We start from the raw sequence: 70,828 nt of genomic DNA on the forward strand, positions 1-70,828 counted from the left end.
TGGGGGGGGGGTTCAGGTTGGTCAAAGTTGTTGAGTTTTTTTCAGGGTGGAGGTAAAATGTTGAGCTTTTTTTAGGGGAGCCACAGTTGTTCAACTTCTTTGGGGGGAGCCAATCATCTACCAGTGATCTACTGCAGACATCCAGTGATCTACCGGTAGATCATGATCTACCTGTTGGACATGCCTGCCCTAGAACAACAATCCACTTTTAAAAAAGAAACACACCTTTTCGTAGTTAGGAAATTGGTGGGGAAATGATTGAATTGGGGAATGAACAACTGATTAATGCAAAGCTGTATAAACATGCAGCCCAGAGGCATGCAGGATGAATACTCATTGTCTGATAATCTTCCAGCAAACAAATCAGAACAAATGTTCTGTCAAGACTGGATATAATCTAACCTCTGTATAAGCTTAGTACAAACAGATCAGGGTGAATGCTCAATAAATAGGTTCATCTGGAAGAGTCCACAACTGGGATTTAACCAATGTTTTGGAAGACTGTTTTCTACTTCAGGCTCTCCTCTTGCTCCCACTGGGTTGGTTTCCTCTTTCTACAGGACTGGACGGGGCCACGTCCCATCTGTTTTCACCTCTCCACTCCGTGGTTCTAGCATGTCTCTTTCCCCTGCCGCAGTTGTTTTGTAGCAGAAAGTGAATTCTTTAATGCTGACTAGGACATAATGTTGTCTTCCTTCCCTAGAACCGGAGATCTTTGAAACCGGAGGTCTTAGATTCAAGGGATCCCAGGGGGATCTTCTGTGCAAACATTCCATCCAGTTGTGCAAACATTCCACACAGCTGGATGAGGAGGACACGTGGGCGGTCGGAGCCTGTGTTTCCAAAGCCCTTGTTTTTCTTTTCTTAATTTTTAGGCAATCACACCATCTCTTTTTTAAAAAAAACAACACAAAAACTTCCAGCATACATGTCACATCATTTTTTCATTCCTTTGCACTTGACTTTCCTGCAAACCTCCGTTTGGAAGCAAGGCAGGAAAAAAATGCTACAAGTTCTGGGGGCCACACTCTCTCACTGGCTTCAGATCAGAAGCTGGTATTTGGCAGTATGTCTCCTGGCACAGGCAGCTGCTCTCTGTCCTGCTAGAATGAAAAGCTAGGATCTCTCAGATGATTGTCTCCTGCAGCAAGTCATAGATCTTGACTCGCCGTCTGTCCCCTCAGAGGGTGGGGTGCTGGAAACCTCACACTGTACTATGGAGGAATTAGAGTAAGCACATTTTTATAAACACGGGCTGCAGACTTTGGCTCGGGGTGTTTAAAAGAGCTGAAATATGGAAAACGAGAAGCAACAACGAAGGAGGCGCCAAGGCTCTGTTTTACATCAGCCGTTTCTCTGCCTTGCTAGGGTACGTGTGTGCCTGCACAGGCACTCAGGGTCAGAATTCCATATTATGAGGCTGGGCATAGGCTCTGTATTGGAAGGGGGGCCATAAATGGTGGGTGGGAGGGCTATTTAACCCTTTCCCTGTCTGATGATTCCCTCCTGCAAATGGCAACAGACCTTTTTGCTGCTTTTTCTCCTCCCCAAATGAAAGCAGCCTCGCATGTCCTGGCCACCAAATACCCACCATATAATATAATAATTATAATTTATTATTTATACCCTACCCATCTGGCCGGGTTCCCCCGGCCACTCTGGGCGGCTTCCAACAAAATATTAAAATACAGAAATCCATCAAACATTAAAAGCTTCCCCTAAACAGGACTGCCTTGAGATGCCTTCTAAAGGTCTGGTAATTGTTGTTCTCTTTGACCCTTGGTGGGAGAGCATTCCACAGGGTGGGTGCCACTACCGAGAAGGCCCTCAGCCTTGCATTTGTGTTGCTTCAAGTTTGGGAACACATGGCAAAGTGCAATTCTACTCTAAGATAAAGAAGAATTTACCACATGTGTGGGCTTGTGTCCAATAGCGTCTCTCAGCTTCCAACAGCAGGATGGGGGTGGGGGGACATTTTTCAGGAATTCTCCTTTCCCCTGGAGCTGCCTGCTCTCCCCCCATCAATGCTCTAAACTAGGATTCTCCAGGCCTCTAGAATAGATTTAGTGGGCATGGAGGGCTGCAAGGAGGAAGGAATGGCCAGACATTGCTTCCCTCCCCTGTTCCACTGACAATAGTCTTACCATCAACTGAAGGACACTGTTGAAGTCAACCCCTGGTGCATTCCACAGTACAAGAGGGTAGATGGCATATCTCTGATACTGCAGGTAGCACACAGCTGTTATGACTAAGAGCCATTGATAACATTATCCTCTGCAAACTGATCCGATCCCTAGGTGAACTCATCCAAGTTGGTGCCCATCGCTACATCTTGTGATCACTGCATCACTAGAGGAAGCTGTTTGGTATTAAGTCAGACCATTGGGCCATATTAGCCAGTGTATTGTCTACATTGGTTAATAGTGACTCTCCAGGGCTTTAGACAGGGGAGATGCTGGGGATTGAACCTGGGACCTCAGTTCACCCACTTTGCTTTGTTCCCCTGCTTTCCCCCAGGAAAACCCACAGTTTAGTGCTGAATCAGAACAAACAGCAACTGGGTTTTCTGTGGATTGCTGTTTGATTCCTGTTAGTGCCAAAGAGTGGGTTTTCTGGGGGTAAACAGCAGAGCGAAGGCGAAACTGCTTGGACCAATGCTTTCTAAGCATGGGACAAGCAGAAGTGTAGCCCAGCCCTCAGGCTCATTCTCTTTCACCTGCTGTTGATGACTTTTTTAATTCTAGCAGACCTTTGTTTTGTGAGGCAGTGTTTGTAGATGGTTAGTTTGGTTTTAAATTTTATGGTAGCAAATCCCATAATTTATGCACTGTGGGGAGGACTTCATTATCTCTATCCTGAATCTTCCAACATACAGTGGTACCTTGGTTTAAGAACAGCTTAGTCTAGGAAGAACTTTGATTAAGAACGCTGCAAACACAGAAGTAGGAGTTTTGGTTTGTGAACTTTGCCTTGGAAGCAGAACATGTTCCACTTCCTGTGACTTCATTTGTCAATTGAGTCTCCCGCTGCTATGGGAAACCACGCCTTCATTTAAGAACGCTTTGGTTTAAGAACGGACTTCCGGAATGGATGAAGTTCATAAACCAAGGTACCACTGCATACCACTGTACCACTCGTAAACCAAGGTACCACTATTGAATGACCCCAGGTTCTAGCATGAGGAAGGGGGGGAAAGATGTCACTGCCCACTTTCTCTACACCAGACCTAATTTGATACACTTCTGTCATGGCCCTCCTTATGCATCTTGAATGCTGATTCTCTCCCACAGATTCCCCATCAGATCTTCTGATAATTCACGTGGATGCTTTCATTTCTACACTTCCATAGTTTCCATCCTCACTGATGAATTTGTGAGACCCCAGTTGTCACCAGCATTTCTGTGAAAGCTTTCGGTTCTCCCTTTGCTAATTTTTAATTTTCTGCACTTCTGAACTTGTGGATCTTCTACTCTGATGGCTTAAGATCCGGGAGTTAATTATTACATGGACTAATAAGTTACCAGAGCGCACTCTGTGCTGATGATCCGTTTCCTTTCTTTTAGCTGGTCCTTGGAGGTAGCAAAGATTGGAGTTGTGTGTACTTCTGAGCCAGCAAGGGAGATATGTGGGGAAGCAAGGTCACACGCATGCCCCTAAATGCGAATATAAAGAAGAACTCTGTATTTTGATCTGCATCATGACGTTCCCCTAGCCCTGTTAAACCTGGAGGTTCCACCTCATTCAATGCCGCTAGCTTTGTTCTCCGCTTTCGAAACAGGGCAGTGTTCTGAGCCAGTACCAACTAGAGGCATGGTGTGTGTATGGAGACAAGGATTGAGGAAAGCAAAAGGCAGCACTCGGAGAAGGGAGGGTTGGGCAGGATTATAGCTAGCACTTTGAAGGGGGCAAAATGGTAGGAGAGGGAAATAAAGTGCTCTTCCCAAGCGTCTTTGTGTGTGAATCTTGGCAGGGGCATTGGTGGGGAGACCATGCCTTTCTTTATTCATCCGTTCAAATTTGTTTAAAATATTTATTACCTGGTCTTCATTGCAATAGTAATCCCGGAGCAGCTTGCTTAAAGAATTTAAAATACAAGCCGTACAAGAAAACATCATAAATAAATTTACCACGTCACTTTCAGCAACCAGAAGACTAAAATAAGAGGGGCAATCAGGCACAGCTGTGGTCCTGGCAGTTTGACACCCGAGGATGGTGCACTGGCACGATGCCTTTGCCAAGCTGGTTCCCATCACACATTTTGGACGATGACTTCCATCAGCCCCAGCCAAAATAGCCAAGCTGGCTGAGGCTGATGGGAGGGCACTAGCTGGGCAAAAGATAGACTAGCCTATCTCTGCATCATCAGCTCATGAAAGTCCTAGCAGTCTATCAGCTAGGGACGTTTTAAATATTTGAAGTTTTATTCTGTTTTTAATGTTCTGTTTAAAGCCGCCCAGAGTGGCTGGGGAAACCCAGCCAGATGGACGGGGTAGAAATAAATAATAATAATAATAATCTTCACACTTTACAATTTCTCGTTGCCTTACAAACCTTGACGCCGTTTAAGACATTCTCCAGGTTGTCGTGGGAGTAATCAAGTGATAAGCTTATCGTATCCTAGCTTGCCTTTCACCAGTGGCTATTGTGTTTAACAAATAGGGAGCCTTTATCTGCCATAGTTGCTATTTGACAGACAGTTTCGCATAACTAAGCCGCCAGAGATAATCTGGTTGCTGACAAGTTGTTATTGCTTCCCAGCCATTATTTTAAATATTAGCTTCAACAGTGTCTATCAATGGATGCTTACATGCAAAGGCAGTAATATCTGAAAACCACAAAACCACGGGGTGCCAAACTTACATTATGTGTAAGAAACATGGAAACTCTCCTTGTCTGTTTCCACTGGCAGATTTCTGGGCACCAAATAAGTTCCTGAATTGCTCCAAAATAATTCATGCAGATGCTAGCTTAGAATTGAGGTGATGACCGTTAGGGGTAGTCAACCAAAGACAAAGTATGCAGGATTTTTTAAAAAAACTCTGTAATAAAATAGGCGAGGATAGAGAGAATTTCAGTAGGGCAGTGATGGGATGGTGACTTTTGTGCAAAACTGTTAATTGCTTGTCAAAACACTCCAGCAGAGTTGGATAATCTGTGTCCTCCTGGCGGCTGTATCCACCCTCTGGAGGTTTTTTCTTTGTGGTTCACCAAGACCTCCTAAAATCTGTCATTTTAACTTTAAAAAAGTATTTTAGTTTAGTGGCTGGAGCAAGAGTAGAGAACAGCATACGGCTAGTGAGCTGGGTTAGACCTCCCCCCCAACACACACACACCAGGCTGCAGCGAAGACCAATATAATACAAACGTCTTTCAAGGAGCTCAGAGAGACCTCGGCAAGCAGCCTCTCATACAGACACCATGCAGGGCTACACTCAGATAGCTTGAGCATGTGACCCTTATCATGTGCCTACAGGCCATGAGGGCACAGTTCAGGCCCCTCTGCCACATGAGGATAAACCTCCTAGTGGTAAGAGCTATCCGATGGTGGAAGAACAGACTCACTCAGGAGGAGGTGGATTCTCCTTCAGCTGGAATTACTTAAGTGCAGGCTAGATGGCCACCTGCCAGGGGTGGAACATAAAAACAACATAGGAAGCTGCCTTGTGCCAAGTCAAACCACTGATCCATGTGTCTCACTATTGTCTGCACCGACTGGGTCTACAGGATTTCAGACGGGGGCATCTCCTTCCAGCCCTACCTTGAGATGTCAGGGGTTGAACATGGGACCTTGTATATGCCACTGAATTGCAGCCCTTCCTAAGATGCTGCCTTGCATCCAGGGTTGGCCTGGATCGCCTTCCAGCTCTATGACCTGTTTGCCACCCCTGATCGATATATATAAAAAATGGAAACGCCAGCCTGAGCATAGAGGCCACATATGCAATTTGGCTTCATCTACCAATTTCTCGACCTCGTGCTTGCAGGCTTTCCAGCTTTCTTTAAAGCTCATGTGTCACAAAGGCTTCAAATCACAACCATCTAACCTCCATTTGAAACCCCTCACCCCACCCCTCGGCTGCTGTCCCATGTTTATTTCCTGTGCGGTATTATTTCTCTGAACGCCAGTCTTTCCTGCTGAGCCAATTAAAGCTGTCTCAGCACTCGTCTGGGGGGATCCTGCATTCCAGACCGTTATGTATTTCAGAAGGGAAGGAGCCACAGTCAGTATCTGGTGCCAATTTAAATCCCCAGCCATATGTTATTGCAATCGATTGGCTCCTCCAGCTGCACAGCTGAAACTGTTCTGGAGTTGGCTTTGGCAAAATGCCTTGCACAGTGAAGGGACTTTTCCTTTTTCCTCCTGGTACAGGCAACTGAGAAGTATTTTTTCCATTAGTGTTTGATGAAGTGGACTCTAGTACATTAATGCTATATATCGGAGTCTTATGTTGCTGTTTGATTCATGTTTAAATTATATAGGCGATGCCTTAGCTTCTATGCTGCCATTTTAACATTGTTTGGACCTCCTGGCATTTAATGTCCTTCATTATGTTGTTCTCTAAACTACCTTGTTAGGGCCATGACTTAAAAGGTAGTGAAGAAATACATAAATAAAATACCATACTTGTAATAGATGTGCTGGAAGATGCTTTGTGGTTTTTGCTAGAGCAGACTCACCCAGCTACCCCTCTGGAAGTTCTTTCATTAGCACATTCCTTCTCCCTCAGCTATCATTTTCTTGCTTTTGTTTTGAAGTCAATTTGTGGTGGTGGTGGTGTTGCTATTCCTAAGGTTTCAGTTTAAATAATGTTGTTGCTGTTGATGATAAAGTGATTTGTAGACTATTAGGTGCTGGCTCAGGATGCATGGCACATTTTGCTTCCATGAACTGGGTCTGTAACGCAACCAGCTATTGGCTAGATTGCTCTGTCTGTCTGTGTCTGAATTCTTTCCATCTTGCATTGGCAACATTATTTTCTTTTTAACCTGAGGACATATGCCTTGCCTTTGATAGCCAGGCTCACCCTGCTGTCACCATTTTAAAAACATTAACTTAGATTAAAGTTAGATGAACTCTTGTTAGGTGTTTCCCACTTTGGGTCACTAGCAAGGCTGTAATCCATACTTTCCCATTTTAAAACATGGCTCCTGGTGGCCGTTTTCACATAAAGCTGTCAGTTCATTATATGGAGTGGTGCAAAACTATGTACAGTGCTCATGATTGCCACTCTGCACAGCAAGTAGGAATGCTGCCAAATTTTGTACATTCTGGAATTAGCAGATTCCCCATCTTGGACAGATTCCTCAACAAATTGGCTGTGGAATCTGGTGGTGGTTCCAGAAAGTCCCCTGGAAGGGGAAGAAGCACACATGCTTTTGGGCTTCCTTTGTATGAGACTTTGTGCATATGGAAAGATCTCTTGTGATGATTCTGGTCAAGGATATCAGCCAGTCCTAAGCTAAGCATGAGGCTTCCATACATTAGAAAAAAGGCCAGCAGCTGTTCTGAGCTACAGTTTTGTTCTGGAATCTGAAATGATTATTGGTCAGACTCTGGATGGAAAATGTCCCATTGTCCTAGTGAACTAACTTGAGTGGAACAGAACAGTTCCACTTACTACATTTAATTGAAGTGATTTGGGGGCATATGGACACATGCCCATAACTCTTTCACAATCAACATGAGTCATGGAAAATGGGCTTATATTTGTGCAAATGCAGGATTTGCATGTCAGTTTCTACATACAGCAGTAACTTCATGTGTGGGTCTCACTGAACGTATTGGAATTGCTAGATTTGCCAACCTGTGAGCTGGCTGCAACACACTCTACATTTGTTCCTTTCCCCCAAGCTAGTTAAACAATGCATTTTTACTTGGCTCAAGTTGCCCATTGCACAACGTCAAACAACCTCTACGCTCACAGTGGAAAGCCCTTATCTGGAGGATGATGTTCAGTTCCAGGAATTACAATTTAAGAAGGATGTTGACAAACTGGAAAGGATTCTGGGCAGAGTTACGAGGATAATAAAAGGACTTAGAGACGAACCATAGGAGCAAACATTACACAAACTTGGTATGTTTTGCCTACCGAAAAGGACTTTGGGGAGAAACCAGTTTATAGCTTTCAAAATGTTTTTAAGGGTGTCAGAAAGATGGAGAAACAGTGGTTTGTCATGCCCACTTATCATTAGTGACTAATGGTAGGATAAGAAGCAGGGCCCCTAATCTGGAGAACACCCATACAATCAGCAAGAGATTTTTTTTTACCCCTATGTAACATTGTGAATGGTTTTGGAAATTCCTCTTGTGGAATTTGTTTGGGAAATAAAGGGAAACACACCTCTCCACTCACATACTGTACATCCATGTAATAGGGATAAAAGGGCTTGCGGAATTACGGTCATCATCCTGGATTAAAATGCTACCAAGAGGATAAGGACTGCAATCCTATGCATACTTGTTGGGCCCAAGGAGTAAGATTAGGTAGCTGGAACTTCTGGGCTTTATAATAATGAGTTCACATGCATGAGACAAGAAGCAAGAAACAGAGAAATCTGTCACTTTCTTCAGACCTCTTAACAGCCTTGGGCATCTTTTTTTTTTGTCCTAAAATGTAGAAAGTTAGTGGAGGTTGGGGCATGAAAATTGGAGCCCTCGTGCTGCTAGAAGCTGCTGTCTAAAATTACTGTTCAAGATGGGACTGGATGGCCCAGTAAGTCTGGTCTTACTTACAAAGTTAAATGAACTTGTATTTGAGTGTAACAGGTGTTGTTGACCCTCTGAAGTACTATATAGTTTTGATGCATTTGAATGAAATGGGATTTTGATATTAATATATGAGCATGACAGCTTCAGAACCCTCCTGGATCAGACCAAAGGTGTATCTAGTCCAGAATCCTGATTGTTCATTTTATTGTTTAATTTTTACCAGGTCCTCTCTTCCCATGGATGGGTTGCTGCTGGTCCTCTCAACCCATGGATGGGTTGCTGCTGTTTCACCTGATATTTATGCAACAGCAATTGAAACCTTGTTTTTGAAGAGCATGGGATTAAGGAGGGAGCATAAGTATTTTTTTTATCAATAACTCTGAATTTGTCCAATCGGAGTGACATGCTGCAGGAAGAAGGTATTACAATCAGCTATGAGTTAAATGCAAGAGGGGTAAACACAGTCCCTTGCATTAAAAAAAACCTGACATTTTCATTTGCTTCTGGCTTTCCATGGAACTACATCTGGACAAGACATCAGCATTACCCAGCCTCAAGGACATCTTGATATGCCAAAGACAGTCTGTTGCTTACATAGCATATCTGCCTCTTCTTCCCTCCCTACTTGCTTTTCTTTATTACCACAATATTCAAGGGCAACAGGGGGAACACTTAAAAAAATTATTATACACCATCAGTATGTGTGGTGTTTATATAGGGGAAACATACAAATGTCATCTTTGCTGTTAAAAGAGGCCAGGAAAATAATGTGCCTTTACATTAAAGTCCTGTGGAAATGCATGAAAAATACATGGTTCTCTGAACCAACACATTATTACAGCTACTCTTTTCCTGAATTATAGTATGTTTCAGCAGCGAAAGAAAGGCTATGCCACCTTAAAAGACTTTTCAAATGTACTTTTGGCAAGAGCTTTTATAGGTAACTTCCTCTTTAAACACTTGTGAAGCATAATTCCATTGCTGAACCCAACAGACCCTTCCCTCTATTAGGTCTGGTGAAGAAGGGGAAGAAGCTGCTCTATAACATCAATTTCTTGTCACATTTCAGCGGGCCTTTAATATAAAGGCATATTATTTCTCTAACAGCAACTTATCTCTCCTACGTAAACCTGAAAATCCATGCATAGCGATGGTGGATCACAATAACAATGTGTTCCTTTGAGTGCTTCCCCTCACCTGAGACCTTGCACATTTTGAATCAGGTTTGCTGACATGCTGTTGAACTGCCTCCCCCCTGAAGCAGGGGCTGTAAGACTGTTGCCACATTGCACATTTCCTTGAAAGCTGTTCCCAATGAACTCAAGCTGACTTCCAAGTCAAAATGTGAGGGATGGGCCCCTGACCTTCAGAGTCTTGAAATCCAATTTACATAGATGTATTTGTTAAGATTGCTTTAATGCAATTGCTCTCAATGTCAGGGGGAGCTTTCTTCTGAGTAAAGAGGCACAGCCCAAGATTGGTAAACCACGCTGCCCTTAAAGGCTCAGGGTTTGGCAACATTTAAAAGCAATTTGTCATCATATAAAAACTGCTCAAATTACGATGTCAGCGGTGGTGGTAATAGAGAGACTGGCTGGCCCCTTTCCTTTGGTGATCCCCCTCCCACTGTTTTTATAAGGCTACGAGAGGGCATGGTTTGCCTAAAATTGGGGAGAGGAGAGGAGTGGGATGGGGGTCCATGAATTATTTCTACCCATAATTCCAGCCATGAGCCTAGGCAGGATTTTTGTTAGGGGAGCAGGCTTTTGTTGGGGGGGCAGAACCTCAGATTTGTATTGATTTTGATTAATTGGGGGGGTCAGCTGCACCCCCTTGGCTATGCCCATGTTTCCAGCCAGGGGTGCCAACTTGAATAAAATATTGGGGAGGGGGCAGGTAAGCCCCACCCTGAATAATTGATCAGAAGACGTGGCACATGCATGCCATTTGAATGGCAATGCCCATCATAGCTGCCAAGTTTTCCCTTTTCTCGCGAGGAAGCCTATTCAGCATAAGGGAAAATCCCTTAAAAAAATGGATAACTTGGCAGCTATGATGCCCATCAACTTAGGGGACTCTGGCACCAGGCTACTAAGTAGGAGACACCATTGCTCCTTCGAGGGTCTTCACTGACTGGGAGATCTCTCCCAGCCCCACCAGGGCGTGCCTCAGACTGGACCCGGGACCTTCGTTAGGCAAAGCAGGCACTCTACCACTGAGCCACACCACGCAGCCTCTCCCAAGTGTTTTTTATAAGGACTTCGGTTGCGCCCGGTATTTCCGTCTCAACAGCAGTCCTATAGAGCCGCGCGGCTAGCGTTATGCGATCCACGTCTTCTCCCTCCGTTACTCTGGTCCTGCATCGAGGGTGAGACGCTTGAAGAGCGGAGGCGGCGGGGGGCGCATCTTGGCGAGAATGCCTGAATCCGGGAAGAAAGCCCAAGCTGGCAGGGTTGGCGTGAAAGGAAGGAATTGGGGGCGTGTAGAGAGTCACGCCGGTCCCGTCACTCGAATGCAACGCAAAGGACGCCCACGTTCAGGGAGGGGCAGCCCCAGCTCGGGCGCCGCGCAGAACCCGACTGAATGGATTGGGGTTGTTGGGGGGCGGTCACGTGACTCGCCGGCGAGCTGAATGTGCACGTGCATCTTGGCGCTGTGGAAGTGGGGGGGGGGCGAGGAGGAGAGCCTCCTGAGAGGTCACGTGACCCCTCCCGCCTGCTGACTCCCCCCCTCCGCCCCGCGCTGCAGAGACGCGCCGGCGAGCAGCTGCTTGGAAGGGCTTCGCCGCCACTGCAGCAGCGGAGCTGGAAGGGAAGGAGCGCAGGCAGAGGCGGATCGATCGCCGTCTCCCCGAGACTTCCATGGCTGCGCCCGCCTCCCCTTCCTCCCCCTCCTCCTCCTCGTGAGCCTCTTTCTCTCTCTCCGTTCCACGTCCTTGGAAGCGCAGCGGAGGCAGCATGTGGAGAGGGTAGGTAGGGAGCCCTCCTGCGGGGAACCGTTTCCAACCGGGATGCGGAGGGAGGGAGAGGCGGCACTTTCCTTGGCCTTTTGTCCTCGGTTTGTTTCCTCTGCACCTCGGGGAGGGAATGCGCCGCTTGCTTTTGCAGCCCGGTCCTGCTGCTCCTGGGAAGGGAAGGAACTGCGCGTCGGCGCGACGCAGCGGGAGAAAGTGGCGGGATCTGGGAGAGAGACAGAGAGACACAGAGAGACGGGGTCCCGAGCGTTGGCGCCGCCGCCTGAGGGAAGACGCGTCTGTCTGGGCGGGCGGCGAGGTGACTCCCTGCACCTTCCGGGTGTCGTCGAGGGTCTGCGCGGCCTCCCTCCCGCTCGCCTTCCCCCGTTGCCGGTCGCAAACTTTCTCCGGGACGCTCGGGATGCCGCTGCCCGAAACGAGGCAATTCCGTCGGTTGAGGGTTGCCGTCTAGTTCCCGCAACATCGGAGAGCAAGGGCGTACCCACCATGCGGCAAGTTAGGGCAGCTGCCCTACTCTAGAAGCAGGGCTGGTGGGCAGAGGCGGAGCACAGCCCGGCGGAGCACGAGTTCGCCATTCCCGCCGCACCGCGCCGCACCCTCCCTCCAGCTCCCTGGCGCGCCCTCAGGCAAGGCCAAGCGCGGCGGGGAACCAGGGAGCGCGGCGCGGTGGGCGGGAACGCCGAACTCGCGCTACGCTGGGCTGGGCTCCGCCTCCGCCCACCAGCCCTGCTGCTAGGGAGGGGCACAGCCCGGCGGAGCGCGAGTTCGCCGTTCCCGCCCGCCGCGCTGCGCCCTCCCTCCAGCTCCCCGTCGCGCCCTCTGGCAAGGCCAAGCGCGGCGGGGAACCAGAGAGCGCGGCGCGGCGGGCAGGAACGCTGAACTCGCGCTCCGCTGGGCTGGGCTCCGCCTCCGCCCACCAGCCCTGCTGCTAGGGAGGGGCACAGCCCGGCGGAGCGCGAGTTCGCTGTTCCCGCCCACTTTGTGGCCCCTCCCCTTCCGTGCCTTGGCCCCTCCCCTTGCCCCCCCCTAGTTTTGATCCTGGGTACGCCCATGTCGGAGAGCGTTAATAACCCTGTCTCCAGAAGTTTTAGCATCCAAACTCCGTTGTAAAAGCCCAGCCTCCTTCAGCTTCCCGCCAACCCTGCAAGGTAGGCTACTGTCACCCCCATTTTACAGACAGAGGCTCCCGTTTACTTTGCATGCAATGCGGTCCCACAGCTAGTTTGGGAAGTGGTGTAGGAAGGACATAAGCCGCAAATCATTTCCGTTCCTAACACTACATGCCCCACCCCATAAAAAAAACCCAATCTGGCTTCAAACCTAATTGAGAAACACAAACGACCTCACCGCATTTTAAGCAGGTAGCTTCTCCGAGGGACCTGTACTTGGAATACCGGTAACTTCATGTGTTTCCACTAGGGGCAGATATACAGGACAGAGGATGGGTTTAAGATGCAGGGCAGCACAGTTAGCTAGAGTGTTAGGAAGATGTTTCTTATGAGCCCCCAGTTTGATGAAATTCCTAGTTAGATGTGCTACCTATTTTCCCTTGAGGGCTTTTGCGTGTGTAGACCCTTTAACCATCCCCAAATAAATTCAGACAAGACGCAGATTTTTGGTTTGGTTTTTGGCAGAATTTAGGCCACAACTTTATTGATTACAGTCAAGTGAGTGGTTGCATAGGCTCTGGTTCGACTAGCTACCTGCAGCCCTACAGGCAAGCGCTGACCCAGGACACACCGTAGGTCAGCCTTGGGTGAACACTCGGCAAAGTGGAAGGCGGTGTCCAACCAGTCCACCAGCCAGATGCCCCCATGGACTCTGGCTCAGGGCACAACCCCTGTCAGGGTTGACCAACCAAAGAGTCCCAGGATTCCTTTAACAGAATACCCATCACACAGGGATAGCCAGACTGTTCTGCCTCCCCTATCACATGAACCAGAGCCTATCTGCAACCTTACAAGTTGTGACGATTTGCTACGCGGCAGGCGAAACCCAAATGGCACCAGCCAATCAGCTAAGTGGGGGAAATTCCTACCGTGCCCCTGTCCCAACAACAGGTGTCACACAACGGCATAGCAAGGTCATGCGTGCAAGCCCTAAATATAGGGAGAGGTGGGCGGATGTTCTGATGCACTGGCCCAAAAGAGGAAGCTCAGGGACGTGCATGGGCTTAAATAGAGGTCCCTCGATGTACTTTGGCTGGCATCCCATTGGTCTGATTGCACCCAGCATTGAGGGACCTCCAATAGGGTGTGGTGGCCATCCAAACGTTCCCATCCACAACACAGGGTTTGGTTGCCAGGTCACACAGCAACACATGCCCTATTGTTAGGGAGGACCCGATTTCCACTCATTTAAGTATTAAAACCAATCCACACTGTGAATAGAAAGCCTAAATTGGCTGGGATATACACTGGATTCCTCTTCTGTGTTTTCTCACAAGTTCACTAAGTTGGAAAGTGGAACAACTGCAGCATCTGAGAGGGTCAAAGTCACTTTTTAAGTGTCAGTGTGTAGCAATAGTCTCAGTCCCCAGGATTTTATTGGAATTCTTAGGGGCTCTGTTCAGGAGCTGTTTGGTACTCTCTTGGTGTTTGGCTTGAGAGAAGGACCATGAGTTTTACAGTACTGTACACAGTAAGCTGTTTGCTCCTGGGAAGAAACACCTTTGGCACTCTCATGCCCTCATGCCCAGGATTGCAAAGGGAGGGTTAAAGTAAGTGATTTTGCTTCCAGGAAGGAAATGGAAAATTCTGAATATCCAGTTCTTCATCTTTGGATGCCAGTGGCTTGCCTGATCGCTGCTGATGAATAGGATAGGGGACAGTGACCTCAGGTTTGCTGCAGAAATATTAGCCACAGAGAAGGGAATTGCATCCCCCACCCCCATGCTGAAAAGTTTTCTGGTTGGCTAAATGAGGCACATCAAAACCCTGCAGTGACCTTGGTTTAATTGTTGACATGTTGTCAAAGTCTCTAGGACATCAAAGATGCTGCCTGAAAGATGCTGACAGCCAGATACTGTGGGCTCTTGTGGCAAGGCTTATTTGAGGAATTCTGTGCAAGGGGATCTAGTCTGAAGCAGTGGCTGTTAAGAAGCATGGTAATTTCAAACTTTGGGGTACATTTGTTGCAAAGTGTGCACATTTTACCTGTGCCTGGAAAAAACCATTATGCGGGTTTACATCAAAATTTGTCTAGGCATTCATCCATTCATTCTTGCACCACAGTGCTAGCTTTAGTTAAGGATGCCAAAGGAGGGTGGAGAAACTCTGGCCTGTGCCTTTCCTTCTTGCAACCTCCCCTGCACAAAAATTATGCTTAAAAAGCAGGTTCCATAGATGTCAATGGGAGCTGACTTTTAAGCCTATTTGCTGCAGGGGGTGAGTTTTGCTGTGAGGAGGGAAGAGTTAACCTTTTGTTCCTGCTTGTTGTGATTTCCTTCCCACCCACCCCTCCATTTCCCCCCACCCCTGCTGCACAGCAATTAGGCTAGAAAAAAAACAGCTTTGCACTGGTGCAGAAGATTCCTACTTTTGTTCTAAGATTTAGAATAAAATGGGGGTGGTGGTGTATATAACATCTGTGCAAGGCAGGCTCTTGATCTGTAAAAGCAGAAGTTTGAGGAATAACATGATTTCCTAATTAAAGTACAGCAGTGAGCCCCAAAAAACAAACCTGTCAGCATTGTTCCCGTACTATTACCGTGTTTCTCATATTATAAGACACGTCTTATATTTATTTTTTCCTCAAAAAAACACACTATGGCTTATTTTCAAGGGATGTCTTATTTTTTTCCTCCTCCTCCTGCCATGGCCGGCATTGCTGCTGCTCCTATCACTATGTCTTATTTTCGGGGTATGGCTTATATTCCTTGAATGCTTAAAAATCCTGCTATGGCTTATTTTATGGGGATGCCTTAAAATATGAGAAACAGGGTAGTTGGTGCTACTGTAATACAATCCTGTATTCAGAAGGCCGCAGTGAAACTGTCAATTTGTATAGCAAACCTTATGATGCTGTATAGTTTTCCCGCTAATAACTACCTACCTCTCCACATTAGTAAAAGAAGGCAATACATTGTACAATGAAACATAAGATGGCATCTATTCTGGAGTGCAAGGATTAGTAGAATGGCAAAGAGCAGGCAAAGAACAGAGCATATTCCTAGCAGATTTGGGTGTGGGGTGGGGATGATGAGAATCATTGGGACATTCTCTGATGTGTGTGCAGAATTGTGCTGAAAGTGTCCCACAGGCTTTTCATACAGGAAACAGCCCTGTCTGATCAGTTCTGCAGGAAACCGCCAGGGCCTCCTGTTAAAACTGCAGATCTTGCGCGTTTACACCCACCCTCTTCATTTTGGCAGAATCTGACTTAATACTTCCCATTGTGAAGACACTTGATGATATGCATTGGGCTCGTGATCTAGATTTGCAGGATGAAGTTTAGGGTTGCTACCTGAAGGGCTCCCAAACAGAGACTGCATTTGTGAAACAATTAAGAGAACAAAGTTATTACCGGTACTTGTGTCAGAACATTGACAGCACTTCTGTCCTTTTAAACAATGTAGCAGATGTAATACACTTGGGGAGAATTGTCTTCAAACGGAATATGTACTGGGACAGTTCATTGAGATAAGCAGAAGGGGGCAATTCTAACCCAGTCTAACAGTAGCCACCGCACAGTGTGTGTGGATCTGTGTCCTCGTCTTGATGTCCATAGCTTCCAATTGGTCAGCCAATTCAAACAATGTGTGATAAATGAGCGGGGCAGAAATAGGAGTAAAATGACAAGCTGTCATCCATGGGCATTTATCCGGAGATATGACACATGTTGCATGGTGGGTTTGCAGCTGAGAGGCAGCACAGCAGGATGGAAGAGAGGTAATAATAATAAAAATGATAATAATAATAATAATAATAATAATAATAATAATAATAATAATTTATTTGTATCCTGCCCTCCGGCCGAGGCCGGGCTCAGAGCAGCTAATATCATAAAAACAACACAAAAGATGGGGATGGGCTTGAAGGAAGATGGGGGAATCATCAGAAAGGGAAGAGAAGAAGCGAAAACTTGTTCCTGAAAGAATGAGAACTGAAATTATTGCTGGGGCTGCTCCTTTTTTATATAAAGAGCCATTTACTCCCATGTGCAGTGGTGAGCTAAGAAAGCTGCTCATAAAGTTTGCATTGGGTTCTCATACATATGTTACAGCAGGCACCCCCAAACTGCAGCCCTCCAGATGTTTTGGCCTACAACTCCCATGATCCCTAGCTAACAGGACCAGTGGTCGGGGAAGATGGGAGTTGTAGTCCAAAACATCTGGAGGGCCAAAGTCTGGGGATGCCTGTGTTACAGGATAAAATCATCTTCGGCTTGCCACCTTAACCTGAATGAGAGTCCACAACTTTGGGTTTTATGAGCACCAGAGGAAAATCTGTCTTTAGAAGAAGCTTGCAGTGAGGGAAGTGCTTTCTTTCTCCCCATCCTCCTTTCGTGAGTTTGTTAGAAAGTGTTCCTTCCAAAATAAAAACTCATCATTTGCACATTTTGTGAAGCAGCGCCTGAATTCTATTTGAGAGAGCAGACATGTTGCTGCCAACAACTCTTGGAGAGGGACAGGAGGAGGAGGAGAGAGCAGCCGCTTTCTATCATTTAAAAGCAACTTTTAAGTATTCCCAGAGAGCTGGCAGTGGACTTCATGTGGGGTGAGAAGAAAGGCTTTTGATATGCAGTACCCCTTTCCTAGATTTGCTGTAGGAAATGATTTGGACCTTAGCTATTTTGTTCAGCTGGCAGTTTCCTCCGCTGGAAAACTGTTGCTGACTGAAGCCCTTTCAAACTAGGCTAGCCCAATTATGTTGTGCTTCCCCTTGCTTCTTTTTGTGAATAATGTTTTTGTACTTTTGTTTCTGTAAAGGGTGTATGTCAAACGTGAATCAAGTTTAAAAGTGCTTTGTTGCCCAGTTGGCAAAATGACCCTTTAAAATAGCCCCTGGGTTCACAATAAAATGACGTATGGAAGGAAAGCAGTAGTCATTCTTGGCAGTTTGAGCCTAGAATTAGGAATCTACTCCATAGAGCAGGGGGTGAGGAACTTCTGGGCTGTGGATAGACTCTGATCTCCCATCAGCCCCAGCCAGTGTGGATAATTGTCAGGGGATGGTGGGAATTGTAGTCCAGCAAGAAGATCAAACCTATCCATTCTGAAGGAAATCAGCCCTGAGTGCTCACTGGAAGGACAGATCATGAAGCTGAGGCTCCAATACTTTGGCCACCTCATGAGAAGAGAAGACTCCCTGGAAAAGACCCTGATGTTGGGAAAGATGGAGGGCACAAGGAGAAGGGGATGACAGAGGACGAGATGGTTGGACAGTGTTCTCGAAGCTACCAACAAGAGTCTGACCAAACTACGAGAGGCAGTGGAAGACAGGAGTGCCTGGCGTGCTCTGGTCTGTGGGGTCATGAAGAGTCGGACATGACTAAATGACTAAACAACAAAACATTAGGTGAGCCATGGGCTCCCTACCCATGGAGTAGGGAATTGCTGCCACATGAAACACAAGGCTGAAACATAGGCGTACCCAACCTACAGCACTGGTAGGAGAAACAGAAATAAGGCAGAATGGCCTATAGGGCATTTAAACTTGAACCTGGGATTCCTAGGCATATCATCCAACCTTACTGTGGACTAGCTGCATGATTTTGGCCGTGCTTTATTGCAAACTCTGTTGTTCCATCCAAAAACTGGAATAATGATTACCTCAGGGGTGTTTCCAAACGGGATAATGCTTTTCTTAATTTTAGCATTGGGTTTGCTGACTGACCAAACTTAGTTGGTCTCTTAGGTGCTACTGGAAGGAATGTTTTTATTTGGTATCTGAGAGCCATGCTTTTCTGCTGGTTCTTCTCTAGTTGTCCAGAGGGCAGGACAAGGGTGTACCAGAATCATGTGGCATCATCCAAAGTGGGGACTATTGTAGGAAGAAACCATTGCAATGCTTCTTTGCTGCCTTTCCCATCACTTCTGTTTCTGTTTGCCTTTAATGCAGCAGCATTAGACTTTGGATGGGGAAACCTGCCTGGATGAAGTCAATATTGCAGGGTTTTTAGAAAGAAGGATAATTAGGTGCCTGACCTGATTTAACAGCATTGCCTCCTTCCATCTCAGCCCCCACAACTCAGCATGCTCCATTCAGGAGAATCCTCAGAAGGGCTGGCAGAGGAAGGAGCACAAAAACAACATTTTGCTGAGCACTCTGCTTCTTCTGGGACTTCTTTGGAATCCAAGTCATCAAATTTATTGAAAGATGTTTTAAAGTTTTTATTGTTCTATCTCTTGCTGTTTGCTGCCCTGGGCTCCTTTGGGGGGAAGTGTGGGATGAAAATGAATTAATTAATAACCCCATAAGGGAAGTTTGGGGGGCAACAGTTGGCAAGCTACCTTTGCTCCTTTGTCTTTGGCACCATCAAGGCTTGTTTCCACAATTTGGCCGAGATTATTTCCCATTGGAATAATCTCGGTTCTTTTAGTTTTCAATAAAAAATTGTGTGTTGCATCTATATTTTGAAAATATCCCAGTTGTTGATCAGGGTTAAACCTAGCATGGGGGTAAGACTGGCCTAGTTTTCACTAAACTGGTAAACCAGAGTTTAGTCTATACCACTTCAGATTACAGTTAGGTAATTGCACGATCAAGTGCTCCTTCATACAAAAAAGTCCCCAGAATATAGAAAACTATACGGTTTTCTGAATGCAAGCAATTTGAACCCCCACCTGCAGGTTGGTTCAGGATGGTTCAGAGCAGGTTTATTTGTTCACGAAGAGTTAGATATTTGCATCCTAATTCTGCTGTATAAACAGTGCCTCATTGGTAGTTTCTAGATGACTTGTTTGTTGAGCATCTGCCCTGATTAATTTGCAGAGTTTTCAGGGAGGTTAGATGAACTTAGCTATTTATTAAACATCGATTCTGATTTGTTTGCCGGGAGGTTAGATGACATTGTGTCAAACAGGTGTTATACCACACTTTCCAGTGCATTTCACAGTCAATAAGCTTATTGCAAAAAGCCCAGATTTTTAAGGAAATGGTTTTGTTGTGCAAGAGCACCAAATGCACTTTTAAGTGTGCAACCTATATTTGCTGGTATGTGATTGAATCCCACCCAAAGATAGTGACTGTCTCAATGTGCCCTATGAATATTCCCCTTGTGCCTGATCCAAAGTATACTTTCCAAATATGCGGTTTCTCTCTGCGTCAGCATTCATCCTTCACTGTTTCTAACAGACTTGCACTTTTTTTACCACTTTCCCCACATACTTCCCCTTTTTTAACCTGATGTTTTCAGCAGTTCCTAGTTTATTTGATTTGCAGAGTGAGAGAGAGAAAAGAAGAGAAGGAATGGACTTGTCACTGCTCAGTTATTATCCCCACTCCCTCATTTTTAGCTCTGCTTTGCAGATGCACGCAATGTGCATGAGATGAGACACAGGTTGAAGCAGGGAACAAAGTCTCTTAGGATTGGGGGAGGAAACAGAGAGACCTTACCTGCCTTTTGAAAGCTGCAGTTTGAAAGTGCTAATTTTTGTAATAATGAAGATCTGCAATTCTGCTTCATAATTTATCAACTTGGCTGTAAATAAGAGAGATGGGCTAGGCTAGCTGCTCAAGACTTCTGCCTTCTTCACGCAGACCAAGGTTTCCCATTTCTGCAAAGGAAATGGGGCCGGCATTTATGAATTGTGACTTTCCTCATAAGCTTAAGGAATTGAATGAGTTATCTTTATCCTAAACTTTCATTCTTAAAACTTTCATTATTTTGTTTTCTTGTAGATTCCTATTCATCACTTGTTCCCAATGTAGATCTTGGTCCTGGTGTAGATCTTCACTCACCCCTTCTTTCCTGGCAGGGCTCCTTTGCAGATATTCTGTTCCAAACTCTAGTTACAAATCCTGGTTATCTTGGGTTAAAATTTGTGCCAATGTACCCTTTAAGAGCCTTTAAGGTGGAGAGAGGGATTTGCTTCAGGAAACAGAGGCAGCACTGGATCTTTTACAGAGGGAGCTCCTGGTCTTTTAACCACAATTGATTGGCACTGTTAAGAGTGTGCCAAGATATTGATATGTGGGGCTAATATCCATCTGTGTTCCTTGTATCTTTTTCTTTTTGTAATGGCTCATAAGTGTTGAGCCTAAATTTCTGGATGCCTTCCATCGCTTCTCCTAGTCATGCTGCTTGGCTGCCCAGTGTGCTATTTTACTTGGAATCAAAATTGGAATTGTAAGGAGAAGAGCTGCTGGATTAAAGATCATATTCCTTTTTTGCAGAACTGGTTCCCTGTTGATTGTTCTTTCTGTTAATCTTAAAATACAATTGCCATTGCTCAGCCTCTCTCTTTGGTGCATCTCAGCTCACCCAGATCCATCTCTTGTCTTCTAAGGTGCCTGTTTCTTTACTTCTTTCTAAAAAAGCAACACCTGCTTTAATATGTCAGAGTTGATGCGCCAGCACCTGTTAAAAATGTAGGTTGCATGAAACTGAACTGGCAAATTTAGAGGAGATTTCTCTGATCTGGGTATGAGATACTTTGAGATCACGTAGCTGATTATATCGATTGCACGTCCTTTCCCCCTCCAGACCTCTTTTTCAGGGTCTGATCTAACAAGATACTGTATTGACTATAATTCAACAAAAGCACAGCCTGCATTTTCTTATCATTGGCTTTTGAATTATTTCTATCCCATTGTTAACCCACATGGCTCTCTGAATAGCAGCCATGACCATGATAGTCTATTCTACTCTCCAAACTCTTCCCTGGAGAGGTTTCTTCCTAGTTGCAAGGCTTTGCAATAAGTGTATTGCTCTTAATTATTTATGCTTTGGGTATTCCTTTTTTAAAAGAAACCTTCAAATGACTTTGCAAAATCTCTGGTGTTTGCCTCTGTAGTCATCCTGTGAAATATACTATTAATATTTCCATTTTGTTTGGTGGAAATTTGAAGCAGAGAGAGAGGTTTGCTATCCAGGGCCAAGGTAGAATTTCATTTCAGGCCTCTCTGGCCAAATCCAACATTCCACCCCTGTAGCCATCTTGCTGTCTCTGGGCTCAAATTTTGGCTTCTTCCACATATGCACAAAAGATATTTCTTGCTACGTGAGATTCACACACACACACACACACACACACTGAGATTAGCACCTCTGTTTGCAAGCTGATAGCAGCAAGAGTTCTTCTAAGACTGAACTCCCATGCAGGATGCAAGTACTGTTGCAGGAAGGGACACTTTATTCTGGGTGAATATGCACATTTACTTGGGTGCCTTTATCTAGTCCTTGCAAACCTGGCAAGGGCCATGTCTTCATTATCTGCTTCTGCAACCCCCTCTCCTATACAGCACATATATTCTGTTTTGTTTTGTTTTTAAACTAGCATCCAACTCCTAGACTTTACCAAGCTATTTGTGTCTCCTCCCCACCTGCCATTTCTACCTACTTACGGTGATTTTTGTTTCTGTGTGTCTTGTTTTTTTCTCCTTCAACTCGTCCCCCCCCAAAGCCCAAGGGCATACCTTCTAAATTTAGTGTGACATCTTTCTCACAATCAGCAGATGGGGTGACAAATGTTTGCGTGAACTGTACCACTTCAAATTACAATTGGGAGTTCGTAGGACTGAATACTCCTCCACATATATTCCCCGTAGTAATAAGAGCTCCCCCTTTCATTGTGAAGTGGTTAAAGCTCAGGCACAGATTTCTTATCCCATCTGCTGTCGTAAGGATTAGTTCCAAAGGACTGAGAATTCCTTTCAGAGAACTGACTATATACCAACAATTCAGAAGTATCTACCTTCAGTATCTACCTTCCACAGACTGCCTCTGGCCTTTGTGTGCCATCCCATTGAGATAACCAGGAGTGCCCTACCCACTGGAGAAAATGGGGGCATTTCTCCCAGGAAGGGATGGGGAATTTGTAGCCCTCCAGATAACATTGGACAGCAACTCCCATCATTTCTGACCATTGGCCATGCTGGCTGGGGCTGATGAGAGCTGGAATCTAGTCTTTTCCTAACAAAAACAATATTAGAAAGCTATCTTTTATTCCCTAGAAAGGAGGAGTAGATGCAACATGTTGGATGGACCTTCTAAGATTTTTCGTAAACTTTTGGCACTTGTTTAGAACTGCAAACTCTTCAGAATTTGGATGATTTCCAGCTTTAAAGAGAGTATTGGAAACTCTTAGGGAAACACCCTTCCTGTCTTGTATGTGTGTTTGTGTGCTCTGGTTCCCTCCCTTTCTCTCCCCCACTCCCCACCATATGCACACCCACTTTTATAGAACATCAGAATCTTCCTTACATCAAGCCATAACATTGGTCCCTCTTGCTCAGTCTACCCAGGCTGGCAGCAGCGTTCCAGGGTTTCAGGCAGAGATTATTCCTAGCCCTGTCTGCATATGCCAATGATTGATCCTGGGATCTTCTGAAACGTATTTGTGTACTCTGCCATTGCAACCCTGACCTTTCATTGGAAGTTCTCTTCACTATTCTGAATTGGGCAGCAGAGCGGGAAGGAAGCAGTGTTCTGTGATGTTGTAAGGCTCGAAAGCTTGTTAACAGACACTAGCTCGCCAGTAGTTCATAGGGTGAGGAAATAACGCAGCATTCTGACCTAGAGGCCCCTCTGTGGCCAGGTGTGCAGGCATTTGGAGTATGCAGACTCTGCAGAACAACATCTGGAAACCCGAATGGAATTTGGCTTCTGAATAGTTTTTGCAGATGTTTACCTTTTCAATGCAATGAGCGGGACTTCCTCCCCTAGAGCTGTCGTGGTGCTCGTTTTTATTCTTGCCACTGTAGTATGGTAACTACAAAATCTAATGTGTGAATTGCTGCTGTGGCGATAACCTTGGACAAGGGATAGATGGCGGTGGAACCTACCGGTATTTGTTTCTATCGGAAGTAGAAAGGAGATTTATACACTTAATATAGGAAGCTAGGTTATACCAGATGGTACTTATTTGCCCGTTGAGCATCTTTTAAAACGACATACTTTGTACCTTTCAAAACAAGTGTAAAAATACAATTCAATTGGAGTTCAAAGCAACAATGCATTCATCGGGGACTCCCCTAGAACTGATGAGAAAAACATCACCCTCCCTCTGCACTTAGCTGCAATCAATGAGAAATTGACTTCGATGAAAATAATAAGCATATTACAAACCTACACCAAAAAGGTACAAAATCAAGAGCTGGTAAAATTAGGGAAAATGGCAATTAGGGAAAATTGTCAAAAAATAAAATAAAAAAATTCTCAATCAAATATAAGTCAGTATAGAGTAGATAGGCAAAGCCAAAGGTTCACACCTTCCAAATTCTAGCATAATGGGATGCTGGATTTTGATTGTTTTCTCTTGTATCAACGTAAGCCAATACCAAGTTGGAATCAATTTGTTGGATTTTGAGGTACCCCAAAGTGCTGTCAACTTAGGTGTCAACTTCTTAAAAGTTAAGTGTCACCTTGTGAAACTGGTAGCCCCACATTGCACCCAGTAAGTCTTTCCTGCGTTTTGCCGGGGTTCTTTGTTGTTGACACTTGACAGCAGCATCTCTCCAGAGTATAAGGCAGGTGTCTTTCCTCTTGTCGGCTAACCTGATCCATTTATTTGGAGGTAGCAGGGATTGAACCTGCATGAAGAAGTGGTGCTCTAGTACAAAGCTATGGTCCCTCCTCCAGGGCTGGTAGCGGGTGTGTGCGTAGACCTCCTTATGCACAGTAGGAGCACATTCATGAAATGCTAGGTTAGTGGCTACTGGCAAACATAAGCATTACAATATTTTCTTTTGCAAGAGCCTTTTTTGAAAAAGAAAGAAAGAAAGAACCATGTGCGACAAATGGAAGACAAGAGCATTTCCATATCTCTGAAAACTGTCTGCATGAAGCACACTCCCTCTATGTGTATGTGCATCTATGTGTGTGCATGGAGGAAGGCAAGAGCAAATGCTCCTAGCCCGCTTTATAGCAGAGAAAAAAATGCAAGAAGTGTGTCTGTGAATGCAAGAAGTGTGTCTGCAAAAAACTCAGGGACGCAAGAGGGTGCTCATCATTTGACCTACACCACTTTCCATTTCTAGTTGACCTTCTGCCCTGTCTTGTGCCTGCATAGTCACTTGCAATCTGCTTTTTTCAACAACACAATAATAGCTTCCTAACTCTCCCCCGATTTTGGGTTGTGTGCATGTGTCAGATTTTGTTGTGAGTGAGGAAATCCGTACAAGTTCAGTTCAACTTTGATGCAACATTTAGATTTGTTGGGCAGAGGTTTTGCACTCTTCTTCTTCTTTTTGCAGGGAGGGGTAGTGCTCTGTCCAGGCTTAATATCAGCCTGCTTTGTGTCCTAGATAAGATGACAAGAGGCACCTTCCTTGAGGAACATCAGTAAAATGGACTCCCCTTCTGATGAGAGCACCATTTCCACTTGGCACAAGACACTGGTAGAAAAGGGACACTTTAGGACAGGCATCCCCAAACTTCAGCCCTCCAGATGTTCTGGACTACAATTCCTATCATCCCTGACCACTGGTCCTGTTAGCTAGGGATCATGGGAGTTGTAGGCCAAAACATCTGGAGGGCCGTAGTTTGGGGATGCCTGCCTTAGGAGAAAAAGGAATCTTTCCCTTGGATCCTGACCTGCTTAGTAACTGTTTTGTCAACTCTGAGCACACCTCTCTCTCTCTCTCTCTCTCTCTCTCTCTCTTGGCAGGAAACACTCCTGTGTTTCCCATTTCCCAGTCTTTGTGTCTTGTGGTGGGGGAATGGGAGCATATCTTTCATGTGCTGAGAGCCCTTTTTAGCCCACCGGTCTCTTTCCAACAGCCAGGCCCAGTTTGAGGAGACCCGGCAGCATCTCCAAAAGCAGCCAGTGGTGGGACAATGGAAGCCCCTTGCACCAAGCAACAGGGGCCAGGAGCTGCAGCAGCCAGAGCCTTCTGCCAAGGACTCAGCAGGTGGGGATGAGAACCAGTCCGTGGCGCAACTCAACGTTTCCCGCTTACGCAGTTCCTCTGTGGAGATCCGCGAGAAGGGATCTGAATTCCTGAAAGAAGAGCTGCATAGAGCTCAGAAGGTAAGAGGTTTGGTCAAGATGGGAGAACAGGAAGGCCACATCCAAATGCCATGGTAAGCTCCAAACATATATTGGTGAGCACAAGCCACGGGCACAGGGCAGTGCCTTTTGCTGAGTCAGACTTTGGGTCCATGTAACTCAGTGTAGTTCACACTGACTGGCAGCAGCTCCTGGGGCTTCTGCCTTTCCCAGAGATGAAAGTGGTTGAACCAGGGACCTTTTTGGTGCAGAGCAGATGCTCTGCAATTGAGCTGTGGCCCATCCCCACATATCTGTGACTATGTGAAGCTTCTTCTGCATTGCTTACTAAGGGAAATCCTGGGTCTCTTATTAGCATGCAGTGGGAAGCTGCTCCAAGGAACAATTGACATTTTGGGTTGTATCCAATGGTGTCTGTGCATGAGTGGAATGGGTGAATGGAGTGTGCATGAGTGGAATGAATGCAGATGCAATGGGACTTCACCTTCACCTCTTCCCCACTGCAGCATGCAGGGAGTGTAGGGGGCTTGGGGTGGGGAGGTAATGAAGGAGAAATCTTGTTGAGTGAGTGGAACGCAGCTTGCACAGTGTTGGGTTCACTCCACAGTAAGGCTAACCTGCTTGCTTTCTGCATTGATTCTGTTCTGTCAAAAGCAGGCTCATGCTGCTTTGTGAATAAGACAGATGCTGAGTGGGCAAAACACCAGAATCCAATTGCAGAAAAAGAGCGCCTGCCTTTATCTCTCAGTCTCAATTAAAGATGCCACTGCATAATGTGTGGCTTGCATTATAAATGCATGTGTGCACCTTCAAGCATTATAGGAATACATTTTATATTTCTGATCATTCATGGTGGCCTGATACCTTGGACTTGTGCACATTGCTTATCCTTTTCCATGAACAGAATGCTGTTCTTCCAGTTACAATTGCACATTTTAATTAAAGAATTAATATGCAGGAACATTGCTTTAAAGGAGATTGTCTGTTGGGCAATGGACAGCTTGTATGTCCTTAGGTTGCAGAGCAGGCAGACCACAGCACTGGTGTTTTTTTCATAACAAAACATCCAAACAGGTGTTGAGGGTGTGATACACCTCCCTAAGGCATAGCTGCCAAGTTTTCGCTTTTCTCGCGAGGAAGCCTATTCAGCATAAGGGAAAATCCCTGTAAAAAAGGGATAACTTGGCAGCTATGCCCTAAGGAGATACAAGATGTGCTGGCCTAAGGGAGTCATAGATTCCAACCTAAATCCCCTTTCCCTTTCCATGTAGGTCAGAGGTAAGAGTTAATGCTGACAGTTAAGTATCTTTGTTCAATCTTTTGTGACATATATGGAAGCCCAAGGTAGGAAAACATTCTGTTTTGCTGTTTTTCATGATAGTGCCTTAGAAACCCTCAATCGATGAGGAGTGGTGCCTGTGGAATAGGTCTTAGCTTCACCAACATCAGAAGGACTTTTCTTAGCATGCCCATGAAGAGGCTTTTGGCTAGCCACTGTTGGAAAGCCACTGTTCATGAAGTGCAACTTGGTGTCTGTCAACTCCTTATATCTGTGACTGTGGCCAAGGAGCCTTTGCCCCAGGTGTGCCATTTTGCTAACTTGCATGTTCTGCTCTGCAGGAGTTGAAATTGAAGGATGAAGAATGCGAGAGACTTTCAAAAGTCAGAGAGCAGCTGGAGCAGGAACTGGAGGAGTTAACCGCAAGCTTGTTTGAGGTACCGTCTCATGCCTAGCCTGAATTGAATCCCAGAGCCTCCAAGATGGTGCTGTTCACCTTTAGGAACCACTTTCAAGGCCTTCCTTATGTAATCGGAACATGCATGTGTATGTATGTGTATGTATGAGTGCACATATTTAAACCCTTATCACCTTCACATCCTCTTCTCAGGCACTTTTGAGCAGTCACAGTGCGTGGGATGGGGTGCTGCCCTCTCAGTTGGGGCTGTGCTTCTGTTTGCCAAGATCTGGAGCAGGCAGGGTAGCGGCAAAGGTGGGAGAAACACTTGGTTGTCGGGACAGGACGGGATGGTTGTCTGTGCTTGGGCCTGCTGCCAGCCTAGTGCTTCCTCTGCCCTCACTGCTGCCCTGCTCCCTTGGCAAACAGAAGCACTGCCAGAAGGGTGGCACAGTAGCACTACCCCATCAAACATGCTACAGCTGCTTTTGAGAAACAAGTTTACACAAAGCAGTAGAATTATCAGGCGTGGCTACATGTGTGCCCGCTCACAGAAAACTAGCATGTCAACGAGAAGCTTGTAACCTAGATGTCTTCCTGCATCACAGTTGTCTCTGTCCAGGGCACTTAATATGCAGGAACATTAAAAGGCTATTCTTTCTTGTCCCCCACCCCATTCAGCCACCACCAGAAGTGAAGAACCACATCTCATTGTTTTCGTGATCATGTGCCTCAGCTCTGACAGGAACTTCCTTTTTTTTTTTAATTAAAAAAAGGAAGGTTCTATGTAATTTTCTGTAGTACCTCCCCAGGCCTAGGGAGAAACTTATATATTACAGTGTCATTTGGCAAATGTGGCTGCTTTGTATACAGGTGTGTTTCCCCTTGTTTCTTGTTCTCTCTGCTATAGGAAGCCCATAAGATGGTGCGGGAGGCAAACACCAAACAAGCAGCATCCGAGAAGCAGCTGAGGGAAGCCCGAGGGAAGGTGAGCCCTGCTCTGCCGCAGAGAGCCATGTCCCCCTTACATATACTCAAGTCATGGGAGGAAGGGCAACCATGCCTGCTGGCTCCCCCCCCCACCAGAAGTCCACATAATGTCCAGTGAATGAAACCTTCATGCATTGGCTCTTCATGAGACTGGGTTTCCTGATTTCATGGGGAACTTAACATGCATCTAAGTGGGTGAGTGCTAGCTCCCCTTTTCAGATTTTGCACTGAATGTGCAGAAGTTGGCAGCCAGCAGAATGTGGGGGCAGTTTGAAAGAAGGGCTTATACGCAGCAAGGAGCAGGTAAAGGTGACTTTCTCATTGGTCCAAGTCACGTTTCATGAAAAGAGAAGCAAGGCAAGTTTGGGACCCACTGCTCTAGACCTTTTGGAGTTTGGAAAAGACATACAGCAGGATGGGAAACCTCAGGCCCAGGCGGCAATCCCAGCTCCCTAAGTCTGTCTTCCCTGTCTAGGCCTCAAACCTTCTGCAGCTCACACCCGTTCAGCCCAAGCCTCTCCTCTCCCTGGCCCTGTTCCTCACGCTCCGCTTGTGCTTTTGCCTGGCTGGATCATGTCCTTGAGCTGTGGTAACCCCTCTTAACTTGCCTGTAAAGGAGAGATTTTGGGGGGAGGGTGTTTGTATGTGTGGAAACCTCTGCATTCTTGGCTGGAATATGGCCTACTGTTGTTCCACACTCTCTTGCCTCTGACCCTGCTCACCTCTGAAGTTTGGCCTGCTTGAAAGCTTCCCAGAGAGGAATGCCTGAAAAATGGGTTTCCCACCCTGATACACAATGTCTTAACTTGGGTCCTCCACCATGAGAAAATTTCTTCAGATGACTCTGAACCTCCTCTGTTTTTGGCCCAGGATTCTGTGCCTGCTTTATCCAAAGGCTTCTGGTATTACTTGGCAGTGGCTGCTCATGTTGTGACTGTTTTGGATGAATGCTCAATTCAGTCACAGTTTTGGGGAACAAGGATGCGAGGCATTTAATAAATATGCAAGCAAGATCAAGGACAGAAGTACATCTCTGTGCCTCAATTCCAGCCAGGACACAGGGAACGCTTGTGAGGCTAAGAGCAGATATAGCCAAATGTTCTGTTGTTAGCTGAAAGGGCAAGAGATTTGCAGAGCGCACTGGGTGGAGAGGACAGATAATTAATGCCTAGAGCAGTGCAGTTCCACTCCAGCAAGCTTGCAAGGTCCCTGTCTCAAATTTCGCCTGCCCATATAACTGCTCCCAGCGAAAAGCAAGGGAATGTAGTGGTAGGTGGCCCCACCTAACCAGTCCGTCTGCCAGGGAGGCCATTGAAGGTTAGTTGTTCCTAGCTAATGCGGTGGTCCCTGTAATCCCTTTCTTGATAAACTTGGTAGAACCAGCTTCTCTAGAACTACTTGAATGTCCAAAACTCTTAAGACAATGCCTGAGGGTTTCTGAAAAGGATCTGTAGCCAGCAGTCCAGAATTGTAGTAATAAAAAAAATCTCATTACCATATGGCTGCAGTGCCACCTGTTGACAGGTCCTAGGCAAAGCAAATGCTTTCTGTCTCTTCACACAAGCTGGATTCTTGAGTGTATTTATTTATTAGATGCCCGAGAAGTGCTGAGTTTCAAGTCCAAATATTTTGACATTTTAACCTTCCCATTTTAGAAGTGTGGGGTGGGGGTGGGGCGGGATAGGAAACTGTGGCTAGGACTGTACCAGCTCACATATGTTCAACACAGAAGTGACTAGGTTTTTTGAAAGTGCACTCCTAACAGACAGCCCAGGCTGGTGAGGGGCAGGTGAAAAATACCCACAGCACAGCTTCCCCATAGCTGCCAAGTTATCCCTTTTTTTAAGGGATTTTCCCTTATGCTGAATAGGCTTTCTCGCGAGAAAAGGGAAAACTTGGCAGCTATGCAGCTTCCCAGATATAAGTGTGTGGGGACCATGTTAGCATACTGTGCAAATAAAAATTCCGAATCAGTGAGAGCTGAATTTGGCAACCTGTATCCATAATAAAATGAACTTATACTAGTAGGAGAACACTTCAGTCTCCCTGGACATTCTATACAAGATCTCAAAGTAGCTGTCTTATTACAAAAGAATTTCAGAAATAGACTGGAAAGAGAAGTTGCTGAACTGCAATTTATCACCAAACTTAGAACCACAGAGAAACCTGGTCTAAATAAAGACATTGGATTATCATCTCATTATACATGATAAAGCTTATCTTTAGCCATCTCACCCATTGCTTTTCCTATGGGACCAATTTGCAGTTGTAAACAGTCATAAATTCTTCCTGTAAGACCAAATGCAGTCATAAACAGACCGTGTTTCTCACCACCCTTTTGAGTGGTGCCCCTCCCCACCCTCTCACTATATGTGGGGGTCTGGTGACTTCTGTTTCAGTGTATCTGAAGAAGTGTGCATGCGCACGAAAGCTCATACCAATGAGAAACTTAGTTGGTCTCTAAGGTGCTACTGGAAGGAATTCTTTTATTTTGTTTAAAATACACTTAGTTTTGCATATTTCATTATTCCTCTGTTAAGTTGTAGTGTTCCTCCTCATAGATCTGCATCAGGCACCTTCACTGTGCAGCTTTCAGAAAATGCAGAAAATTTACCTCTTTATCCTTGCCCTGATGGAACAATCACATTAGTATGACATGAGGGTGAATAACTTTGTGCGACCCATGCCTCCTGACCTCTGGATATCTGACCCACCTCTGGCTTCTGAGATTTTGCAAGGCATTACTCATGCACTTTCAGTCTTACCTTTGTGCTCTTAAGCACTAGATTTTTTAAAAAATATTTTAGATAAATTTCTGCACCTGCATGGAACAAGGAGCACATGCAGCTTAAGCTGCACAGCTTGATGCTCTTGACTTCACCAGACTCCCTTTTCCTTTTTAGAGAACAGAACTGAGTGGGTTTGGGTGAGCCATTACATGTTCTGCAGGAAACAGGCAGGCAGGTCCCTGGATCACATTCAGAGCACCTGCTTCCTGCGTGGAACTAGGTCCTGCGATGAATGGGGAACATGGCACCGGTGATCCCTTTTTGTCTCCTGCCACCCAGATTGACATGCTGCAGGCGGAGGTGACTGCCTTGAAGACTCTGGTCATCACGTCAACGCCTTCTTCCCCCAACCGGGAGTTGCACCCCCAGCTCCAGAGCCCCTCCAAGGCAGTCTTCAGAAAAGGGCACGGGCGGAATAAGAGCACCAGCAGTGCAGGCGCTGCCACTGCCGCCAGCCAAGGCCTGCCTGTGGAGCCAGTCAGCAGTGAGTTCAAAGAGGTGGGTCAAGTTTATGGGTCAGCAGTCTCGCTTGAGGTTTTGGGAGAAGGGGCTACTTAGCATCCATCACATTGGGGTGTGTGCACATGAGTGGGGTATGGGGTAAGGTTAGGGTTCAGAAGGGAAAGGTCTTTTTTATCTTGAAACTTGCAGACCCTTCTACAGAAAGCAATTGAATAGCCTTAAACTGACCTCTCTTCATGGGTTGCATAAGCCTGGCCAGGTTATTTAGCTGTCCCAGGCCAGAGCCAACAATGCAAGCTGTAATTGCACTAGGAATGTGGTTGAGGGGGACCTTAAAAGCAGGTGTAGGCAAGGACCTGAAAAATTCATTGAGTTGCTTTGACCACCACCTTTATGCAGCTTCCTGGGGCTTTGTGCTTTCTTATGAACGGAGTCTTCCTCTTCCAAATCTTCTCTCCCTCTCACACCGTTTTGCTTTCTCTCCTTGTCTTTCTGTCTCTTCTTCCTTCCTGACCCTGCTACCTTGTCTGCCTATCTGTCTGACCCTCCCATTCCTCAAAGTCTGGGGTGCCCACCCTCCTCTCCCTCCTTCTCTGTATCGTCCCTGCGAAGGCTATCCACATCACCTATGAGCCAGGCTGGCAGTCCCTGGCATCAGACTCTTCCTTCTCCTCTTCTCTCTCATGGCAGGTAATCTCTCTCTCCGTTTGGGGTGGCAGCAGGGTGACCCGCTGGGGAGGAGGAGGAGGACGGGGCTCACACGCTTTTCTAGTCTCTCTGGCAAAGAGATTGTTTTGGCAGGCAAAGCCTTTTAAGCAAGCTTGAGGTGAAATCTCTTCTACAAAACCACTCAAGGGCACAAGAGCCTCGTTCTCCTTGACATCGGGAAGGCTTGGGTGCAGTAGCCTCTTACATCTCCCCACCCCTTTCCGTTCTTTCTTTAATTTGTTGTTGTTGTTTAGTCGTTTAGTCGTGTCCGACTCTTCGTGACCCCATGGACCATAGCACGCCAGGCACTCCTGTCTTGCACTGCCTCCCGCAGTTTGGTCAAACTCATGTTCGTAGCTTCGAGAACACTGTCCAACCATCTCGTCCTCTGTCGTCCCCTTCTCCTAGTGCCCTCCATCTTTCCCAACATCAGGGTCTTTTCCAAGGATTCTTCTCTTCTCATGAGGTGGCCAAAGTATTGTCTTTCTTTAATACTAACACCCATTTTTGTTCTGTTTTCTCTTTAATTGTTTCCCCCCTTCCCTCACCCCATATTGTGGCTCTGAAGTTGCCTCCTGGTATCAGGTGAGCAGTCTCTGTAACATAGCGCTTGTATGCTGTTGGTTGAGACCTTTCCCTGGGGGGGGCAGGAGAAACTTTATTCGTGGCTACATTCCACTTGTGCCTGTGTTGTAACTGGGAACAAACTCTTCTTAAATATTCAGCTTGGGAAGCAGCTAGATCGTTTAAAGATGCAATGGACACAGCATAGTACAGTTGCTTTTGCTCAGGGCATTTGTTCAGCCAGAACTCAGTTCTGGCACCTCTCTGGTGGGCGCCATTGTCATTATAAGGGAGGATTTCATGGTGAGTTCTGGCAACTCCTTCTCTAGAAAAATAGCACTGCTTTTGCTGATAGGCCTTGAATCTCAGGGTGCCCTAAACTCTGGTGTATGTCTTTTAGAGCAAGGCATGCTGGGAGTGGTTGGGGAATCAAGTCAGTGACTTTCTGGCTGAAGAGGGAGAATCTGGAGTCACTTCTGGATTTTAAAACAGTGTTAGAAAAAGCAGAAGTATTCTTGCCTTTGGATATTATTATTATTATTATTATTATTATTATTATTATTATTATTATTATTATAACACCCTATACCTGGGGGGTCTCAGAACGATTCACAGAATAAAATCAAGATATAAAACCAAAAATACCTAATAATAAAAAAAACAGCCCAATAGTGCTCCCCCTCCCACAAAAAAAAACACATTTTGAAAGGGCATAGGATGTAATATGTGACAGTTCCACAGTGTGGAAACCCAGGAGCTCAGAAACCAGAAAGTAATTGCGGAGAAAGAGGTGACCAGAATCTTCAAAGAATCGGGGCTTACCTGTCCCCTTGCAAATTTAAACTATGGGTGTCTTTTGTCTTGTGAGCCTGCTCCCTGGAGTATTTTTGCCTTTCTGCAGTGTCCCATAAAAGGCCTTCAATGCGGGGCTCCTTATGCTGCTTTCCCCTCCCAACATGCTTGTTTCTGGGTTCTGGAATTGGGCCCAAGATCAGCACGATAAAATTTGCCTGTTCCCCCGCCTGGACTTTGGGTGACCCTTGTTTGCTTGGATGGGAAGTGAGTTCTCTCCAGCAAAGCAAGGTGGCAGCTAAGCTCACAGCAGACTGGCACCACATAGGATGGCAGTGGAATAAACCCGCTTAGTGGCTGCTGTTCTTCTATCTCCCATTGGCACAGGGCTGGGGAACCTGTGGCCCTCCAGATGTCAATGGCCTCGAACTCCCTGGCCATTGGCCATGGTGACTGATGGGAGTCGGGAATCCAAAACATCTGGGTGGCAACAGTAAGCATTCATCCTGAAGAAGAAATTAACCTTCCACAGCTCCTGCGGTGGGTGGGTGCGCACATACTGGCTGGGCATTTTGCAGCTAAAGATAAATGCTCCCATTGCTTAAATTTATCTGGTATTAGGATGGATAGAAAGTATGCTGTCTCCTAATGCTGTTTCCCTTGGCATGGCCCTCTTTTTCTTCTTGTAGACATTGCTTCGTGTCTGGAGTCTTACAGATTCCAAGGCAATGAAGTCTGCTGTTTTGACCCACAGGCCACACTTACTCTGCTTGTTTGCCTCACAGGTTGCACACCAAATACTGCTTAGTCTGAGGTAGCCTCTTGGTTCTTGTACTCTAAACCCTGCTGACTCCTTTGTCTCTCCCCTCACCCCATTGCCTGCTCTTCTGTGTTTCTTTGTCGCCGTAGGTGGATTCCATCTTGTTTGCCGAATTCCAGGCTTGGAAAGAGTCTCCATCTTTAGATAAATCATCTTCTTTCCTCGAAAGGATTTACCAGGAAGATGTTGGCCCATGTCTGGACTTTACTAAGCATGAGGTGAGATTTCAAAAAGGTTTGGACAGAGGTTTTGAGAGAGCTGGCACGCCTGGGATTTGTTCCAGCAACTGCTCCCTCCTGGAACCTTGCCTTGATTTCCCTGCCTTTGTTTTATTTGTTGCAGCTCTCGGAGCTGATTCAGGCAGCTGTGGAGCAGAACACGCTCACCATTGAACCCGTGGCTACCCAGGCGCTGCCTGTGGTGAAGGTGTCGGCCATTGAATGCGGCGGACCAAAGTAAGGAAATATAGGCCGCCTCTGCTCCTTCCCCTCCCTCCTTACACAGATCCACATCTGGCCTCCTTCACTGCTCCAGGAGCAGTTGCCTAGCTGAGGGAAATGCTGGTTAGCTGTTCATGGAGTGCAGCTGGTTTATTCCTTCCTTTTATATCCCGCTTTTCAGCATGCACCATGTGACTCACAAGATAGGATGGAGAAATCAAAGCAGGGAAGGAATCAATGGCAGCAAAAGTGGGGAGGGGAATGAAACCTTGAACGGGCACAAAAATAAAGCTGCATTGGAATGAATTTGGCAATAAAATAGGTGAACCAGAAGGGAGTTATAAAGCGGGAGGGGAACCTCTGGCTCTGATGTTGGACTAGAAGCTCCCATTATTGCTATTGGCCATTCTGATTTGGACTGATGGGAGTTGGAGTTCAACAGCATCTGGAGTGCCACAGATTCCCCATAAAGGTTTGCAGATATTTTTATTTTTAGATTTTTTTTGTATTATTACTTATTATTTATCTAGGACACTGCTTTCATAGCCTCAGGTCATGAAGTCATTTATAAATATGTAAAACAATAATACCCAATACTAATGAAAAAGGTGCCACCACCAGGAAATCCCTGTGCTTAATAACTGCTGCCCCAGAAGGTTGTTGCGGGGGTGGGGTGGGGGACATTTTGGTACATTTGGAACAGTGGAGTTATAAATTCATCTATGCATGCAGGGATGCTTTTTGAGTGCAAAGAGCCTTCCGTGAAAGGAGGAATAACAAAGGAATACACCTCATAGAATAACGCTAGAATTATATATCAAGCTAAAAAGGCAGCGAGCCATAAAAACAAGAGAATACTGATCATTAAAAATTTGTTCAAATGAAAAGCTCTTTATTGCATACTTAAAAATCAGAAAGCAAGGGAGCCTGGTGAGTATCCACAGGGAGGCAGTCCAGTCTTTGTGCCATCACTGAAATCGTTCTGACTTATGCCCCCACTTGTCTAGTCTCAACAGGATGGAGAGCAGAGTCTCGCAAGCTGTTGGGCAGGTTAACCTCAAGGTTCTCCTGTTTCTGAGCAGCAGCTCATGTAGGTGAAGACATACCTTCCATAGTATCAGAAGCCAAGGGCATGGCTGAAATCACATGGATTTTCTCTCCCCTCTTTTTTAAAAAAGTATTTCTCCAGCACCAACCATGTTTTCTGGGGCATGCCAAACAGAACACCTTCTGTATTTTCATCCTGATTTGGGTTTCCTCCTCTTGTTTCTTCTCACAGTGGTTTCCGGTCCCAAATTGTAACGTAAGTTACTTATTTTAAGCCAACGATGAAAGGATGCCTTGCTCCACTAATACGTTACTAACTTTCCTACTTATTAATGGCCTTGAAGTTGGAACTAGAAAGTAACTCTTAAAAATTCCTGATGGTTAACCCACTGAAAGCATATCAGTCATCCTTGCTTGGAATTCTCTTTGAAATTGATGGTCTGACTTTCTGTGGTGCTGGGTATGAAAGCCTAGAGAGACTTCTGCCAATAATTTTCAATGTTATTCTGGAATATTAAACCCACTTGGCTTTCAGAACTGTCAGTAATGTACCTAATGCTTCACTAACATTTTTCACTTTCAAACACAGATGCAAGAAAGTTTGCCTGCCTGCAAGTAGCCTGGGAAGCCTCCATTTCACACATGACCCAATCCTAAGCATGCTTACTCATAAGCAGTGCTTCCCCCCCCTAAAAAAATGTTGAGGTATTCTCATTTTTCTACTCATATTGAAATACTGTGCCTCAGTGAGGCCAAATTTAGATTCACAAAATGTTTAGGGGCATGTGCCCCCCAGAAAAAAGCACTGCTCATAAGTAAGCCCTATTGAGTTCAGTGGGGCTTCTTGCCTAAGAAATATGTGTAGGATTGCCGCCTTCATCACTGTATCACCTGTTTGCTAGGGATAGCAAATAACTGCAAGTGATGAAACAAGAATATGATGTACAGTATCTTGAAGAATATGTCTCTAAAATTCCATATCCCAAAGTTCTCAATAACATCATGCATTAAACTGTTTGGTGCTCTTGGTTTGGCTTTCACTAATCACTAGCATAGTTTGGCTTCTCTCTTTCTTCTTCATTCATTTGATGAACGGTCTTTTGAGGACAACCTGCCTTTTCTTTCTCCCCTTTTACAGGAAATGTGCTCTAAGTGGCCTGTCTCGGGCCTGTAGGCATCGCATCAAGCTGGGAGACTCTGGGAATTACTACTACATCTCCCCTTCCTGCAGGGCCAGGGTAAGTATCCCAAGAAGCCCTGAGATTATTTGCATAGGGGCAGGGGCAACAACCATCACATTGGAACTGTCTGGTCCGCAGCACGATCCTGTGGAAGTTAACGCTTGCACTACAGATGTGCAGTCTTTTGTTTTGCTGAGAACATGATGCCCTTCTGCCATTTCTGAAGCACCCAGTGCTCTTGTACATACTGCTCAGGTACAAAACAAACTGTGTTTTTCAGTCGGACATGTATTTTTCAGGCTCAACCAGAGCTGAATTCATCAGATGCATTAAGTAAGCTGTGAAGTGTTGGATATTACACAAGTGGGACCTGTTCCCAGCTGAGGATCTCCTCTTCATGGACCCAGCCAGTCATGTGATCCTCCAAGATGCTAAAGGGTTCTAGCAAGGCATTCACTTCTTGCTACCCGCCTCACCCAAAATAAAAACCTGGTTCCATTTTGCTTTCCCAACTGACACACAGCATTCTTTTGGTCAGGCTCAGTCTGCATTGGGCTGTTTTTTGTGGGTTTTTCCTCAGTAGGTTTTAAAAAATAAATTGCACTTCTATAAACTTTGGGGTTTGGCTCCAATCTATCAGCGCTCACCAACAGAGTTTGCTGTTAGACTGAAGATATCCACATAACACTGTTCCATTTTTCATTTAAGGAATTCATTAAGGGTTTCAAGTAATAAAATAAAATGCTGTCTTACTTTTTCAGTGGAAGTCTGCAAATGGTTCTGAGAAGTTACCTCTCTTCATTCTATTCCCCCCATATAGTAACTTATAAATGTATATCAATATATTGTAAATATTTTAGTTATAAGTATGTCAATTGTTGTTGTTATTAATAATAATAATAATATTTTATTATATTTATATCCCACTTTTTCTCCATGGAGCCCACGGTGGTATACATGGTCCGTCACCCCTTTTCATTTTATCCTCACAACAACCTTGTGAGGTAGGTTAGGCTTAAGAGGCCGTGCCTGGCCCAAAATCATCCAGTGAGCCTCATGGCTGAGTGTGGATTTGAACCCTGGTCTCCCTGGTTCTAGTCCAACATTCTAACCAATATTCCCTCCCTCTTTATTTTTCCAGATTACAGCAGTATGCAACTTCTTCACCTATATCCGTTACATCCAGCAGGGACTGGTGAGGCAGGATGGTAAGTGATGTGTTGGCCTTTCCCATTTTGGATGTGAAGTCTTGGCTGCTCCCTTGTTGCTTACTGGCTAGCTCCTAAGACTGTGCAACCACTTCCTAGCATGGAGGAACTGCTGACTCAGAGCTCAGCTTTTCATTCAGAGACTTAGTGAGGAGCTCCCAAAAGAGATGGTTCGATTCTTCTCCACCCCATGTGCACAGCTTGTCATTTTTACGCAAGGGAGGCTGGAGATGAATGACATTCCTACTCTAGCCAAATGAGGTGTGAGGCAGAATGCAAAGTGAGGGGCAGGGAAACCAAATAAACCGAGATGAGCAAGGTGAAGCTGAAGTTAGGATGGCTGCAAGTCCAGGTTTGAGCCTGGTAGAATTTGGCCCCTTTGAAGTCAAACTCTGGTCCACAGATAGTCGGCAGACCAGTGAATGGGGAAGGATGCGGTGTCAGAAATATCAAAGCACATGCTTAAAAAGAGTATGCTAACACCATGCCTCTAACCCACAAGGGTTAGCTTTGCCAATCCTTAGCCTTCATTAGCTACATTAGTGACATTTATTAGTGACATTCAGAAGGTGCTGCTTCTAATGTTAATGGATGATGGGTGGTATGCAAAAAAATCAATGTATTTTTTTTAAAAAAAGACAAGCTGAACATCAGCCTGCCATGTTGCTCAGATGGGTTGGCTTTTCCAAAAGGAGGATGTAGAATCTATTGGATACCAGCTCCCATTAGCCCCAGCCAGCACAATCAGTGGTTCGGGGTGATGTAAGTTGTCATCCAACAACATCTGGAGGGCCACAGATTCTCCACCCCGGTGTAGAGCAAACAGGCGTACTTGTCTTCTACTTTATGGCTCTCTCTGGTGCTTCACTCTCCTCTCCTCTCTCTCTCCTCTTGCAGTGGAATTGATGTACTGGGAAATCATGCGTCTCAGAAAGGAAATGTCCATAGCTAAGCTGGGGTTCTTTCCCAGTGAGATGTAGCTGAGGACTGGCACTCTGGAAGGGCATCACCTTACCACTACTCCACCAGGCAGCCAGAGGGCTTGATCCAGCACATCTCCTGGTGCTGGCAGGATATAAACTGAAGTTGCCTGATGTAAACTGAAGAGATAAGAAGCACAGATTTCCCCGTTGCATTACTGTATTTGCAAAGCTTCCTAACAGTGCTTAGCCTGATGCGGAGTGGCCAAGGGACCAGCCCTTCTGTGGCTCAACTGAATGAAGTTGTCTCTTGACTCCTCCCTTCCCCTGTCTCTATGCATCCCACAACCCTTATATATCAAGTCTTTTTCAAAGTTCTGCTTCTACAGGTTCTGAGGCCATGGCTGGCCCTTGGGCTCATTATCTGCTTGCTGCTCTGCAATGCCAATGTAGCTGGGCATTCCCGCACAACAGAGAGAAAGAGAGATTTGGACTCTTCCATTCAGCTGCCAACTCCCAACCGTGACGGGGGTCAGTGCCGTACAGTGGCCTTGTTTGATGGCCTCTACGTGTGTGTTCTTCCAGTTGTTTCCCAGGCAGCTCTCCTGCTGAGGAGCCCGCAAGAGTCGGCCGGGGGCTGATTTCTATTTATAGCTCAGGGTTTGCCGTTTGGTTGTGTGACAGATCCAATACCTTGCTCTGTGTAGGCATGCATCTGTTCTAGGCCAAAACTCCGGCTGGAGCCTCGGCTGTGATGTAAGAGTGGGGAAATTGCATAACAGGCAGTGGCCCACAACCACATTGAGGTCAGCTGTGCGAGACTGCAGATGCTTTTGCCTCCCACTCTACAGGCCAGAGAGCTCGCTGCTGCCACATTAGTTTTCTAGGGAGCAGCTGTCCTCAGCTGACACCCTCCTCCCCACAGGCTCCTTCACTGTGCTTTGTTGCAGTCCAGTCGACACTTGTGGTATTTTGTGCAACACATTTCAGCTCCGCTCTAGCTTCCCATTTGGTGCTTGCAGCTGCCTTGACAGTATTACGGACTCTTGTATGAAACATTCTCTCTTTTGCTTCATTCACATTGGAGTTTAAGAAGGACTTCACATCTTGAATATTCTGGCACAATTTTGGGGTTTGTGCAGCTCAACCTAGCACCCTCCAGAGGTTTTGGGCTGCACCTCTCATCAGCCCTAGAAAACACAGCCTATGGTGATGAATGATGGGAGTTGGAGTCCAACAACAGACGGGGGGACACCATGTTCACCACCCCTCGTGTACATCCTGCATTTATATTTTTTAAAGGGGGGGGGGAGATGGGGGTAATACTCAGATTCAAGTGATACAAATAAATCTTGGCCCCTAAATTGTTTTGGTACTACAAAAAGAAAAACCACACTTGATTCTGAATTTGTAGACCTGTTGAATGTTGACAGAAGTGAAAAGTCTTCCTCACTTAGCTTTTGATACAATTTTTTTTTAATGGGAAGGGGAGAATGAGGTTTATCTTTTGGATGCTGTGCCTGAATTCTAGAATGGGAGCGGCTGGGGTTGTGCTCTAGCTGGAAGCGGCATCCTCTGCCCTGAGAGCCATTTCCTCTTATTCCCAGGCAAATGGGAGGCTGGTTGGTGGCTGCTCAGTAGTGAAGGGGAGGCGCTCTGCCCATGCTGGAACGCACTCACTATGCTATATTCCAGAGATGAGCTCTGGCACCGAGAATGGGGCTTCAGCGGTGAACCCTGGCAGCTTCCATGGCCAGAGCCTCTCACTATAAATACAATGAAGTACATTTAAATCATCTTGGCCATAGCGAGTGGTTGCATCATCACCTCTGGTTCCATTAGGCAGAAACTACTGGCTGGTGCAAAAACATTTTGAACACCCCAGTGCTGCTGGTTGCCCCTTGATGCCTGCACCGTACGCCTGGCTTTGTGTGATCTTGTGACTGGCAATCCCAATTCCACTCCCTGGAGGAGCAGCACCAAATTTGCTTGCATGGGAAAGAATCACCTGCCTTTTGGTACTACAGTGGGATTGTGTGCAATGGAGAGCACTTTTTGGTATCATTGAAGTAAATGCCTTTTCTTTTTTTCTTTTGAGTGCGGTATCTCCTTAGTATTACAGGTAAGTGGCTGTCCTTTTGGACCTCGATGGCTGGAGGGGGATTGTGGGTTCCCTGCCACTTTTGCTGCTCAGTGGCCCAGGGCTTGATTTCATCTTGATCACATGTAGCAGCACTTGCATGCTAAGGATTATAGTAAATATATATAAATATATATGTGTGTGTAACTTAAAAAGCTATTCTCCCCAAAATTGTATCTGGGAGAAAATATTATTGGAATTTATGCTTACAGGAGACAACATTGCAACAACACTTGCCTCTTCCTGCTTTAGACAAGGCTTGCCATAAGTGAAAGGACAGTTTCTCGAGGGATCCTCTTGGCCTTGCTCCCAGCTGTGGGGCCTTCTGCTCCTCACCTCTGCAGGGATGGTGAAATGCCAAGCAGGTTTACATCCAGGAAATCTTGAAATGGCAGAATTCCTAGTACCTTGACCTGCTTCCCATTTCCTTGTCTGCGTTTGTATTTGTGGAGGGGTTTATCCCTTATTTCCTACAGCTAATTCCATCGCAAACATTAAATCCTTGATTCAGTAAGAGAGGATTCCCATACCGTGCTCCACATGGCAAGCTGTGACCCTCCAGATATTGCTGGACTACAGCTCCCATCATCCTTGCCCATTGGCCATTCTGGCTGGAGCTAGTGGGAGCTGGAGTCTTTTACAAATGATCAAACCAGGCCAGCTCCTGGTTAATGATAGTCTACATGCTGCTTTGCACATTATGGTAAGCCACAGGCTGACTTACCATGACCACTTGAATGTAATGGCTCCCTGAGAAGAGTTCACACCTGCTTTGCTCCCCCCTAGACTGATTAGGTCAACATGTGATAGCAATTAAGCCAAGGTTTGGCCTCTATGGGATCATGAGTAAGGTCTCATGCCCTTAACTGCAATCTGTAATCGTAGGACAAAACTTGGCTTCTGATTGTAGCTAGGTGAAGAGCCCAGTTTCTGATGACGTGCTGAGCCAGACTCTGGCTTAGCTCTATGCAACAGTGACCTAAAAAAAAAAAACCAGGAAGGAGCAAAGCGGCTGCACTCTCCTTCCTAAGCACCAGCACATTCATGTTAAGTCATGGTTTTGCTTAGTGTGATAGTGCCTCTCCAAGAAAGAGTTATGCTCCAGGAGAAGCATTCAGTCACGCATCATCTCCACACCTTGATAAGCATAATTATTAGTTGCCATATATCTTCTTATCATAGAAAGCCTTCCCACACTATCTCCCTGGTTTTGGGTGCAGCAAATTAGGAGTGCTATCTGGAAATTCCTTATAATAAACAGACACTACTGGAAGCAGGTAGTGACATTGGAAGCTGCCTTCTATTGAGTCCGGCCTTTGCTCCACCTGACTCAGAGTTGTCTGAACGTTGCTTTCCTTGGTCTCCGTTTAATAGGTCAGATGCTGTAAGTGGGAGTCCAGTCAATTCTAACAATGATGATAAATTTATTGAAGAGCCTGGCTTTCTAAATCCATCCACCACTCACAGCTACTCTCTCCAAACTGCTGGAGGAAGCACCTGTTTTGCTTCCTGTCTCTTACAGGAAGGGGCAACTGCTGAGCTGTTCTCTTGGCTGCATTATTATCTCCTTACTCACATGTTCATATTTTAATAAAATATACTGATCTCTATTTAATAAATAGACTGCAGTACTGACAGTGAGGCTGGTTCTTATTGCCTTTGGGCTGTTTTATTCCTTTTGAAGCCTGCATGTATTCCAGCTGCAAAATAAACAGCACATTTTCAAAGCAGAGTTCGTTGTATTTCTCTCCCCACCCTCTACGAAGATTAATTCTTAAACTTGTATGAGATTATTTTAGCTTCTTGCAGGGAAGAGGTGTGCCCAGAATCAACTCTAGTACACACTAAACTTGGATCACCATCAGTTTGTGTCGGGATTACCTGCCACCTGGGCCTTGAATAGATTAAGCAGTAATTAATCAAGGATAGGAACTGCCAAGCTCAGGCTGAGACTTCAAGGGCCTGTTGGGTCCAGCTGGCAAATGAACACAGATACTTCTGTCTTTCCTTGTTCATGGCTAGACAAGCAGCCAAGGGCAAAGTAGACAAATGGATGTTTGTAATGCAACATTGACAGTATAAAAATAAGTAGTCTCAGGTGTTTGCTTTTGGAACAGAGGAATGGCAACAACAGATGTGGCACTGCTTAACTCTTGAGACAGGACATGTGGTTCTCCAGGTGGCATAAGACTTAACTCCTCATCAGCCCCAACCAGTATGGACAACTGTTAGGGATGATGGGAGTTGTAGTCCAACAGCATTGGGAATGTCACAAGTTCCCCACCAACCATTTCTTCTGCTTCAAGTTTGCTCATGGACATACTGTACTGCACATGCATTGGAACCCTGATGGAGATAAGCAAACTTTGTGTCTGGGTGAGAGAAAATTGCTTCCTTTCATTAAAAAACCCCTCCTGATATGACCCCAATCTATTTGCAGGTATTTTCTAACTTTCTACCTCTGGCTGTCCCTTTATTGGCTGGGAATCTATTAGCCTTTCAAAACAGTAAGGCAAAGAAAGCCTATGTTAGAATCATAGAGTTGGAGTGGTGTTTCAGAGGCAGACTAGAGCAGGGATCATCAAGTGTTGCCAGTATAGGCTTCTCCTTAGGGCCAGTCCGAGAGTGCTACGTGCCTTTCTCTCCTCCAACCATGCCATGGGCTGTGCCCAGAGCACCCAGTGAAGCCCCGAGTTCGTCCAATCTTCAGCGGTTAAATCTTCTTTGCAACACTCTAGAAAGATTGGGAGGAAGGGCATTCTCTCGAAATTATTTGGCAAGAATGATTTGAGAAATCTTTAAACTTGAAAATAATACTAATTCAGAGCCACAGTGGTTTGGGTTCCTGAGATGCTAGGCCTGGAAGAGAACTTGGGGAGAGCTAACTTGAGTCAGGATTATGGCCTTCTTTGGGACAATCCTGGGGACAGCGACTATCTCTAGAAAGGGAGACGACCTCCTTGCTCCTGAAGCACCTAGGAAGCAAAAAGCAAAACAAATGGTCACGAGTGCTGAAGGGGCAGGGCAGGCATTTCAAGTAGCTAGAGACTAGAGAACTGGGGCCATCTTCAGTTCTTGAATTGGCTACACATTTGGAGCAGCTCAGTCTTTGCAGGAAGTTGTTGTGAAACAAGAGAACCTTACCAAAGGAGGAAAGACACACTTGTGAGTCAGAGGTGCAGACTCTGTTGCCCTTGGGATGCTGCTAGAGTCCAGCTCCCATCATTCCAGGCTGCGCTAGGACTGCTGGGAGTTGGACCACGGCTTCCCCACCCACCCCTGCTGTAAGTACTGGCATGGAGAGATAATATATGTGGATGTCACTAATGCACACAGAGGCGAAGGCATGGGACAACACACCAGGCTGAAGGCTGTTGGGCTTGGCCCTTAATGTTTCAAAGGGGAAACTAAGAATCTTAACCTCTTGTGCTTCCCTGAAACAGCAGAAGAGGCCAGAGGTCCATTTGTGTCACTTGGAAAAGTTACGTGAGCAGAGAATTGAAAAGAGAATAAACCCAAAGGTCACAAGAAGCCTTCACAGGGCCAACCAAAATATTACAAAGTTGGTCCTACTCTATTACTTCACTTTGGCTTTTTTCCTCTAAGTGAGTCAATGCGACTACATACATTTTTTTAAAGGAAGAAAACATTTCCAGAGGTTTACGGTAATTCAGTCATACCTTCTATGCAGTGCCACAGCTACAGTGATGAGAGAAATAGCTCCGGCCACAACAGCTGCAGCTATAGCCAGTGAAGTGACAGTGACACCTTGGCCCCCTAGGATAGAAAACAGCAGCGCTTTTAGGGCAGATCTCACGTGCCTTGCAAAACCTGTGGTGCGACTGCCTTAGGAAAACTCTGTACGGTTCTGGTGATGTCACCTCAAAAAGGATATTACAGAGTTGAAAGAGGTTCAGAAAAGGGCAACCAAAATGACCAAGGGGACGGGGCAACTCCCATGTGAGGAAAGGTTGCAGCGTTTGGGGTTTTTTAGTTTAGAGGAAAGGTGAGCAAGAGGTGACATGATAGAAGTTTATAGAATTATGCATGCCATGAAGAGAATGGATAGAGAAAAGGTCTCTCATAACACTAGAACTCATGGGAATCCAATGAAGCTGAATGTTGGGAGATTTGAGAGAGATAAAAGTACTTAATTCATGCAGCACATAGTTAAACTACTCCCCACAGGAGGCAACAACAGTCATCAATCTAGATGGATTTAAAAGAAGATTAGACAAATTCATGGAAGAGAGAGGGCTATTGACGCCATGATGGTTCTGACTCTGCAGTTGGAGGCAGTAAGTCTTCTGAATGCCAGTTCTGGAAACCTCAGGAGGGGAGAAGGCCCTTGTGTTCAGGTCCTGCTTGTGGGTTTCCCAAAGGCATCTGGTTGGCCACTGTGAGAACAGGATGCTGGACTAGATGGGACATTGGTCTGATCCAGCAGCCTCATCTAACCTCCTTAAAAGTGGGCAGAGCAACAAAAGTAAAAAGTCTCTGTTTCTGTGCACACTAATGCATACCTTTCTATCCTTCATCCAGACAAGCAGAAGGCATCATCAGCGTTCAAGGGGAGACGTGTGGTGTGGGGAGAGTCTTCTTGAGGGCTAGAAAAAGAAGCGGGAGGGGGCTGCATTTGGCCCCCAGGCCTACAGTTTACCACCCCTATGATGGAGGAACACTCCAGGAATGACTCTCTTAGTTTCAAGTATAAGATTGCTCTGAGCAATCAAAGCAATGAGATAAGGGAGAAACACAGCTTGAATTGACATCCCCCAAACCCTTCCATTTGGCATCTCCCAGTGAGGAAATGAGGTCAAGGGCTTTGCTAGACCTTCCAGCTTCCTCACAGCCTGGTCCCTCGACCCAACCTACCAATGCAGGTGGTGCCATCCTGAGACGGAATCAGGGAGCCCTGACAGGCACATCTGAAGCTCCCAGGTATGTTCACGCAAATCTGCAGAGGGGGGCAGGGATTCTCTTGGCTGTGCTCACATTCATCAATGTCTAAAATGACAGGGGGTGGGGGCAAATATAAGAATTTATTGGGCAGCTCCCAATATTAAAAATACGATAAATCATCAAACACTAAAAACTTCCCTAAATAGATGTCTAAAGTCAGATAGTTCTTTATTTCCTTGACTTCTGTTGGAAGGGCGTTCCACAGGGGGGGGGGTGCCACTACCGAAAAGGCCCTCTGCCTGGTTCCCTGTAACCTCACTTCTCGCAGTGAGGGAACTTCCAGAAGGCCCTTGGAGCTGGACCTCAGTGTCCAGGCTGAATGATGGGGGTGGAGATGCTCCTTTTCACAGTTGCAATGCTGGATTGACACACAAACTAAGCAAACCTCTATTTAGGGCTTCAGATTACTAGGGGGCCTCTAAGCACACACAAAATGCAAAATTTCAAGTTTTACCTAATTGGCTAATAATAATAAGAATAGAACAATGCACTTTTAAAAAGCATTGCTGCAGGGCCTCTTAAACACAACAAGGCGTTGGGTCTCTTAATCTCGGCCTGAATAGCAGTGTGACCTGGAGGAGTTGGACACTGGTTGCTGTGACCATCACCGCAACACACGAGCGTCAGAGGCACAAGCCTAGCATGAACAGCCTTACAAGTGTATCCATACAGTCTTGACAAGAAATCTGCCTGCAATGTATGTCACACATCTGGGTGGGAAGGGGATAGCAAAGCCGTAAAGTAGCGTCTATACACAAAAACAGCTAGGCACAGGAACAGTTTTCCCCCTTGTGCCATCAAACTGTTAAACTCGTAGTTGGGTAGTGGAAGGGGAGGCCAGTTGTGGGGTGGGATTCCTTTGCTGTGCAGTTGTGTTGTATTGTAAGTGGAATAGTGTTTGTATGAGGTACGTTTTTTACATTGCAATGTAGTCGAAGCAAAATTCCAAGTATGCTTGGTACTTGGCCAATAAATTATTCCTATTCCTATTCCTAAATAAAAGTGGGGAAGGAGCATGAGGTAAAAAGTGGCAAGGAGTGAGGCTGAAGAGGAGTAGCGTCATTTTTTAATTTATTTTTTTTAAAAGCATGACATACTTTATACATGAGTCCCCGAGGCTCTTCCTGTGGTATGCCTTACCTCGGCAAACAGGCAACACAGTGCTCCACTCTCTGTCCTCAACATTGCAGGTTATAGAGGAAGGACCCTCCCGTATGTAGCCAGGCCAACACTCAAAGAACACTGAGGCTTTGCACTGGACGTAGTGGGCTCCTTCAACCAGAGGGACGGGCCCACAAGGTGTGTCTGTGGAGAGAGAAGAAGAATACAGCAGAAGGACTTCCTAAGAAATGCACCAGTTTGAAAGCTGCACTGCGTTGGAACCAATTCCCAGATGCAGGCCTCTGAATGTTGCATGTTCCCAAATGGGGATGAGTGAATATTGCAAGAGGGGAAGGGAGAAAGGAAGAGAGGACATAAGGACTTCTTCTGGATAGGGCAGGGCAGTGTGTGCATAGTTGGTTGTGAACACACAGAACACAACAGATAATGACTGCCTATGTGTGAAATTAACAATTTTTCAAAACCCAGCTTTTCCAAGTTACTGTTTACACAGGCACAGTGACAAACGTCTGGGCTATGGGAGATGTATTAGAAATTTATTACTAGCTTTATTATAAAGGTACTAACTAGAATAAATTTATATTTATTATTGGCGCTTTTCTCTGGGGGTACTCAAGGGTATGCAGTACTGGCACGTTTTATTTTTCCAAATGTTAAAAGTGTGGCACTTACTGTAACAACATGGTGAATACCACCCTTCCATAAAAAATTCCTACAGCAGTTTACATAAAGGAAAACATGCAATATATATATAAAAGTTCTACAACCCCCTCCCATCCCTGAGACTCCCTTCTTAAGTGCCAAAAGGTTGCTGAGAACAGGCTTTCCTCTCTAGTCCACAGAGTTGTGGCCACTCCAGGTTCTACCTGCTGAATCTTCCCTCCATGCAGTCAGGTCCACCCTTGGAATCTGGGAGCTCTTGCAGGACACAAAGTCACTTGGGAAGTGACTGGTTGAGAAGACGTCTGCAGGGAGGTGGTGGAGGTGGGTGTTGTCGCAGAGGATCCGGAACAAAGTCACCTTTGCTAGCTCTTCCCTCTGGTGAGGGGTGAACACTCCTTCATTCTCCCACCAGAACCTGCAAAAGAAAATAAAGAGGGAGGGAGGGGGAGCAAAAGCCTGTTCATGAATACCTTATTTGGCTGAATTCATTTATTTCCTGCAGTGCTTCGTGCCAGGGCCGTCTTAAGCATATCCGGCGCTGTGGTACAAAAATCCTTCCGGCGTCCCCCATTTCCCAGAGTTGTCAACCTTTTTTAAGGGGGGAAACCCCAAAGTTGTTGACCATTTTTGGGGGAGCTTACACATTATCTCTAACAAGCCCTTAGAACAAAATAAAATGGCAAAAGGCAGAAGAAAATCTAATGAAGTCCTCAGTTCCAAAGCAAGACTCAATCAAGACTCAGCAGTTCTTCTAATTCATCCTCATGATTCAAATCACCACATATCAAAAAGTTAAAGCAATCACCAGTTTGTTGTTCTTTAAATAAATTAATAAAGACACAGACAATGAAGTTCCCGGCCAATTTGTGTTAATGCTGCAGTGAACCCTCTTTGTGGAATGGTCTGCCAGGATCAGGCAGCAAACCAGTCCAGCAACAAACCCATTAACTCCAAGCATATATACCACACCTCTCACAATCTCCAGTCTAGTTTGTACTTCTCACAGAGGGAGCTAAAGAGCTGTGTTTCGGACTTGGCTGTACCATTTCAGACTGGGGTGTGTGTGTTCATACAGCTGAATAATCAACTGAGAAGTGCAGATAAAGTTCTGACCCGCACGATAGTCTGGGAGGTACAGATCAGGCAAGTTTCTATCTTGGAATTTGCAAAGACTACATTCCTCAAATATTCCCTACCTGTCACCATCTCGCAGGGCCTGAAACTGCCTTCCCAGCAAGCAAGCAAGCAGTTCCCCTACTCGGGCACTAGGCAGGAGAGGTTCTGCGATGGCCCCAATCCAGACATCAATGTTCTCAGGCGTCCCATACAGCTTGAGTAGTTTGTGAGCCAGGTAGCTGCTGTTGAGGATGTGCTGCAAGTCAGAGAAAGTGTGGGCCTCTGGGAGACCACAGAACCTCCTCCAGGAGTTGTAACCTGCAAGGAGCACCAGAAAATAGCATTTGAAGAGAACATCAAGTGTTAGTTCTAGGTGGAGGTGCCCTCTGCTTCTGATGACCTCTCTCTCTCTCTCTCTCTCTCTCTCTCTCTCTCTCTCTCTCTCTCTCTCTCTCTCTCTCTCTCTCTCCTTCCTCTACCCCTTGTCATGGCACTGCCCAGCAACACCTTGAGGGGAGAGAGGGAGGAGGAGGAGGCTAGGCAGGAACAGCTGGGAAGAAAAGGACAGGAAATGGCAGGAGAAGGGGAGGGGGTGGAAGGGAGCAGCCACGGAGTGAATGGGCTTGCTGATGCTGAGCCAGAGCCCCAACACTGCTCCACCAGCTCGGCAACAGAGGGGGAGGCTACGCAGGTCCCGTCAGCAAGGGAGAGGCGGGAGTTGAAACGTAGAATGCAGAGGAGGAGATTAGGGCTCCCTAAGCTTTTATGTTGGAGAAAAAGCCACCAAAAGTTACTTCCTGGATCTGAGTCCAACAGTATGGATGGCTGAATGATGTCTACTGCTTTTGTATGTATGTAAATAAATACTGAAATATGTATAGCTCAGAGTAAGCAGCACCATTTCTTGCGGAGAGCATCCACTGCCCTTCCAGCCCTGCAGCAGCCCTTACACACCTAGCAGTCCATGGTCCCGGCCTCTTTGCAGGTTCAGAGCTGCCAGGTCAAGGGATAGTGCCTTCTTGGGATGAAACAGCTTCTCTGTCAGCTCCTCTGGCATCATCTGAGTGGCTGTCTGGAGCTTTGCAAGGGTGAAGATCTCTCCACGTAGGATAGGATCGATCCCTCCTAAAGTTTGTGACAGAACTTCAAAGCCAGCAAAAACAAACCAGCATTCAGTCTTTATGGCAAAGCTCTAGAAGACAGGGCAACTTCTCACACAATAGCTGGCATTCTCATTAAGTAGAAAGCAATGTTATCAATAACCCATGTGCACAGCCTTCTCAGCATGACACACAACATGCAGATGTTTTGTGGGCAAGGCATTCATGACGATCAGCTTAGCAGGGTCCTGAAGCTCCTCCCCTTGTCTGTGTTACATTTGCCCCAGTTTCTAGGACAAGCAATGGTGATATGGGGTGGTGCCACAGGATGGCTGAGAGAAACAGGGACGCACAGAAACAAGCTGCACTCTACTGACATGACAAAGCACTGTAGGTTGGACCCTGTGGCTGACTATATTCACACCCATAACTCAGAGGTGGAATGGCTATAAGCAGAAACCTTGGGGATTTTTAAGCCTAACATAAATGGCGCGCATTTCCTTCCAGCATCTCTGAATGTTGTAACCCTGCAAGCAATTCTCTCTCGCTGCTCTCCACAGGACTGTTTTTAGAATGAGTAGAATGTGGTAACCCTATGACAACCTTGTCACTCCCTTACAAGATTCCTGTCACCAGGAGGATCTCAAGGCCTACCAAATGCATCGTGACAGGCTTCCCTTGGCCTGTTTCATGGTATACATTCAATGAAGTCAGCTATAGGCTCATGCCACAATAAAAATATTAAGGACCTACTGCAGGAACTTTTAGTTGATTTTGCAGATTAAAAAGGCGGCCACGCTTCTGGAATTCACACACTCAAAAACATGGTTTACCTCAGCACAATCTGAGTACAATAGTTCTTAGATAAGGAATGGGAAAGCATTGGGCCTCCAGATGTTGCTGGACGTTATCTCCCATCATCCCTGACCACTGGACATGCTGGCTGTGGCTGATGAGAGTTGGGAGAACATCTGGAGGGCCACAGGTTTCCCACCTTTGCCCCAAACATTGCTGGTCTCTTGGGTAGATCTGGGTTCAATGGGACTAACACTGTGTAACTTGATAAATGACGTCACCAAAGACAACATGCCCTTTCCACCCGCTCCCATCTCATGTGTTGCCAGTTCTGTACCTTCCTCAATGATCCTCCATGGGGAGAAGAATGACTGATGAAGAGATATGCTGGGGTGACTGGGATTCTCCTCAAAGTTCTCATCCAGACGGGAGAGGAAAGGATTGATGGTGACGTGGGCAAAGCGAAATGCAGCTGTGGCAAAGACATTGGAGATACGGGGGTCAACAGACTCGTCGTAACCAGAGAATGGAGGAAGGTAGGCCTCAGTGGCTTCTGGGCCAAGGATCTTTGGGACATAATCCCTCCAGTTTATAATCTACATCAAGTGAACAAACATAAAAAGGAGAAATAAACTTGAGTTCAGTGGGGTTGATTGAGGATCTAGTGAAACCAATGGATGCTATTTTTGTCTGCTTTGTATCAGGCTAAGTCGAGTAGATATGAACACTGAAAAACAAGGTGAGAGCACACCACATGGAGAAGGTAAGAGGAAAAGAGCCTTGCTCTTTCATTAGGGGTGACCATTTATGAACGGCTAATTTACTATAGCATATTTACTAATTTACTATAGCATATTCAAAGTGTTGGTGCTGACCTTTAAAGCCCTAAATGGCCTCGGTCCTGTATACCTGAAGGAGCATCTCCACCCCCATCATTTTGCCCGGACACTGAGGTCCAGCGCCAAGGGCCTTCTGGCGGTTCCCTCGTTGCAAGAAGCCAAGTTACAGGGAACCAGGCAGAGGGCCTTCTCAGTAGTGGCACCCGCCCTGTGGAATGCCTTTCCACCAAGTGTCAAAGAGAAAAACAACTACCAGACTTTTAGGAGACATCTGAAGGCAGCCCTGTTTAGGGAAGCTTTTAATGTTTAATAGATTATTGTATTTTGATGTTTTGTTGGAAGCCGCCCAGAGTGGCTTCCAGCCAGATGGGCGGGGTATAAATAATAAATTATTCTTATTCTTATTAATGTAACCTATAGCATATGTGGTAACTGGGTGGCTGCATTATCCTGCCGAGTGGTAAAGAGACTTTTACCATACAACAAGTGCATTCTGTGGTAAAATGGTTGTGTGCCTCCATTTTTAGTCCCTTCCTGAGTAGGGCCACTGCTACCCACTGGGTGGATGGTTGCCAGAGGAGGAATCTTAGTCAAGCGGGGGAACCATGGAGATGTGCAACAGGAGCAACAAACAAAAAAGCAGTTCTTTCATTTGTGCTCAGGCTAAAGTGGAGAGAAGCAGTCAAAATGGCAGCTCAGACACAGAATTGTACCAAGGAATATGCAGATTTGTTGGGAAGAAATTGCTCATTGGGCCTCAACCACTGCAATGCAATAGATAACTTGTTGGGATGAATGTGAGAAGCTCAGCCATGAAGCTCACCGGTGGCTTATTTCATGTTCATCCACCTCACAAGTTGGCTGTGAGGATAAACATGCTAAAATAACATTCCCTTTCCTCTGACACTGCAAAAATATTCTGTGAGCTCTGTTCCCTAAACAATTGGAACGTCTCTGAATATTCTGTGCCACCACACTGGGTCAGTCAAACTGGAGTCAGGTGCTTCACTGCCTATTAGGATAGCATAATGTTGATGACCTTCTAAAAATGAATTTGTAAAAATTCACCTGCATTTATGAGAACAAAATTTCTAATAATGTCAGCGTTTCCTCTCAGGGACTTTCATATCTGGTGAAACTGAAAGATGCCTCAGAGAAACCACTTGAATGGGATTTTTTTTTCCTTTCCATCCCTTGCATCAAGCAGCTGCAGATCCTGTAGAAGGGAGCTTGAGTCCCAGGAGAGAGATCAGTGTTCTGCAAGTTAAAAGAGCTTTTCTATTTCACTGCCAGCTGCACTTTGACCCTGGTGTTAGTTTTGCGGTTCTTGCATTTCTTCACAAGAGGCCTCGTAAGATTAGAGCGCCTCTTGTGCAAACATATCCGCCTGCATTAACATGGCTTGTTGAGTGTTTTCAGAATTACCAGCTCTTATCTGACATAAGAGCAGGTTCCGCTAGAAAGCAAGGTGGAACAGTGTGTGAGTGATTGGCAATAGCAGCGAATTTGGAGCCAAACTGTGACACAGAATGCAAAGCTGCTGTAGAAAACACCAGCTGCATGTTTAGATCCCCTCCGTCTTCCTCATAATATCTAGTAAAATATGTCATGTCCTGACATCACAGCAACCAAGGTGCATTACATTGTAGAACCATAGAGTTGGAGGGAGGGGGGGCTCTATCTAGCCCAACCCTCCTAGTCCCCAAACACATGGCTGCCATTTTCCACGGCAGATGTACACATACAATCTGGATGTCATGTATAATCTGACCCTGAATGGGAACTGTATCCAGCTCTCTGTTGAAGGAACTAAGCAACGACATGCCTGAGGCCCTCACCTGGAGGTAGGCCCCAATGACTTTGCGAGTCTCCTGATACAGAATTTCCCCACTCCAGTGGGGGTTGAGCTGGTGGAGGGTGGTCGCGATTCTGTTGCTCTCCCTCAGGAACACTGTGTGCAGGACCTGAATGCCTAAATGTTCATTGGACCGCGAGTCTCCTGGCAAGAAAGAGACCAATGTACACAGTAAATGAGACAGAAGTTACACAGCCTTTGGCAGGCTTTAAGCAGCCTGCAAAAAGGGAAAAAAAAGAGATGTTGCATACATGTTTTGGGTGGCGGTAGCCCTGTTTTAGTATTTTCACCATTCACTTCCATCAGTGGAGGTCCCACTGATGGAATTTTGGCTCCAGATGTCCCCCCCCCCCGATACCTTGAGGTAGAAGCCACCCATCTCCCCAGTCCATTTTCACCTTGTTCCCAGCATCCGACATGACTGGCATTCTGAAAACTCACCCATGAAGCTCCCATACATGGATGAAGCACACAAGTCAGTTATGGAGGGGGAGAACCCTACAGCCTATAGGTGCTATTGGACTGGTTAAACCACAAGTCAGACAAGCATATCCCATTAATCCTGAAAGGCCCACCACACATTGAGGGGACTCCTGTACAAAGCTATGAGACCCACTGCAAAGGAGAACGGGGCTCTAATTACTTTAACAGCTGCACAGAAGGGAGCATTTTGGCATCTTGTCTTGCAAGGGGCTGCCTGTGATGAAAATCACCTCCGTTAAAGAAACGAAAGTCCTCTCTTCCTTTTCATCTGACCACACTGTTCAGCAGAGATAGGAGTCTGTGGCATTCCAGATGTTGTTGGACTCCAGCTCCCATGAGTCCCCAGTCAGCACGGCCAACAGATGCTGGGAGTTGGAGTTGGTCCATGCCTGCAGGGCCACAGGTCCCCCATACCTGCTGTATCTCAATCACTGAGAAGCTGTCCTCTTACCTGCCACAAAGCAGGGCACGTCAGATGCATTGGCAAGGCAGGAGTCCCGCGTCAAGGCACAAGGGTTTGGGGATTTCTTCTCAGCAAAGGGCAGGAGCGGAAGGCCACCGTCAGAGAACTCCTGGTTGACGGCCAGAAGCCCCAGTGGCTGGGTGAAGTTGCGGAGCTTCCTGGCCAGCGAGGCCGTGCTGCCGTAGATCATGCTGCCGTCCACAAAGGAGGTGAGGCTGTTCAGCTGCTCCCGGGGCTGCAGCTGCCCCAGAGGGAAGCTGGATTGTCCACTGCCACAAGCTGGCGAAGAGCGGGTGAAAGGCATGCACTTCATTGTCCCCCCACCCAGACGGAAGTCGCCAGCAGGGATCTGGCACAGGAGAAGCAGAGTGGTCAAGAAGCCCTGGGTCTTATTGACAGGCGGCCAGAAAGAATGGAGAGCTCACATTCTTTATCGAGTTTCCACAGCTTCCCACACAGAATCGGAGTCTAAAGACAGAGGTGGTTCTCTCCCATGCCACACTGCACCCCGAGACAGATTGACCCAGGGGAATCTGAGCCCCCAAAATCTACTGGCCCTTCCCAGCCTTTAAAAACTATTCATTCATTTATTTCCTAAGTAAGCAAGCTGAAATTGGCATCTCTGCATATGTATTAGCATATATAAATGATCTTAATAGGTGTGTACTCTGAGCTTTTTTAAAAAAAGGACCTAGGACGGATTAATTTCAAAATGGTAGGCCTCATTTTTTGCTTTCAATGTGGCTGTAAAGTTACCTCATGGAATGAATTACGTTGTATAGATTTCACTTCTGGTTTTGCATTTAAAAAAAACTCTATAAGCAAGCCCTGTGAACCTGTCTGGATATGACGGTGGGGGGAAGTATTTGTGAATCCATGTATTTCTGAAACACTCTCATCGGGGTTGAGACATATATAAACCGGCCCTACTTCAAATTTTGGTAAAAGGAAAAGGCAACAGTCCTATCAGGAGGGCTACAATGAGTGTTCTTCTTCCTAAGTTTTTTGTTGTTCATCACTGTCTTTACCTGGATGGGGAAGCACGGGTTCCGGTTGATGCAAGCATGGGAGCAGTCGGCTCCGTCCGTGAAAGAAACGGTGCTGGCACTCTGAGGGGTGAGATCCATGTCATGATCAATCCATTGGCCCCACTCCACCAGCATGTGGGTGTAGGAGCTGTCCAGGGAGATGTTCTCATTCCGTGTGTGCAAGATTTCATGGGACACCTGGCGCACCTGGAAGAACAATTCATTTCAAATATGAACACTGTTGGTCTTTGTGAATAGCGCAGTATATTTTTCTACTTTCTGTGGAAACAGAGTCCAAACTAGTCATGCTTTTCGCAGAAATTCATGGAAAGTTACATTTCGAGTGTTTTGACAGCATTACGAGACATGGAATTTGCAATTGCCGTGGCGTGCCTAACTTGTCAATGGAAACTATGAAAATATCATGTGTTCCTCACTCTTTCATGCCTTCACAGATACACTTTCCAACATTTCTGTGCAAAGACCCAGGAATGTTGGCATGTCAAGCAAATCAAAGGGTGCTTTTTTACATCTTATTTTAAAGCAAGCTAAGAAGGAAAGCTTTGGAGTTGTCTTATAAACCCTGTGTGAACTCTGCCATCTCCTTTCATAAGAGATTCCAAGTCTTGCCCGCTGCCGCATACCAAAGGCAATGAGAAGCCATTATAGGTCTTGGATTGATTCCACCCTTTGGGTACAGAGAAGCCATCCTCATAGTCTGCGGGCAACCAGCGGGCGTAGGCTGTGTTTGCTGCTCCCCACAGTGGGTTCTTCCTGCAAGGGAGAATGAAATCTCATAAATTGCAGAAAATGGGCAGGTGGCATTGGGTTCATATAAGTAGAAGGTGGAGAGGGAAAACGACTCCTGAATTATACTCCTTGAGAGTGCAAGTGAGGGAATCAGAGGACTGTATGGTCTTCCATATCCAAAACACTGGCTCATCGAAAGCAATAGATGTTAGGGAGAAAAAGATGTCAGCCTTTCCCCAGGTAAGCCCATTCTGTATCTGCAAGTTTTTGTTTCAGTGGGAAAACTTCAACCAAGATATCCCCTACTCACCAGAGGATTTACCAAGTGGAAGCATTTTACTACCTCATCTGTGCAAACTAAAGAAGCATGGGGGGGCACTTCATTTGATACAGAGGGTTTCCTAAATAACAGCAAACAGGCGGCTTTCTGTGGTGTATTGATTCATAGCCTAGGACACCCATGGGGGTCGTTTGTACTGTGTGCTGAGCAGAGGTTTGTGAGCAGATAATTTTTGTGCGGTTTTAAAACTTCGTTTATTATTTTTTAAAAAAATAACATTCAGTATTAGTTTCTCGCTGTATATAACCTTTATTTCAATATACTGTTATTTAGTATGATGTTTGTGGAGGTATGATTCCTCACGAGCACATGACTGAATATATATAAAAGATTACGAGCCATGTTCAAAATAAAGATGAAATTTTATGGAGGGTTGAAATTCTTAAAAGACAGCTTTAAAAGGAAGGGCTGGGCTGAGGTTGGGTAGTTAAATAAGGATGGTAAAATATACAGATATAATTTGCTTCCATTTGGCAAAGGGACAATTCCCCACAGCTGGTGTTTTAAATTGTTATGAAACAAAAATAGATATGTTAAGGGTTCTGCTGGTGATATAATTGTTTTCTCTGCTGAAATGTACTCGGAGTCGAGAGTGAATTTCATGCTCTTTATTCAGCTCATAGTCATCAAGGAGAAGAGGAGAAGAAGAATGGCTCTTTTCCCAAAACCATCTGCTTATATACATTATTTACACAATGGGCCTTGCGTGATTGGCTACTTCAGGGCTACACCTGTGGGCCAATTATATTGTGGATTGACTTCTGCCTGCAGCCTGATTGGCTGCTCCTACAGGCCAATCAGGTAGCAGATTCACTTCTGCCAGCCGCCTGATTGGCTGCTCCAGCAGGCCAATCAGGTTGCGGATTCACTTCCACCTGGAGTTGGATTGGGTAGCTCCCGCTGATTCTGAATCCTATTGTTCTAGGATTTAGCTCAGTACATAACACCCCTCCCCTCTAAGTTCCAGTCCTGCCCGGGAAGTTGCATTCGTAGTCCCCAAGGTCTGCTGGCCGCCTCCGTGTGCGTTGTGGCCTGGGGTGTTCCTTGGTCAGGGGTTCTGGTTCTGGCTCGTGTTCCGAGGCTGCTGGCTGTGCCGGGGCTGTCTGGTCTGGCGCCACTGAACCACTAGGTTGTGGCTCTGGCTCCGGTGTCCTTCCAGCCTCGGGGCGCCCCTCTGTGCCTACTGCTTCTGCTTCCCCTGTCCACCCCTCTCGCTCTACAGGCCTCACTGCCCTGCTGTCCCCTTGGGACCCCTCTGTCCCGCTCTCCTCCCGGGTTCCTCCTGGGAATCGTCGCCGTAGCTGGTCGCAGTGGCGGCGCCAACATTGCCCCCCTTCCGTTAGTACCTCGTACGACACGGGACCGGTCACCTTGGTGACTGTGGCAGGTACCCATGCTGGGCCTGCCCCAAAATTCTTTGCGTACACTGCGTCCTGGGCCACAAATGTCCGGGGGTTCCTGCCTTTCCCCACCACTACCTCATCCTGAGCTCTGTCGGGGTGAAGTCGGTCCAGTCTAGTTGCAAGGCGCCGGCCCATTAGTAGTTCAGCTGGGCTCCGGCCCGTCGTTGTGCTTGGGGTGCTGTGCTGTGCTAGAAGAAATGCGGCAAGGCGGTATTCCCAGTCCCCTTGTGTCATGCGGCGGAGGCTGTCCTTGGTGGTCCGCACCATGCGCTCCGCTTGGCCATTGGTGGCCGGGTGGAATGGTGCTGAGCGGATGTGGCGGATGGCGTTCTGCGCTGTGAAGATCTGGAACTCCTCTGACGTGAATGCGGTTCCATTGTCCGAGACGAGGGTGTCAGGGAGCCCGTGGGTTGCAAAAAGCTTACGTAGTACCCGGATGGCTGCCGCCGTAGAAGTGGACGGTACCAGTGCGACCTCCAGCCATTTGGTGTAGGAATCCACCACTATGAAGAATGTTTTTCCCTGGAAGGGGCCAGCGAAGTCCACGTGCAAGCGTGACCATGGATGTCGGGCGGACTCCCAGGGCTGGACTGGGGCCCTTGGGGGATCCGGGCGGGATTCTTGGCAGGTCTGGCAGTGTTGGACCCAGGCCTCTATCTCTCTGTCAATCCCCGGCCACCACACATAACTCCTGGCAAGGGCCTTCATCCTCACTACCCCTGGGTGTGTCTCGTGTAGGGCTGTGAGGACCCTTTTGCGGAGGGGCTGGGGAACAACAACCCTGCTTCCCCATAACAGGCACCCCTTGTGGGCCGACAGTTCATGTTTGCGGTTTGTGTAGCCAGCGAATTCTGGCCCGGGGCTGCTGCTGGGCCATCCTCGCCACACCCAGTCCAGGACCCGGGAGATGACCCTATCTTTTGTGGAATGGTGCGCAACTTCTTGTGCCTGAATGGGTCGGTCGGGAAGCAGCTCCAGGGTCATAACCTCTTGCGCAGGCGCTGGGTCGGGGCCTGTTTCTGGTAGTGGTAGCCTGCTGAGGGCGTCTGCGTGGCCCATCGCCTTCCCAGGGCGGTGGATTAGTGCATACTGGTAGCCGGCAAGGAAAATTGACCACCTGAGGACACGTGGAGACAACACTTGGGGGGTCTGCTTCTCGGGGGCAAACAGGCCAAGCAACGGCTTGTGGTCAGTCACTATGGTAAAGGGCCGCCCGTACAAGAAATCATGGAATTTTTTTACGCCCTTCACGATTGCCAGACCCTCCTTGTCAATCTGTGAGTAGTTTCGTTCGGCTGCAGCAAGCGTCTGGGAGAAGTATGCCACCGGCACCTCTCTTCCATCCGGGAGTTGGTGTCCCAGGACAGCGCCGATGCCATAGGGAGAGGCGTCGCATGCCAGCACCACTGGCAGCCTCTCGTCGAAGTGTGCCAAGACCGAGTTCGAGACGAGCAAGTCCTTGACTGCCTGGAATGCGGCCCTTTGTCGCTGGCCCCACACCCAAGGGGCCCTTTTATCTAGGAGTCTGTGTAGGGGCTCCGCTACCGCTGCCTTATGGGGAAGGAAGGCATGGTAAAAGTTCAATAGTCCCAAGAATGACTGAAGTTCGGGCTTGCTCTTGGGCGCTGGGGCCTCACAAATGGCCCGTACCTTGTCACCGGTTGGATGGACCCCTTCTGCGTCCACCTTAAATCCCAGAAAGTCCACCTGCGGCACTCCCAGTAAACACTTTTCCCGCTTCACCTTGAGGCCCGCCGTCTGGAAACGGTGCAGGACGGAGCGGAGGCGGTCCTCAAATTCCTCTGGTGTGGGCCCGGCGATCAGTACATCATCGAAGAAGGGGGTGACGCCAGGAATCCCTTTAAGGAGAGAGTCCATTAGATTCTGGAATATGCCTGGTGCCACGCTAACGCCAAATTGCAGCCGCTTTACTCTGAATGCCCCTCTGTGCGTCACAATCGTCTGAGCCTCTGCTGTGGCTTCGTCCACAGGCAACTGTTGATACGCTTGGGCCAAGTCCAGTTTGCCAAAGATTTTTGACCCAGCCAGGGTGGCGAGGACATGGCTGACCACTGGCACTGGGTATGCATGGGCCGTGAGAGCCTTGTTTATGGTGCATTTGTAGTCTGCACAGATGCGGACCGAACCGTTAGGCTTGACGGGTGTGACAATTGGAGTTTCCCAGGGGGCGTTGGGCACCGGCTCCAGCACTCCTTGCTCCACGAGCCGGTCCAATTCCTCGTCTATGCGGGGTTTCAGGGCGAACGGGACCCGGCGGGCCTTGTGCCTGATGGGTCGTACAGCGGGGTCTAGCTGTAGGGCAATGGGGGGTCCTGTATATCGTCCCAATGCCCCATCGAAAACCCCTGGAAACTCTTTGCATATGGCGTCCACGTCCACTTGTAAGCTAGTGCGGTTCACCCCGGTAACGGCTAGCCCCAGAGGTCCAAACCATGCCAGTCCCAGTAAGCTAACGTAGGGGCCCTTAACTACCAGCAAGTCCAATTGTTGCTTTCGCCCTCGATATTGCACCCTGAAGGTCCCCACCCCCATTGTAGGGACCTTACGTTTCTGGAAGTCCCGGAGGGTGAATGGGGCCGGCCTTAGTTTGGGACCCCCATTAGGGCACAGTTCCCTTAATGTTCGGGCCGAGATTATGGATAGAGTTGAACCCGTGTCCAGCTCCATGCGGCATGGGGCTCCCTCTATCTGTACCTCTATATAAATTTTCTCTGTGCTGGGATGGGGCAACTGGAATACCTGGTAGTCCGTGATCTCCGTCGAGTTGCCTTGGTGCATGGTGCCGTGTGACCTGGGGCTCCTGGGTCGGTCATCTGATGCTTGTCGACGGGTGAGTCGAGCCCGACACACCCGGGCGATGTGTCCCAATTTTCGGCACTGCCTGCACTCTGCGTTGCGGAAACGACAGGTCCTCCTCTCGTGGTTCTCCCCGCAGCTTGCACAGTTCCCTCCTTCTCGTCGAGGCTGCTGTGGGGTGTGTGCTGCTTGAGTGCGCCACTGTACTCGGTGTACTTCCTCCCTGTCAGATTCGGATTCGTCGGTGAGGTCTTCGTGGTAGACCCTCGGTTGGGATGGCGGGGCCGGTCGTGCCTCTTGCGTTGACCTCTCGGCGGCTTCGGTTGCCAGGGCTTCCTCCAGAGCAATCTGGAACGTGAGGTCTTTTTTTGCGTAGAGGCGTCGTTGCAACATCTCGTCCCTCAGGCCACCGACGAGGCGGTCACGAAGCATGTTCTCCAACTCTGAGAAGTTGCATAGCCGGGCGGCTTGGCGGAGGGAGGTCACAAACCCAGTTATGGTTTCCCCCGGGGCTTGCCGCTTTGCGTAGAAGGCATTTCGGCAAGCTACCACCGAGGGCTGTGGTGAGAAGTGCTCCTTCAGCCGTTCCATTATTGTTTTGTAAGAGACGGTAGCGACATCTCTAGGTGCAAGGAGAGCCCGGGCGATTTCAAACGTCTCCTCTCCACAGACGCTGAAGAATGTCGCCCTCTTCATGGCATCGTTGGTGACTTCTTTCGCTTGCAGGAGGAAGTTGAAACGGGCGGCGTACCCTTCCCAGTCTCCTGATGCTGGTTTGAATGGCGAGAAGCTGCTGTCGGTTGCCATTCTGGGTTCCTTGGGTCCTGGAGCTGAAGCCTGGATGCACGGTGCGATGCAGCGGTGCAGCAGGTGGCGGTGCTGCGGTGCAGTGCGTGGTGGCGGTCAGCTCAGCAGGATCCCACCTTTGTCGCCAGTGAAATGTACTCGGAGTCGAGAGTGAATTTCATGCTCTTTATTCAGCTCATAGTCATCAAGGAGAAGAGGAGAAGAAGAATGGCTCTTTTCCCAAAACCATCTGCTTATATACATTATTTACACAATGGGCCTTGCATGATTGGCTACTTCAGGGCTACACCTGTGGGCCAATTATATTGTGGATTGACTTCTGCCTGCAGCCTGATTGGCTGCTCCTACAGGCCAATCAGGTAGCAGATTCACTTCTGCCAGCCGCCTGATTGGCTGCTCCAGCAGGCCAATCAGGTTGCGGATTCACTTCCACCTGGAGTTGGATTGGGTAGCTCCCGCTGATTCTGAATCCTATTGTTCTAGGATTCAGCTCAGTACATAACATCTGCCTTTCCCCATTCTTCCTCCTCTACCTTTCTTGATTGTTTTATAGCTGTGGGGGGGGGACCTCCATACAGGGAGCCTCCGCCTCTCCTGTTGACCAGCACTTCGCCCAGTGAGAGCAACAGCAGTGGGTCAGGTGAGGGGAATCAGGAAGTTAGCGGGACGGAGGTGTCAGGGCTCAGCGATGTTGGAGAGCCCTTGCACTGCCTTGACCAAGAGGTGAAAGGGAACAGGCAGCCCCTTCCGGCACCTGAATTATGGTGCACCACTAAACATAAGGTCGGGAGGAGGCATTTCGGGGTGCCCCAACTCTTATGCTGGTCCCATAGCCGGAAACGTCCACTCCCGGATTCTGCGAGTGACTGAGAGGTCATGTTTTCTGCTATCTCTGCACTGTAAATACTATGCACAATAAAACTCTTAATGAGTGGACTTGGGCGTCTTTACTAAAGAGTAGCCGCAACAACACCATTACAATAACATATGGCAGAATTTAGCTGATTCTAGCCTGGCCACCAGTTGCTCAGTTTTGCTATGTGTATGCCTATGAATCAAAAACAAAACAATTCCTTTGCAGGTCTTCTGTGGATTTTGTGTTCGACTGCTGTATTTTGTGGATTTTGTGGATTTTGTGTTCGACTGTCTTACAGCAGTATTCGCACAGGTTTTTTTTAACTTCCCAGAAAACTTCATGTAAGCACACCAGAATGAAAAAAAGTTGTCTGGAATCTCTCTCTATGTATTTGCATACAAACAAGAATTACAAAAAGAAATCAGAAATCCCCAGTATTCTGTTTTCAAAAGAAAAGGTGACTCTGTAAAAATGCCCTGGGGGGACATCCAACTATCAGCAGAAAGTGGGAAATGTGAAATCATCTCTATGATTTGTCCCGCTACCTGCAAGACCTGGTGCAAAAAGGTGCGGCTATATATAGCTGACTTTCTTTGCAGATTATGTTATTTATTTTAAAAAAAATATATAGATTGCCCCGTCAAATAAAACATCAGCAACAAAATACAGCAACATTTACAAGTACAATAAAGCATAAAATGCCATAAAAACAACACAAAAGGATCATAAAAAAGACAGGCTCGTCCTGAAAAAAATGAAGCAACTGAAGAGGCCTTCTGGCTTAAAAAGGTCTTCAGGAGTTACTTGAAATTAGTAACAGGTCAAAGGGTACGGAATTTTGAAAAGTGCCATTTTGCATTTAATAATATGGCCAGTGCTTTTACAGGTTACAGGACTGGGCCAGCAGAATTACCTGTTGTTGCATGTCCCATCTATGGATCTGTACTTTTCAGTCAAACAGGTGTCTGAGCACTTGATGGGCCGCAGCTGAGCAGCACAGCCAGTTACTTCTGCCAAGGTGGAGAGATCATGGCCAGTTAGGACTCCTTGCAGGAGAAAAGGGAGAAAGAAGATTCTCAAGAAGGTCGAGAGGTGAAGACTAGTACTTCTCGGGCTGGGTGGTGGACGCAAGACACACCTGACATGTTGGCATAACGCTTCTCCCTTTTGTACACCAGCTGCCGAATGAGCTCCACTGTGGTGTCCATCAGCTCAGCCGCATGAACCGCCACATTGGTTTCGGCCTCGGGGTGCTTGAACAGGCTCAGCAGGTCGCTGGCACTGAGGGATCCCTTGGTCAGCACTGCTTTCCCTCTAGGATTTCACAGAATGAAAGGAAGGCACAGCTGAACGAAAAATACCAGAAAACCCCCACAAGGCCTGGGGTGTAGCCACAGCGGGGGGACAAGTAGGAAAAGAAAGGTGCTCACTGCCACCTGCATCACCTGGAAATTCATACCTGCTTCTAGAGCGATGATACGCCAAGGAAACCAGCTGCCTTGCCCGTTCCAGGGCCTCTTTCACCAATGGCCTTTCAGGTTTGCTGTCGTTTTCTGAGGCTGAGGGGAAATAGTAGTCCCAGAATGAAGAGAAGTACAAGAGTCCACATTGGTTTCCACAGCCCAGTACAAACCTATTTGTTTCTAGGTCCAAATCAAGGTGCTTGTGATTACGTTTAAAACCCTTAATGGGCAGGGGTCAGGATACCTCAAGAGCTGCTTTCTTCCATATGCCTCTGCCCAGCTTAAGAGATCATCTCATCAGCCTCTGCTTTGTATCCCATCCCAAACTGAAGTGTGACTGGTGAGTTTGCAGACTGCTTCTCCTTTCACCATTTTCAGGTTACTACTGAAAATAACTTTATCGTTCCACTGAGCTTTTAACAATTACTTGTGCCTCTCAATGCCAATGGATTTTAACCATCTGCATTTGACCTTTTGTTCGCATCTGAGCTCTGGGAGCGTTTGACTAGGGCCCATTCCTGATTTCTGCTTTTTGGGACTGGTCTTAAAAAATGGAAGGAGTCTTATTTGCCAGTTTTGTAATTTTGCTTCTGACGGCTTTATACTGAAGACTATAACTGATTAGAGCTGAAAGGGCACAGTATAGGTTACCTGCATGGGCCAGATTGGCATGAGTGCTGAATAGGGATATAACCACGATTGGCACAAGTCCAGGGAGCATCACTTGGGTTGGAAAAGCCGCCACAGAGTGCTAAGGATTGAACACATACACAGATTTATAATTGCTACAGTGCTGTGAATAAATTATCACCAACCCCCTTTCAGATAAAATTGGTGTTTTATGTACCAGTAGATGATTTAAAACTTAAACATTATGCATAGCTGGAAATAGGCAAGTAAAAAACAAGATATGTCATTGAAAGATCCACATACAGGTGTATGCCCTCCCATTTGCTCTGCATCCAGTGTGCTTTCATTGCTGTGTACAAAAAACATGAGCCACAATCCATACATGTTTCTTATGAAATACTTCATTTCGATGCATTTCTCTCCCAAACTAGCTTCAATCTGAACTGCAAAAAATAGTTTTAAGCCAGTAATGTGCTCACACAGCCTAAGGACAGAAACTGATCTCTGCAATCAAGTAGGCTTTCTGCCTAAGAGCACTCTGGGAAAAAGTTTGTTAGCAGCTGGCAAGTGATATGGCTTATCAGAGAAAAGGTGAGCAGCCTGACTCTCCTTCTGCCTCCCAGCTCCACCCTCCAGAGAGGAAGAAGGGATCTGATTAGAGAAAGGAAACATGGTGAGATCCCTGCCTGCTGCTTTAAATGTATGGTTGTGTACGCAGTCTTCCTGAACTGCTTGTGCCCCTGCTTTTCTCTCCCTGTAACCTTTCCATATCCATTTGTGGTCCTGGTTTCACTCCCTGTAACAGTTTTCTTATCTGTTATCCTGTGCAATTTGCTAGGTCAGATTGCATTAAGGAGTGTGGATTCAGAGATCCGCACACATCACTCTTTGAAGTGCAAGGCCACCTGATTTTGATGGAATAGATTTCATTGCATCACCCTTACGAAGTTGCCCAAATATCCAGCCCTTTATCAGTGACATCCGTGTCATCACCTGTTTTCAGTTGAAAAAGAAGAGATTAGCAGGTAAGAGGAGGAAGCAAAATCAGCTGTTGGGGCAAAGGCAACAGGAGGGCTATGTGTCCATTAGCCACTATCAGAAAGGGTTCCTATTTGCTTGAGAGATATGATAATCTTTATATAACGTTCATCGCAGACTGATTTTCCAACGAACAGGCAGTAAATGGCAGTCAGTCAACCTATTTATCCTCTTAGAAGCCTGATTTATTAGTAGGAATTAAGGTTGCCAAGTGACCCAACAAAAAAGCCAGTTGGGCCTTCTGCTCTTGTGCCCTTAGAGAGGAATGTCAACTCTAGAAATCAGCAGCTGAACACAACACAGAGAAGTGTGTGCAGATCAAACCACTAATGAAAGCACAGCAGTTTAAAAAGTTAGCAGCACTAGTAAAGGTAAAGGTAAAGGGGCCCCTGACCATCAGGTCCAGTCGTGTCCGACTCTGGGGTTGCGGCGCTCATCTCGCTCTATAGGCCGAGGGAGCCGGTGTTTGTCCGCAGACAGCTTCCGGGTCATGTGGCCAGCATGACAAAGCTGCTTCTGGCGAACCAGAGCAGCGCACGGAAACGGCGTTTACCTTCCCGCCAGAGCGGTCCCTATTTATCTACTTGCACTTTGATGTGCTTTCGAACTGCTAGGTGGGCAGGAGCTGGGACCGAGCAACGGGAGCTCACCCCGTTGCAGGGATTCGAACCGCCGACCTTCTGATCAGCAAGCCCTAGGCTCTGTGGTTTAACCCACAGTGCCACCTGGGTCCTGTTAGCAGCACTAGTAGGAATAATTAATTAAGCAACTATGGAAATTAGGGTACTGCATTTTATTTTATTTTATATTTTTAATGATCATGTCTTGAAACTTGCAATTCAATACACAGCACCCAAATGCTGTTTATACCTTCCATATAGGCAGGATACAGATTGCACATGCAGAAGCTATGCATGAGCTAAGAAAGGAAAGGGAATAATATTTTCCTTAAAACTCACCCACAATTCCAGCAGGAGAGGAGGAAGAAACAGAAATACCAGGATACAGAGAAAGCAGGAGCAGAAGGCGGAATGAGAAACTTTAGCTAAATAAAGACTGAGAAAGTGCACACATAATGAAGTGTCCAAGTGATGTCACATCCACCCCACACATTTAAAGCACATAGCTTAAGAGCAATTCCCAGCATCCTTTAACAAACCACAGTTCCCAGGATTCCTTTGGGGAGAAGCCATGTGTATTAAATGTAACAAATAGGACAGGGCTCTCTTGCACCCTTCCCACTTGCACAGCAGAAGGCATCTCAGCATGGCAAGCTACACCTGCTTCTATTCCCGCTTCTGCACAACTATTAGAGTCGTCCTCACTCTGGCCACTTTACTTTTGGTGACCTTACCCAAAGGAAACAAACAGCAGGCATGCAGGAAGGCTGCGAGAGGCTGAAGGTGAAAGATCAGGGGCAGAAAAATACAAATGAATGTCCTCAACCAAGAAGCGATATAATCTGTAGCAAAAGAACAAATAAAAGGACCATGAACTGAGCTTTGAGTAATCTGGGCTGGATCGGTATTATATGCAATGCTGACAAAATACAGATCAGGCTGGTGGGGAAGGGAGGTTACAATAAAATGCAGCCTTTCAAGAACTGCACAGGCAGAAATTCAAAAGGTACAGCTTTCCCCAACACAGAGAACAGATCCACCCAATTATTTCCACCTCTGCCCCTGTCCAGCTGGCCCATGTGTGGAGAGGTGTACACCAGTGTGTATACAATTTTGTGGCACACACACTGATCATAATCTCTGCACAAAAGCAGACGCAGGGGGACCTCCGCATGCAATGACACCTGTATTTTCCGTATTTGCAGCGCACGGATTGCCCACACTTAAGAGCCTATGTGAGCTGAAATGTACACAAGTGCAGCTCTCTTTGCAGAAGTCTCAGCCAAACTGTACCCTGCAAAAATTGAGAGTACAAATGGTTGGTTGAGAGTGTTTAGTCCCTTGAAGTAAGGGTCAATGCACAGAGGTCAGAGATGAAGCCAGCAGATACCACCCCAATTTCCCCTCCAAGCATAAATATTTAGATTCCTAGCACACACTATTGCGTCCATGGAAAGGAGGCATAATTTCTGCACATAACAAATGTGGGTGCTCTCACCCCAATGAAGCCCCTGGATTTACCACTGCTTGGTGTCCTATTGTCCATATGTCCCCCAAAGGCCTTGCAAGGTTTGAGTCTTTTCTCCAGCCGCCTTCCTTTTATTTGCTAGCTTCTAAGGAGGCATTTCCAGAATGTTATTATCACCTTGCCAGAACAAAGCCCTTTCAAGGTAACTTCAAAGAAACCTAATTAGTTTTACAGAGCATGAGGATATTTTATCTTCTTGATATGGTTCTCTCTCTCTCTCTCTCTCTCTCTCTCTCTCTCTCTCTCTCTCTCTCTCTCTCTCTCTCTCTGGAAGACAAAGATCATCTCTTTGGATATAGGATAAAACAACTCAAGTTAAAACAGGAGGTCCAGAAAACAGCTTCATATTTGGAAAATGTAGAACACTTTTTACACAGTTACTGTGAACAAGTGCAAAGAGGACCTCTGTGCTTCCAATGCTATTTTTGCAGTGCCCTTAGTCAGCCAGCAGGGGGAGCTTTAGCCTACACAAAGGCAAACAATTACAGTATTGTTTCCTAAACACATTAGGTCTCATCCTTAAGTAATGGATTATAACAAAGGATTGCACACACTCAGGTTCTGCTTCCAAATTTCCCATAGGCATCCAAATGGCCACTGTGAGAACAGGATGCTGGCTTTTGGTCTTATCCAGCAGAGCTCTTTTTAATGTTCTTATATAGCTGCCTTAGGGACCCAGGTTGCTCTGTGGGTTAAACCACTGGGCCTAGGGCTTGCTGATCAGAAGGTCAGCGGTTTGAATCCCTGTGGCGGGGTGAGCTCCCGTTGCTTGGTCCCAGCTTCTGCCAACCTAGCAGTTCGAAAGCACATCAAAAATGCAAGTAGATAAATAGGAACCGCTACAGAGGGAAGGTAAACGGAGTTTCCGTGTGCTGCTCTGGTTCGCCAGAAGTGGCTTTGTCATGCTGGCCACATGACCTGGAAGCTATACGCCGGCTCCCTCGGCCAATAATGCGAGATGAGCGCGCAACCCCAGAGTCGGTCACGACTGGACCTAATGGTCAGGGGCCCCTTTACCCTTTACCTTTATAGCTGCCTTAGTCAGTGCCGCCAGCATAATTCCCCCCAGCTGCTCAGGCCATGCAGTGGCACCCTGGAGGGCTCAAAAGGTGGCACTAGGAAGTTATTGCACTTAATAATGCTAACCAGACATTGGTTTTTATGCTACAAGATTCTGAGGTACAGTCTGGCTAGGAGTGGAGATCAGAAATATGCCAGCTGGGCTGCTGGAAAATTCAGAAACAGGAATAACATTTGCAATACTGTACAGTGCTCAGTTTGAAAAAATAGCTCAGAGGAAAGCCTCGAAGCCAAAAGATTGGGTGATTATTTACAAGTGTGGACAGCTCCGTACGGCATGTTTGAAAGATAAAGCAAGCCCAAAATATGTGGATTGGATCCAGATTAAAGGGTAAAGGCCCATTGGCACATCTTTCTCAAGCAGGAAGCCAAACACAGGTATTATGCTCAGATGAATTGCTCCACTCTTCCCCTAAACCGATTTTTTTCCCCTTGCAAAAGTATTCAGCAGGCATCCTCATCTGTTCTTGTTCCTGATGCTGCAGTGATATTAGTGGGCAGGGCGGTTTTGCAGCCATCCTTAGCTCAAGGCAAGGCACTGGGGACTAGTGTGGGAACTAAAATGGTCTCATGCAAAAGAAGGCACAGTCCCTGTACTCTACAGCCTCTAAGATCAGCACAGGGTAGTAGCTCTTGGTATCTCCACTATCCTCAGACTTTTTTGGGGGGTGGCCCAAACTCTGGAGCTGTGGAATTTCCTTCCCACAGAAGTATCCTGTTTCCCCTATTTTAAGACGTAGTCATAAAATAAGCCATAGCAGGATTTTTAAGCATTCAAGGAATATAAGCCATACCCCGAAGGTACATCGGGCACTTTCATTATATACTGATAATGTCCAAAGTCAGGCCTGGAGGCCTAATCCGGCGCACCGGTTGATTCAATGTGGCCCCTTTTCAGGGGGGGGGCAGGAATCCTTAAAAAAAGTTCAACAACTTTGGGGTAAAATCCATTTTTAAAAAGGTCAACAACTTTGGTCGGCCCTCACGCATGTTCACATCATCAAATCTGGCCCTCTTTGAAAAAAGTTTGGACACCCATGTATACCTTCCACCGTATGCTGAAGAGGGTGAACCTGGGCATTCATTACAAACAGATAATCAATGCTTGTAACAATTGAAACAATTTTCCCATTTACCAAATTTGAGAAGTTTAAGCCATCTAGCGTTTTAAGCATGAAAATTCAACTTAGATGACATTGTAGTTTGATTGCATAAACTTACATGCAGGTTACACCCAGTCTTTACTAAGCATTTGTTCTGAGTGATTTGTGAGGTGGTTATACAACAATGAACATTCATTCTGATTTGCTTGTGGGGTATTCACCTTTGGTTCAACACAGTGTTTAAAAAACACATTGAAACTGCTGCTGTCCTCAGAACTAGTTTGGTGCTTTAAAAAAGCCAAACCTCCTGCAATGTAAGAGTGAAACATACCTCTAAACTGTATTTGAGAGCCAAAGTGTGCCTCAGCTACCAGGAGTTTGAGAAACAGGGTTCTATCTCCATAAAAGAGTTTATTTACTTTACTCAATGGCT

General features: G+C 46.6%; 2 protein-coding genes across 7 annotated transcripts; one reads left to right on the forward strand and one right to left on the reverse strand.

Moving 5' to 3' along the window:
• Positions 1 to 11,255: 11,255 nt before the first annotated feature.
• Positions 11,256 to 43,261, forward strand: RAB3IL1 (RAB3A interacting protein like 1). 6 transcript variants are annotated; one of them, XM_035123320.2, is made up of 11 exons: positions 11,266 to 11,678; positions 25,569 to 25,818; positions 27,418 to 27,513; positions 28,384 to 28,461; positions 31,532 to 31,750; positions 34,688 to 34,816; positions 34,941 to 35,053; positions 36,318 to 36,341; positions 37,224 to 37,323; positions 38,408 to 38,474; positions 39,372 to 43,261. In XM_035123320.2, the coding sequence occupies exons 1-11, from the start codon at positions 11,668 to 11,670 to the stop codon at positions 39,452 to 39,454; spliced, it is 1,170 nt and encodes a 389-aa protein (XP_034979211.1). In that variant the 5' UTR covers positions 11,266 to 11,667; the 3' UTR covers positions 39,455 to 43,261. The 6 variants fall into 6 exon arrangements, 5 of the variants coding, with proteins under 5 accessions (XP_034979232.2, XP_034979250.1, XP_034979242.1 ...); XM_035123351.2 differs by lacking the exon at positions 31,532 to 31,750 and having other exon boundaries at positions 11,264 to 11,678; XM_035123331.2 differs by lacking the exon at positions 36,318 to 36,341 and having other exon boundaries at positions 11,265 to 11,678.
• A 5,179-nt stretch (positions 43,262 to 48,440) lies between these two features.
• LOC118078350 (thyroid peroxidase-like) lies at positions 48,441 to 69,571 on the reverse strand. Its single transcript, XM_060280734.1, has 12 exons — positions 69,547 to 69,571; positions 64,393 to 64,492; positions 64,072 to 64,247; positions 63,847 to 63,979; positions 56,605 to 56,734; positions 55,961 to 56,167; positions 54,921 to 55,281; positions 53,970 to 54,130; positions 51,630 to 51,888; positions 50,352 to 50,522; positions 49,478 to 49,715; positions 48,441 to 48,696 (listed from the first exon to the last, which is right to left on the reverse strand). Exons 1-12 carry the CDS (start codon positions 69,569 to 69,571, stop codon positions 48,450 to 48,452), a joined length of 2,208 nt encoding a protein of 735 aa, XP_060136717.1. The 3' UTR covers positions 48,441 to 48,449.
• Positions 69,572 to 70,828: the final 1,257 nt, after the last annotated feature.

Source organism: Zootoca vivipara, chromosome 1, assembly GCF_963506605.1.
Source record: "Zootoca vivipara chromosome 1, rZooViv1.1, whole genome shotgun sequence".
Taxonomy (NCBI): Eukaryota; Metazoa; Chordata; class Lepidosauria; order Squamata; family Lacertidae; genus Zootoca; species Zootoca vivipara.

Excerpts from the sequence above, each read along its gene's own strand:
- RAB3IL1 (XM_035123320.2), top strand. Across the intron at positions 27,514-28,383 it reads TAACCGCAAGCTTGTTTGAG|GAAGCCCATAAGATGGTGCG; the intron begins GTACCGTCTCAT and ends TCTCTGCTATAG. Across the intron at positions 31,751-34,687 it reads TCAGCAGTGAGTTCAAAGAG|GTGGATTCCATCTTGTTTGC; the intron begins GTGGGTCAAGTT and ends TTGTCGCCGTAG.
- LOC118078350 (XM_060280734.1), bottom strand. The coding sequence starts at position 69,571 with ATGCCGTACGGAGCTGTCCACACTT. Across the intron at positions 56,168-56,604 it reads ATGGCTTCTCATTGCCTTTG|GTGCGCCAGGTGTCCCATGA; the intron begins GTATGCGGCAGC and ends TTGTTCTTCCAG. Across the intron at positions 50,523-51,629 it reads ATGGAGGATCATTGAGGAAG|GAGGGATCGATCCTATCCTA; the intron begins GTACAGAACTGG and ends CACAAACTTTAG.